The sequence below is a fragment of the Pristiophorus japonicus genome, unplaced genomic scaffold, assembly GCF_044704955.1.
Source record: "Pristiophorus japonicus isolate sPriJap1 unplaced genomic scaffold, sPriJap1.hap1 HAP1_SCAFFOLD_315, whole genome shotgun sequence".
In the NCBI taxonomy this organism is placed as follows: Eukaryota; Metazoa; Chordata; class Chondrichthyes; family Pristiophoridae; genus Pristiophorus; species Pristiophorus japonicus.
In genome coordinates this window covers 394,415-466,503 of record NW_027252944.1, presented here as the reverse complement: position 1 = coordinate 466,503, position 72,089 = coordinate 394,415, and the positions used below count along the sequence as shown (strand labels likewise).

At 46.2% G+C, this 72,089-nt stretch overlaps 8 non-coding genes across 8 annotated transcripts; 6 read left to right on the top strand and 2 right to left on the bottom strand.

Annotated features, from left to right (window-relative positions):
* The first annotated feature begins 21,546 nt into the window (after nt 1–21,546).
* Nucleotides 21,547–21,619, top strand: trnai-uau (transfer RNA isoleucine (anticodon UAU)). The gene has a single exon. It is a non-coding gene; the product is annotated as a tRNA-Ile (tRNA).
* Nucleotides 21,620–35,050: 13,431 nt separating this feature from the next.
* trnae-uuc (transfer RNA glutamic acid (anticodon UUC)) lies at nt 35,051–35,122 on the top strand. Its single transcript has one exon. It is a non-coding gene; the product is annotated as a tRNA-Glu (tRNA).
* Nucleotides 35,123–35,931: 809 nt separating this feature from the next.
* Nucleotides 35,932–36,004, top strand: trnak-cuu (transfer RNA lysine (anticodon CUU)). Its single transcript has one exon. It is a non-coding gene; the product is annotated as a tRNA-Lys (tRNA).
* A 12,567-nt stretch (nt 36,005–48,571) lies between these two features.
* trnav-cac (transfer RNA valine (anticodon CAC)) lies at nt 48,572–48,644 on the bottom strand. Its single transcript has one exon. It is a non-coding gene; the product is annotated as a tRNA-Val (tRNA).
* An 882-nt stretch (nt 48,645–49,526) lies between these two features.
* trnan-guu (transfer RNA asparagine (anticodon GUU)) lies at nt 49,527–49,600 on the top strand. Its single transcript has one exon. It is a non-coding gene; the product is annotated as a tRNA-Asn (tRNA).
* An 11,198-nt stretch (nt 49,601–60,798) lies between these two features.
* trnav-uac (transfer RNA valine (anticodon UAC)) lies at nt 60,799–60,871 on the top strand. The gene has a single exon. It is a non-coding gene; the product is annotated as a tRNA-Val (tRNA).
* A 7,935-nt stretch (nt 60,872–68,806) lies between these two features.
* Nucleotides 68,807–68,879, top strand: trnav-uac (transfer RNA valine (anticodon UAC)). Its single transcript has one exon. It is a non-coding gene; the product is annotated as a tRNA-Val (tRNA).
* A 2,244-nt stretch (nt 68,880–71,123) lies between these two features.
* On the bottom strand, nt 71,124–71,195 carry trnaw-cca (transfer RNA tryptophan (anticodon CCA)). The gene has a single exon. It is a non-coding gene; the product is annotated as a tRNA-Trp (tRNA).
* Nucleotides 71,196–72,089: the final 894 nt, after the last annotated feature.

The following is a 72,089-nucleotide window of genomic DNA, read 5'->3' as shown; positions in this document are numbered from 1 at the left end:
GGCATTCGAGAGCTGTGTAATAAAGGTGCAGCTCCAGAGTGACCTTCACTTCAGTATGTGCCTCGTGTGAGTCTGTACTATAGGGTCAGGACTTTACAGTGGCGACGAGTTACGGGATTACAGAATCCAAAGAATGGTGACCAAGGGCTCAGACGAAAAATACAATGCTGGAGATAATTGGGATGAATTTATGGAAAGGCTCCAGCAAAGCTTTGTAACCAAAGACTGGTTAGGCGAAAATAATGCAGACAAGAGAAGAGCCAATCTCTTGACCAGCTGTGGCTCGAAAACATACGCTTTAATGAAGGAGCTGCTGGCACACGAGAAACCAGCAAGCAAGTCGTTTGAAGAATTGATCACACTGGTAAGAGACCACCTGAAGCCAGCAAGCAGCCTACATATGTAAGCTACTTCGGACCCGTGTCAAAGCTCGCCGTACACCGAGCACAGGCTCAGGAAAACCCCGGGGGAGAGGATATCCCGGTCACTGGGCCTTCCAGCAACACTGAACAAGTGTCCGTTCTGAAACTTTCCAGTGTAATAACTTGCAACTGGAATATCCAACAGTAAGAATGGACGAGCGGTCGAAGGCGCTGCGTTCAGGTCACTGTCCCCTCGAGAGGCGTGGGTTCAAATCTCAATCCTGACATTCAGTGTTTTTAATTACAAAGTCATTTGTTTGGACACCACTCTGAAGTGCTTTGGGACATCCATCGAACTGAAGAAAATGATCCCAATTCAATTACAAACAATGATATCAAAGTTACTTCTCAAACCGGGAATCGATCCTGGGTGGCTGTCGCGAATGGAATGGTTTTGTGAAGCATTGAAATGTGCCCTCTAAATATCTTGCACTGCTCATTTAAAAACACGGTTATAATTTGTTTCAGTGCAAAAGAAGGCAGGCTCGAAGGGCCAAATGGCCGACTCCTGCTCCTGGTTCTTGTGTTCTTATACAGAGCACAGAATAAATGATTAAATGATCAACTCTCCCTCAGTTCGCATTTCTTTCATTGTGCAAAAGAAGATTATGGGTTCATTAATGATGTTTTCCTGTGAAAGCACCATAAAAGTTTAAGGAAAATAATTCATCCAACTTGGGTGTCGAACCCACGACCCGGAGATGAAGAGTCTTATACTCTACCGACTGAGCTAGCCAGGCACTCTGGAGTTGTAATAAAAAAGACTAAGGTCGCACTAAGTTTAGCTCACAGTACTCAGCATCAGGGAGTTCTTCTTTGCAGAACAATTGGCGACGAGCAACAGAATACGAACCTTCACACAACCATGGCTGCTGTTCGAATATTAGAGAGATCCGTAGAGGGTAATGATTGGGAAGCCTGAGTCGAGCAGCTCGATCAGTACTTTGTGGCCAACGAGCTGGAAGGAGACACTAACGTGGCCAAGCACAGGGCGGTTCTCATCACCATCTGTGGGCCTAAAATATACAGCCTCATCAAGTATGTGCTCACACCGACAAAACCAACGGAGAGGGAATATTTTGAGTTGTGCACACTGGTTTGGGACTACCTCAAGCCGAAGGAGAGTATCCTCATGGCCAGATATCGTTTTTACACGCACCATCGCTCCGGGGACCAGGACCTGGCGGATTATGTCACCGACCTGAGACACCACGCGGGACCTTGCGATTTTGGAGCTGCGTTGGGGCAAATGCTGTAGGACTTTTACGTGCTGGGCATCAGCCACGAGGTCATTCTTCAAAAGCTGCTGGCTGCTGAAACCCGAGACCTGAGCAGAGCCATCGCGATCGCCCAGGCATGCATGGCCACGGACGAGAACACCAAACAGATACCTTCTCAACATCGAAGCTCACCGGCAAGTACTGTGCATAAAATGATGTCGCTAGCAGGCCGAACTGCTTATGGCAGGGCCTATACGTCTGTGGCTGCAATACCTGTGATGACTCAGAGTGCGCCATCGGGGATGAATGTGAATCTATCAGCACCGTGTTAGTGCTGCGGGGGTGATCATCGTGCCCATCAATGTCGATTCAAGCACTACGTGTGCAAAGGCTGCACAACGATGAGGTACCTCCAGTGAATGTGCAAACGTGCAGTGACATACCACGTGGCAGAGGATGATCGATCCGGCATGGATCATGCAGCACAGGCAACTCAACCCGAGGAACAAGGACTCCCAGGTGCCGGCGGGGATGTTGCATTTTATCAGGGAGGCTTTGAGGGTGTGCCCGAATCGTTTCCTCTGCCTTTAAAATCCTGACCCTTGCAGTACAGACTTACACGAGGCACATGCTGAAGTCAAGGTCACTCTGGACCTGCACCTTTATTTCACAGCTCTCAAGTGCCACACTTGCCTGAGACCTGCCTTTATATACCTGTGTGGAACAGATATGCAGTGTCTCCTGCAAGTGCACCCCTGGTGGTAAAGTACGCTTGTGGTTACAGGTCATATCTAGTTACAGTCATGTATAGCATGGTAAGGTACAGTTATATACAGTAGTGTGATTTACATGACATAGCCCTCACCCAAGGTCTTATTTTCTTTATAGGTTCAGTCTCTCAGGTGGTCTACGCTGTCGCGTGGAGCGTCTTAGTTGTGGTTCAGTTGTTTTCCTTGGTGCCTGTTTTTCTTTCGGTGTGATTGCTGGTATCTCGCCTGGGCTGTCTGTTGAGACTGCCCTTTTCTCAGGTTGTTCCCTCTGTCTGTCCACCAGGTGTGGTGTGAGTTCCACATTGTAGTCTGCCTCTGGTTCTGCAGTGTCATCAGTGAATCTACATTTTACTTGGTCTACATGCTTCTGGCAGGCTTGGCCATTGTCCATTTGTACCACAGTGGCCTGTTCCTTCCTTATCTATTACTGTCCCTGCAAACCATTTGGGAACCCGGCCATTGTTTAGCACAAACACTTTGTCCCCTATCTCATTCCACCTCCCCCTCGAATTTCGGTCATGGTACTCAGTTAGCTTCCGGCGCTTTGCCTCAACAATTTCATGCATGTCTGGGAGGATTAAAGGGAGTCTCGTCTTTAAGGTTCGTTTCATCAATAGTTGCGCGGGGGAACCCCAGTCAACGAATGCGGACGAGGTCTGTATGTCAGCAGCAGTCGCGACAGTCGGCTCTGCAGCATGGGACCTTGGATTTTTAGCATCCCTTGTTTCACGATTTGCACTGCTCGCTCCGCCTGTCTATTGGAGGCCGGCTTGAACGGTGCCGGACAAACGCCTCTCTACCTCGCAAGGGCATAACTACTCGGCTGCCCCACATCAGGCAGTCTGCCTGTAGTGATAGTTCATGCATGCGCCTATGGAAAGATTTGATCTCCTCGGAGCAGGCATCACGAGCCTCTGCCCAGTCACCAGTTAAAACACATCTTTTGACTAAGGATAACGTGGGGTCGCTGCTCGTCCAAGCTCTGATTTGGTGAGCCGTCATCGGTGAACCTGTGGATTCAAAGGCATTGATTGCCATGACCATCTCACAGTCCTGTTCGTCGGACCCTTCCGTGGTCGCCAGGGATAGCCTGCTAAGCGTGTTGGCACAGTTGTCTGTGCCTGGCCTGTGACTTATTGTATAGTCGTAAGACGCTAGCATGAGTGCCCACCGCTGAATGCGCGCCGAGGCATTGGCGTTTATTGCCTTGCACTCGGATAGCAGGGATGTGAGGGGTTTGTGGTCAGTTTCTCACGCGAAACTGGCCCCGAAAAGGTATTGGTGCATCTTTTTGACACCGGACACGCACACGAGCGCCTCCTTCTCAACCAGACAGTACCCGCGCTCCGCCCGCGAAACTGAACTGGAGGCATAAGCTATGGGTTGTAATTTACGTGCATCATTGACATGTTATAAAACGCACCCGACCCCATACACTGACGCATCACATGTGAGAACTAGCTTTTTACCTGGATCAAAGAAAATCAAAACACTGTTGGAACATAGAAAGTTGCATGCCTTATTGAAGGCGCGTTCCTGGGTGTCCCCCCAAAACCAATCGCACCCCTTCCTGAGTAGCACATGGTGAGGCTCCAGCAGCGTGGTTAAGTTCTGCATAAAGTTCCCAAAGTAATTGAGTAGCCCGAGAAAGGCGCACAGTTCTGAGAATTCCGGGGCCTGGGTGCCAGGCGAATTGCTTCTGTTTTGGATTCTGTTGGGCGGATTCCATCAGCGGCAATCTTTCTGCCCAAAAATTCAACCTCGGGCGCGAGAAACAGACACTTGGATTTCTTAACTCTTAGGCCTATCCGAACCAATCGACTTAGTACTTCCTCCAAATTGCAGAGATGGGAGTCGGTGTCCCTGCCCGTGATAAGTATGTCGTCTTGAAATAGAACCGTCCCCGGGATGGACTTGAGCAGACTCTCCATGTTGCGCTGGAATATAGCAGCTGCCGACCTGATGCCGAATGGGCATCGATTGTACGTGAAAAGGCTTCGATGTGTGTTGATGGTGGTGGGCAGCTTAGTCTCTTTGGTCAGTTCTTGCGTCATATACGCAGATGTGAGATCTAGTTTCAAGAAAACTTTTCCTCCAGCCAATGTGGCAAATAGTTCCTCCGCTCTGGGCAGCGGGTACTGGTCCTGGCGGGAGACTCTGTTTATGGTAGAATTATAATCCCCACCGATTCGTACGGATCCATCAGGCTTCATGACGGGGAATATGGGACTTGCCCAGTCGCTAACTTCCACGGGTGAGATAATGCCTTCCCGAAGAAGCCGGTCCAGTTCGTGTTCAATCTTTTCCCTCATCACATAAGGCACAGCTCTAGCCTTGTGATGGACCGGTCTGGCATCCTGTGTGATGTAGATTTTAACTTTCGCCCCTTTGAAGGCTGAAAGAGATGTTCAAAACGATTTGGAACTGTTGAGCAGGAGGTCCGTTCCTCTGACGGCATGCTGTGCACATCATCCCATTTCCATTTTAGTTTTGCAAGACAGATTCTTCCCAACAATGCTGGGAGATCTCCGGGGACATTCCACACGGAAATCGGTTCACTGTCTCTTTGTGTGTGGTAGAGTGCATGGCGCTGCCAAGGACTGGGAAGATTTCTTTGGTATAGGACCTTAGTTTGGTGTCGACCCTTGTGAGTTTTGGTCTGTCGCTTTTGTGCGGCCACAGCTGTTCAAATTGTTGGATGCTCATGAGGGATTGACTTGCTCCCGTGTCCAGTTCCATGTTGACGGGTATCCCGTTGACTAGGACCATCATCATTATTGGAGGCGTCTTGTTGTAAGAACAGTGGACATTGATCGTGTTGACCCGCTGTACCTCGGTGTCCCGGGCACTGTCCCCACCTTCTTCTGGTCCGCTTTCAGACCCTTCTGATTCGTATACCAGCCGAGCTGCTGTTTTTTTGCACGTGAGCCAGATGTCCTGTATAGTTGCAGTTTCTGTAAACAGCATGCTGAAATCGACACCCCCTTATTGAGTGCCTTCCCCCACATCTCTAAGACAGACCGCTTCCATTGTTTCCGAAGGATGAGCTGCGTCTGGCTGATCTCTCTTGAGCTTCTCTCAGTCTGTAGTTGATTGCTCGCATTGTGGGTTGATGAGGTGTGAAAGGACGTCCATGTGGCCCTTGATGGCTTCTGGCGCCACTGCCTGCTGTTGAAGGCCTGCTCTCCTGCCTTTGTCTGTGTGTGGGGGTAGCGGCTTGTTTCACGCTGTGAACCCCTTGTTCCAATGTTTCGTTAGTTGTCGTACCCGCAGTGTAGATCAACCTTATTTCTTCTTCTCCTTCCAAGAATGTCTGTGCGATCAGTGCTGCTGCCTTTAGGTTCAAGTTCTTGGTCTCTATAAGCTTTCGGCATATGCCTGCGTGGCCTAATCCTTCAATAAAAAAGTCTCGCAGTACTTCTCTCCTTAGTTCATTGGAGAACTCACATAAACTCGCCAACGTCCGAAGTTCCGCCACGAAGTCGGGTATGCTCTGGCCCACACAGCGTCTGTAGTTGTAGAACCTGTGTCTGGCCATGTGTCGGCTGCTCGCTGGCTTCAGGTGGTCTCTCACCAGTGTGCTCAACTCCTGAAACGACTTGCTTCCTGGTTTCTCGGGTGCCAGCAGGTCCTTCGTAAGGCGTATGTTTTCGAGACACAGCTGGTCAAGAGATGGGCTCTTCTCTTGTCTGCCTTATTGTCGCCCAACCAGTCTTTGGTTACAAAGCTTTGCTGGAGCCTTTCTATAAAGTCCTCCCAATTGTCTCCGGCATTATATTTCTCATCTGAGCCGTTGGTAGCTATTCTATGGATTCCGTGATCCCGTAACTCGTCGCCACTGTAAAGTCCTCACCCTGCAGTACAGACTTATACGAGGCACATGCTGAAGTCAAGGTCACTCTGGACCTGAACCTTTATTTCACAGCTCTTGAGTGCCACACTTGCCTGAGACATGACTTTATATACCTGTGTGGAACAGGCATGCAGTGTCTCCTGCAAGTGCACCCCTGGTGGTAAAGTATGCTTGTGGTTACAGGTCATATCTATTTACTGTCATGTATAGCATAGTAAGGTACAGTTATATACAGTAGTGTGAAATAAATGACACTGCTCACCTGGGGCTCGCTCACCGTGTTGGAGTTCTGTGTAGAGCGCTTGCTTAGTGAGTCTCGTGTCGGGCATGTGGACAATGTGGCCCGCCCAGCGGAGCTGGTCGAGTGCGGTCAGTGCTTCAGTGCTGGGGATGTTGGCCTGAGCGAGAACACTGATGTTGGTGCGTCTGTCCACCCAGGGGATTTGCAGGATCTTGCGGAGACAGCCCTGGTGGTATTTCTCCAGTGATTTGAGATGCCTGCTGTATATAGTCCATGTCTCGGAGCCATACTGCGGAGCAGGTATCACCACCGCCCTGCAGACCATAAACCTGGTGCCAGATTTGAGGTCCTGGTCTTCAAACACTCTCCTCCTCAGGTGATCGAATGATGTGCTGGCAAACTGGAGGCGGTGTTGGACCTCGTCATCGATGTCTGCCCTTGCTGATAGTAGGTTCCCGAGGCGTGGAAAATGATCCACGCTGTCGAAGGCCACACTTACAGCCTTCATAAATGTTGCACCCTCATTCTATTCTCTGAAAACAAGTTCCTGAATTCTCGGCTATCTGTGTAGGTTTAGAGCTGTTGTTTTATCCTAAGATAGATTCTATCACAGTGTTCCGTAGTGTAGTCGTTATCACATTCGCCTCACACACGAAAGGTCCCCGGTCTGAAACCGGGCGGAAAGATCTTGAAAACTTGAAAATGGGACGAATGGCTGACTCCTGTTCCTAACTCTTACGTTCTTCTGATCTCTTGACCTTTCACAGGATGACAATCTCTGCTCTGAACATGCATGAGAAAGCTCCAGAAAATATTTCCCCCCGAGGTGCTTTCGCGTGTGAGGCGAACTTGTTAACCATTACACTGCGGAAACATCTCCACTTTCAGCACCAGATTACCAAAATTGAACCCAATGAGATCGGGATAAAAGTTCCTCACATGCTCAGGGCAAAATATCTGATTGCCGGTCTACAAAAGAATGAACAAACTTCAGTACCAGGTCAGACGGAAATGTTAAGCGAGCAGGTGGACTGCTGAATCGTACTTTTAAGGAGTTGGTGGTGACAAAACAAATGGGTTCCGCTTAATGATTAAACATAAGAAATGTCAGAAGTGGGACCTAAACCGACATTTCCAGAGGAGACAGTGACCTGAACACAGCACCTGAGACCGCACGGCCATCCTGACTATTCAGTGCTGCATGTGACCATCTGCAGGTTGATTTTGACCTTTTGTGTCCAGTCACATGAAATAAATGAGGGGTGCATGCGTGTGTCTGCCTGACACCGGGGAAACAGTGAGACAGAGCTTGGAGCAAGGGTCTGGTTATTGCCAAACAGCAAAGGAAATATTAATTCTGGAAGAAAAATATCCAAGAGAACAGTGACCCCGAAGTGATTTGAACACACAACCCTATGAACTGGAGTGGGACACACTACCGTTGCACCATGAGACCTACACAGTGACTTGGAGATGTTAGGCTATATGAAGATTCTGCAATACAAGGGTCTTTAAAATCCCCGCCCATTCCCACCAGGTGTCACAAGCAGCGCTCACCTGACAGGCACCGTATGATTTCATCTTAAACTTTTCTCTTGCTTTCACGGGAAACCATCATTAATTAACCCCTCACCTTCTGTTGCACAATCAAACAAATGCTAACTCAGGAACAGTCCATACTTCAATCATTTTTCCTGTGCTTTGCATCATACCTCGAAAACCATATCCCATTTTACACACTGTATTTTAGCTTTCTGGTTCAAAGTCTGCAGGGATCTGGGGCAACATTTATCAAATTAACAGCACCGGTTATTCCTATCGTGCACACAAAATGTAATCAGTTGTGAAGATACAATCCCACTGTGCATATTTGCAGATTCAACCCAATAGGATTTCAAATAAAGTGAAACAATTTTACACTGAAAAGATTTGCAAGTGTTACTTGTATTTGTGTCTTCAATTAAAATTTGTGGCGTCTGACCGCCGTTCATGCCACTGCTGAATAAGAAAGGAGGGTTTGACGTTGACCAGTCTACACTGCCCCTGATATCGGTCAACTCATCCTTTGTCTTCAGTGGTTTCTCGTCCTTTGATGGGCTGCAGTATAACGGATATTACGTTGGCCTCACACGCAAAAGGTCCCCGGTGGATCCGTTTTCTCTCAGTCAAAGTTATCCATTTATTGAAGTGAAATAAAGAGCAATTAATAAATAAGGGAGCCCTTTTGCCAGGAGAATAAATAGCAAATAAAAACAGCAAATGCTGGAAATCTCAGCAGGTCAGGCAGCATTTGCCGGGAGACGAAACTCGCCTCCGATTGTTCATCCACAGAAAGGTTAAGCATAATGTTTCTGCCCGGGATTGAACCAGGCACATTTTGCGTGCAAAGCAAACGTGATAAACACAGCACAAGTTTCAACAGCAAGTTTCAGCATCTGGGGCGGAGCGAACAGGCGTCTGGCGACAATGAGCAATAAAAACCTGCGTTAGGCAGAATCCCGTCGAGCTCAGTCGGTAGAGTATGCGACTTTAATCTCAGGTTCGTGGGTCCGAGCCCCACTTTGGGTAATTACATTTCTTTTAATTTAATGCAGCTTTCATGGAAACACATCATTAATGAACCCACAATCTTCTCTTGCACAATTGAAGAAATGCTAACTGAAGGAACTCCAAAATTCAAGTCTGTGAGATACTCAATCATGATTTCAATCATCACTAATCCACCCACAACATTTGACATACGTCAAGGATTCCACATTTGCCAAACCCGGCTAACTCAGTCGATAGAGCATGAGACTCTTAATCTCAGAGTCGTGGGTTCCATCCCCACGTTGCAAGAATAAGATTTGTTAATTTTTTATGTTGCTTTCACGGGAAAACATCATTAATTAACTGATCAATTGGAGAGGCTGGGTCCGTTTCCTTTGGAACAGAGTATTTGTCCTCCAGGATCGATAGTTTCCTTGCTGAATCACAATTACCAGACCCAATATCTCCCTCTGGATGTTCGGGGGCCTCTCATACATTCGCAGCCGTGTGATCGCCACTTTTCTGTTCTCCAATTGAATCCATATGGCCTCGTTCAAAAATCTGTATATCTCCACCTTAAATATATTCAATGACCCAGCCTCCACAGCTCTCTGGGGCAGAGAGCTCCAAAGATTCACCACCCTCTGAGAGAAGAAATTCCACCTCATCTCCGTTTTAAATGGGCGACCCTTAAACGGTCAGGGAAGAAGGGGTGATGGGGATCAGCCATGATCGTATTGAATGGTGGAGCAGGCTCGAGGGACCATGTGGCCTACTCCTGCTCCGACTTCTTGTATTCTTATGACCCCTTATTCTGAAACTGTGCCCCCAAGTTCTAGATTCCCCCACAAGGGGAAACATAGAAACATAGAAAATAGGTGCAGTAGTAGGCCCTTCGGCCCTTCGAGCCTGCACTGCCATTCACTATGATCATAGCTGATCATTCCCTCAGTACCCCTTTCCTGCTTTCTCTCCATACCCCTTGATCCTTTTAGCCATAAGGGACTTATCTAACTCCTTTTTGAATGTGTGGGTTAATTCCCGTGAAAGTAACATAAAAGTTTAAGGAAAATAATTCATGCAAGGTGGGGCTCGAACGCATGGCCTTAAAATTAAAAATCTCATGTTCCACAGACTGAACTAACCAGGCTTGCCGACATCTACTTCATCAATGACAACCCCCAGGATGTTGATGTGTATTAGTCAAAGGAACATAAGAAATAGGAGCAGGAGTCGGCCACACAGCCCCTCGAGCCTGCTCCACAATTTAATAAGATCATGGCTGATCCGATCATGGACTCAGCTCCACTTCCCCGCCCGCTGCCCATAACCCCTTAACCCCTTATTGATTAAGAAACTGTCTATTTCTGTCCTAAATATATTCAATTTCCCAGCTTCCACAGCTCTCTGGGACAGTGAATTCCACAGATTTACAACCCTCTGAGAGGAGAAATTCCTCCTCATCTCAGTTTTAAATGGGCGGCCCCTTATTCTAAGATCATGCCACTAGTTCTAGTCTCCCCCATCGGTGGAAACATCCTCTCTGCATCCACTGTTAGTGAAAATAAATTCACATAGACTCTGGTAAGCGAAGAGAGACAACTTTATTGCTAACAGAGCTCTGGGAGAAGAGTTGAGATCCAGCGATCTCCCCGAGTGCCTTGTGCCGCGGGGTTATAAGCAGTTTAGAAGGGGTCGGAATACAATCATTTAAATTCAGTTACATACAACCAATCGATCCATATGGCAACGCAATTCATTTACATTCAACTTTTTAGTGTTAGTGAAACCTGATAGCATGGTGCGAGTTTGAAACTCTTCCTCTTTATCTTATTTTGTGTTTCGTTATTCTGTTGCAAACCTTTCGATGAAACAGTGGCCTGCACCTGGCCAGGAGTCACTTGTTGCTGCAGAGTTCATATCAGTGACAGCAGATAGGCTTCTTGGTACAAAGTTCATTTCGTGGTGGCTTACCCCATCATGCTTTGCTATGTCTGAAAATCCACTCCAACACCGTCGTTCTATTCTCGTAAAACCAGCTCCTTATGTATCGGCCAGCTGTGTAGGTTAAATCTCTAGATATATTACTAAGATTACTTTAACCACAACGTTTCTGTAGTGTAGCGGTTATCACATTCACCTCACATGCGAAAAGTTCCTGGTTCAAGCCCAGGTGGAAAAATTATTTTGGAGGCTATTTTTGATGCAAATATATTGAACAAAAGTCGCCCAAGGTTTCTTGTCGCATGAGCAGTGAATATTTTAAACCAGTCTCCTAAACACAGAGTGTATAAAGTCAGATAGGGAAGAAAACTTCATCAATGATTCAAGCTCCTTAAATGATTAACATAAGAACATACGAAATAGGGACAGTAGTCGGCCATTCGGCCTCTCGATCTTGCTCTTCCATTCAATAAGATCATGGCTGATCTGACCATGGACTTTGAGTTAAGGGACTCGGGGGCCTGTTCTCTCTCCCCTGAGAAGGTTCACGTTCTACAGTCCAGCCTCCAAAAGGCACCACTCTATGTACAGTACTTGCCGGGTTTGAGACCTGAGGAGGAGTCATCCGCCGAGAGCCACAGGTAGAGGTCATGAATGTTTGGCTCACGGAGATGGCCTTCTGCATTGTGTCTGAGGTATCCGCTGACAGTAGCTTAAGAAGGAGGCCCTCGTGCCGATTCCGATGACAAAGATATCCCGCAGTGATTCGTTGAGGTGGTCACCAAAATCCCACGGTGCTTCCAGCCTCCTGAGGTCTGCAGCATATTTCGTGATCTTCTGGCCTTCGGGCAGTCGGTGTGTATAAAACCGGTGTTTGGCTGTGAGGATGCTCTCTTTGGGCTTGAGTTGCTCTTGGATCAGTGTTACAAGCTCCTCGTACGTCTTGGTCATTATCATCGCTGGTGCCAGCAAGTCCCTGACGAGGCCATAGACGGTGGGCCCACAACTGGTTAGCAGGATAGCTCTGCAATTATCAGCCAGTGTGGCCGGGTTGTCACCTGCCAGATCGTTTGCTGTGAATTAATGGTCGAGCCTCTCCACAAAGGCTTCCCAATCATCACCATCGGCGAACTGCTGCAACGTACCAAGGTTAGCCATTTTCGTGTGAATGTCCGTAATCTCATCGCCAATTGTTATACCTTCAGATGCTCTGATGATGACTCCACGAGACAATGTGTCATGCTTGAACTGCAGTGACCTTAGTCCTTTATTGATAACCACAGAGTGAGGATCACACCTGGTGGTCTGCCTTTTGTACTCGGCCAGGCACAGCTGGACAGGTAAGCTACAAGTCTCCCACTGAAGTGCCCTCTGGTGCACAACTTCTAATAGTACAAGCAATAACCATGTAGAACACATGACAGGTGTCACTGTGGAACCGTTTCTCTCACTCAAATTTAGACACACGACCGTGGGCACCACGAGGTCTAGGTAGGTAGCCATTGACATTCAGGTTCATATATAAATATATATAAATATATCGACATGTATCGTAACTGTTCCCTGGTGGTCAAGGAGTTAAGCTCCAGCGCACTAACCTGGTTTCAATCCTCGATTAGTTCATCGCATAAAAATAATTGAGGTCTGTGAGACGATTAATAATTGCTGTAATCACCATGAATACCAATACTTTCTATGATAGACCGAGCTTACAGACTATCTTGCTTTTCCTGCCCTTTGCCAGGCACGTGTTCGGGGTTTAATTTTGTAAACTGAGTGAGTTCGCTGATCGCGGGGAGATGGTCGGAGCCTCTGTGGCCCCACTGTGAGGAATTGAACACGGTGGCTGGGTGATTGGTGACATTTCTCTAACGGGCAGCGGAGGAGAAGGATTGAGAACTTTCAGTGTGGGACAGAAGTTGTTTAAGGTGAGCCAACACATTCCCGATCAGCACAGAGGGAGCTCAATGGTCATTGTTCTTTTGGATATTGTTCTTCCAGAATTAATATTTCCTTTGCTGTGTCGAAATAACCAAACCCTTGCTCCAAGGCCTGTCTAACTGTTTCCCGGTGTCAGCCAGAGATACGCCTGCTGCCCTCATTTATTTCATGTGACAGGACACAAAAGTTCAAAATCAACCTTCAGGTGGCCACACATAGCACTGAATAGTCAGCAGAGCCGAGCGGTCTAAAGTGCTGTGTTCAAGTCACTGTCTCCTCTGGAGATGTGCGTTTTTGTCCCATTTCTTACATTTAATCATTAAGCGAAACCCATTTGTTTTGTCACCACCAACTCCTTAAAAGTGCGATTCAGCAGTCCACCTGCTCGCTGAACATTTCCGTCTGACCTGGTACTGAAGTTTGTTCATTCTTTTGTAGACCATCAATCATATATTTTGCTCTGAGCATGTGAGGAACTTTTATCCCGATCTCATTGGGTTTAATTTTGGTAATCTGCTGCTGAAAGTGGAGATGTTTCCGCAGTGTAACGGTTAACAAGTTCGCCTCACACGCGAATGCACCTCGGGGGAAAATATTTTCTGGAGCTTTCTCATGCATGTTCAGAGGAGGGTTTGTTCTTCTGTGAAAGGTCAAGAGATCATAAGAATGTAAGAATTCGGAACAGGAGTCAGGTATTTGGACCATTTTCAAGTTTTCAAGATCTTTCCGCCCGGTTTCGGACCGGGGACCTTTCGTGTGTGAAGCGAATGTGATAACTACTACACTACGGAAACACTGTGTTCGAATCTATCTGAGGATAAAACCACAGTTCGAAAGTACACAGCTAGCGGAGAATTCAGGAACTTGTTTTAAGAGAATGGAATAAGGGTGCTATATTTAGGAAGGTTGTAAGTGCCTTTTGCATGCCTCGGGAACCTTTTCCACGCCTCGCGAACCGACTATCAGCAAGGGCAGACATCGATGACGAGGACATACACCGCCTCCTGTGTGCCAGCACAGCCTTCGATCCCGTGAGGAGGAGAGTGTTTGAAGACCAGGACCTCAAATCTGGCACCAGGCTTATGGTCTGCAGGGCGATGGTGATACCTGCCCCGCGGTATGGCTCCGAGACATGGGCTATATACAGCAGACATCTCAAATCACTGGAGAAATACCACCAGGGCTGTCACCGCAAGATCCTGCAAATCCCCTGGGAGGACAGACGCACCAACATCAGTGTTCTCGCTCAGGCCAACATCCCCAGCATTGAAGCACTGATCAAACTTGTCAAGCTCCGCTGGGCGGGCCACATTGTCCACATGCCCAACATGAGACTCCCTAAGCAAGCGCTCTACTCAGAACTCCGACAGGTAAGCGAGCCACAGGTGGGCAGAGGAAACGTTTCGGGCACACCCTCAAAGCCTCCCTGATAAAATGCAACTGCCCCACCTGCACCTGGGAGTCCTTGTTCCTTGGGTTGAGTTGCCTGTGCTGCATGATCCGAGCCGAATCGATCATCCTCAGCCACGTGCTATGTCACAGCACGTTTGCACATTCACTGGAGGTACCCCATCGTTGTGCAGCCTTTGCACACGTAGTGCTTGAAACGACATTGATGGGCCCGAGGATTACCCCCGCAGCACCAACACGGTGCTAATACATTCACATTCACCCCCGATGGTGCACTCTGAGTGATCACAGGTGTTGCAGCTACAGACGTATAGGCCCTGCCATATGAAGTTCGGCCTGCTAGCGACATCATTTTATGCACAGTACTTGCCGGTGAGCTTCGATGTTGAGAAGATATCTGTTTGGTGTTATCGTCCGTGACCATGCATGCCTGGGCGATCGCGATTGCCCTGCTCAGGTCTAGGGTTTCAGCAGCCAGCAGCTTTCGAAGAATGATCTCGTGGCTGATGCCCAGCACGTAAAAGTCTCACAGCATTTGCCCCAACGCAGCTCCAAAATAGCAAGGTCCCGCGAGGAATCTCAGGTCGGTGACATAATCCGCCAGGTCCTGGTCCCGGAGCGATGTAAAAACGATATCTGGCCATGAGGATACTCTCTTTCGGCTTGAGGTTGTCCCAAACCAGTGTGCACAACTCTGAATATTCCTTCTCCGTTGGTTTTGTCGGTGTGAGCAGATTCTTGATGAGGCTGTATATTTTAGGCGCACAGACAGTGAGGAGAACCGCCCTGTGCTTGGCCACGTTAGTGTCTCTTCCCAGATCGTTGGCCACAAAGTACTGGTCGAGCTGCTCGACAAAGGCTTCCCAATCATCACCTTCTATGGATCTCTCTAATATTCCAACAGCAGCCATGGTTGTGTGAAGGTTCGTATTCTGTTACTCGTCGCCAATTGTTGTGTATCGAAGAACTCCCCGAGGCTGAGTACTGTGAGCTAAACTTAGTGTGACCTTAGTCTTCTTTATTACAACTCCAGAGTGCCTGAACAACATGGTAGCCAACCTATCATACTGGCCCTGCACGTGTGGGCAGGTGACCATTAGGACTCCAAAAGTCGCGCCCTCTGCTGGCAAGTATTACAGAGTTACATACTTCACATAATTGTTATCGTTGAGAAGTTATAATTCCAATGAATGCCTGAATTATCCGAAAGGAGCCTGGTTTGTAGGACAAGGCTACATATCAGGAAGGAGTGTAGTTAGATGACAAGGGAAGTGGTTTTCTGATTATAAGTTTGGAGAATAAAAAGATTAAAGCTGGAAACACTGAGCAGGTCAGGCAGCATCTGTGGAGAGAGAAACAGAGTTAACATTTCAGGCTAATGACCTTCCATCAGAAGTTGGGCACTTGTGTTAGATCATACTATTAAAAGTTTCAATTCTCACGTAGCAGGGATAAGGAAAATATATAAAATGTGGCATTTGGAACAGATATTTTAGAATCCGATTAATGTTTGATCAATTTGTGCACTGAGCTCGGAACTGGAACGTGTTTGAGTTCTTCGGCGAACATTCGCAAGGTTTGGGTGTAAGTACTGTTGTTAAGTGTATGTTTAATTGTTGTCTGCTTAATAACTCTGGCATTTAATGTTGCGGACCCTATTATTGTACTGCGCGTTTTCCTGCTCTGTTTGGAGCACCGATCCCTTCAATCTGTCGCTTACAGGGAAAGTTGGATTCACCGTTTCTTTGTTTGGTGAAATTTCAAAACTTGAAAGCGGCGCACATCAACCTGGTCACCTACTCACTAACCGCTACACAATGCTCCCGTGAGATGGAAGCCCAGTTGCTGCTTCAAATTTGATTGCAGGTACAAGCAGAACTCATTCATAGAAAGTTCAAGTCCCTGAGATATCTGATTCTTTGCACCGAACTTCTTCGCAAAGTGTTGCGGTTCATGTGGGGTGATTTGTGCACATATTTCCCAGCACGACAACACTTCAAACATAACTCAACGGCTGGAAAGCGCTTTGGGGCGTCATGAGTTCCTGAAAGATGTTGAAGAAATGCAAGACCTTCTTTGCAAAAGTTCGATGCAATTTCAAAATTCGTGGGTAAACTGAGGGCTTGTCCGGGATTTGAACCCGGGACCGCTCGCAAATTTCAAGTAACAACCACAAAGCGAAAATCATACCCCTAGACCAACGAGCCAGCCACCTGACAAATGTAGAGCTCAGGTATAAATATTATTGAAGCATTTTTCGTGTGTTGCTATTCTTGATCGGAGGAGCAGATGGGACGGAATCGGTGAGTTTGCTTTTTCGACCTGTCTTCTGAAGCACCGCACGGTCCCACTCCGACAGTCAATGAGCTGTTGGGACGTTAGTATATCCAGGCTGCGGGTGGCCAACAGGCGCCTGGCTGCAATGAGCGATAAAATCCAGCGTTATCCAGAAGCCTGGCGTGCTCAGTCGGGAGAACATGAGACTATTAATTACAGGTTCGTGGGATTGAGCCCCATGTTGGGCGATTGCATTTCTTTTAATTTAATGTTCCTTTCATGGAAAATCATCATTAATTAACCCGCAATCTTCTTTTCCACAATTAAAGAAATGCTAACTGAAGGAACTCCATAATTGAATCATTTCTTCTGTGCTCTGCAATTGAACTCTGAAACCATAAACCATTTTACACACTGTGCTTTCGGGGTCTGGGTCAAAATGATCATTGCTGGTAACAACAATCGGAGACTGTGGAAACATTCAGACTGACTTTAGAGAAAGGGTCTGGTTATTGTGAAACACCAAAGAAAATAGCTATTCTGGAAGAATAACATCGAAACGAAATGTGAGCTGACACCCAGAAAGAAGTGTTAAGGCAGAAGGTTAAATGCTGCATCCCTTTCTGCAAAACATTCCTTTCAGAAACATTTCAATGACCGAAACGGCACAAAACAAAAATGTTCCTTTCAAAGTCATTAAACTCCCGAATTTCCATGCCCCGCGAATCTCCTGAATCAGATGCCTCTAGCTTTGCCGACTCAATCCATGTCCCTTTGCAATGTTGTGCTCGCACCCACACTATGAAATGTGCCACTAACTTATCGAATCATGGAATGGTTACTTAACGGAAGGCCATTCGGCCCATCGAGCCCGTGCATACTCTCAGCGAGTCCCACAAACCCCGCCCTTCCCCCATAGCCCTGCAATTGTTTTTCCTTCAGACACTTATCCAACTCCCGTCTGAAACATAAGATTGAGTCTTCCTCCACCGCCCTTTCAAGCCGTGCATTCCAGATCCTAACCACTCGCTGCTAAATGGCCAGCTCCTGTTCCTATGTGTAAAGTCTGGGAAACACTAGATCAATTCCTGCCACACTCACAGCCTTCCGAAATATAGCACCGTCAATCTTTTCTCGTAAAACCAGCTCCTGAAGTATCGGCCAGCTGTGTAGGTTAAAGCTCTGGTTATATACCTAAGATTACTTTATCAACACCGTCTGTGTTGTGTAGCGGTTGTTCGGTTTGCCTCACACGCGAAAGGTCCCAGGTTCGAGCCCATGCAGAAAAATTATTTTGGAGACTATTTTTGCTGTGAAATAAATTGAAAAAAAGTCGCCGCAGGTTCCTTGTCGCATGAGAACTGAACATTTTAAACCAGTCTCCTAAATGCAGAGTGTGTAAAGTCAGATAGGGGAGAAAACTTCATCAATGATTCAAAATCCTTGAATGATTAAATTTCAGTTATTGAAGTTTCCACTGACCCTCAGTAACAATTCTACAAAACAACACTGGCGGGTAATGTATGGGGAATAAAACAAATAATCTTCACCCATCCATGTCTCACAGCCCCTGCCTCGGTTAATACCAGCAGATCTAAGCCGCATTTCAAACCCACAAACAACCCATTAGTTATTTGCTCTTCCCAGTACCAGAGCTCAGAGGGTTGTTGTCCATCCCTGGGATGCAAGCTACCTCGGACCCGGGCCAAAGCTCCCCGTACACCGAGCACAAGCTGAGGAAAACCACTGGTGAGAGGATATCCTGGTGTGTGGGGCTACAGGAAACTCGGACCCTTTAATAATCTCTCACAGCTCATCTGAAAGCATCCGGAATGTGCCTGCCTCAACCGGGTGGCTACACTTGTTTCTTTATAAAAAGAGAAGCAACTATCCTCATTCAGCAGATATAAGGCAAGATTTCATCAAAAGAGGTTTTTGGACATTTTAAGTGATGTGTTTAATGTTTCAGTCCTTTTTGTGTTTAATTCCCACCTCCTCTCTGGCTGTGCCTGCACTGAGCTTACCTCTAGGTAAGGTTGTTCTGAACTTACAAAAGTGGGCACTTACTCCAGCCTAAGTTAGATTGTAGTAAGTATTCACTGCCGAAACTTGCAAAACAGGCCTGAGTGGCTGGACACACCCCCTTTTGAAAATAAATACCTTACCTGAAGCCAACCTCAACTAACTCAGTTGAACTGAAGCAAACTAATATCCGAGAATTGCAATTTCTAACATTCTCCAAACTAAACTAGTTGCTTCAAAAAACTAGGAGCAACTCCACCCGAAACTTTGGCCCTCAGTGTGGGACAGAAGTTGTTAAAGGTGAGCCAACACATTCCCGATCAGCACAGAGGGAGCTCAGTGGTCAGCTCCCCTCTGTTGGTGCTGTTGTACCAGATGTTTCTGTAAGGCAATAAACGGCAACGCCTCAGCGCGAATTCAACGGTGGGCACTCATGCTGGCATCCTACGACTATACCATAAGACACAGACCAGGAACAGACAACTTTGCCGACGCGATCAGCAGGCTACCCCTGGCGACCACGGAAGGCTCTGACGAACAGGACTGTGAGATAGTCATGGCAATCAAAGCCTTTGAGTCCACAGGTTCGCCCATAACAGCTCACCAAATCAGAGCTAGGACGGCCAGCGACCCCACGTTATCCTTTGTAAAAAGATGTGTCCTAACCGGTGACTGGGCAGAGGCTCGTGATGCCTACCCAGAGGAATTAAAACCCTTTCACAGGAGCATGCTTGAACTATCACTACAAGCAGACTGCCTGATGAGGGGCAGCCGAGTAGTCATGCCTCTGCGAGGCAGAGAGGCATTTGTCTGGTAGCACCACCGCGAGCACTCGGGGATTGTTCTCTGAAGGCCATAGCCAGATCCCACGTCTGGTGGCCTGGTATCGACGCGGACTTGGAGCTCTGCGTCCGAAGGTGCATGATTTGTGCCCAACTCAGCAATGCCCCCAGGGAGGCTCCACTGAGCACCTGGCCCTGGACTACCAAACCGTGGTCGCGGGTGCACGTAGACTATGCGGGCCCATTCATGGGCAAAATGTTCCTTGTAGTTGTAGATGCATTTTCAAAGTGGAAACAATGCACCATTTTAAACTCGAGCACAACCTCCACCACTGTGGAGAACCACACGTGAAAGGTCCCCGGTTTGTACGTGTAGAAACATTATTTTGGAGACTACTTTTGCTGTGAAATAAATTGAACAAAATTCTCCCCAGGTTCCTTGTCGCATGAGCAGTGAACATTTTAAACCAGTCTCCGAAATATAGACTGTGTAAAGTCAGATAGGGGAGAAAACTTCATCAATGATTCAAGCTTCTTAAATGATTAACATAAGAAAATAAGAAATAGGAACAGGAGTCGGCCATTCGGCCTCTCGATCCTGCTCTGCCATTCAATAAGATCATGGCTGATCTGACCATGGACTTTGAGTTAAGGGACTCGGGGGCCTGTTCTCTCTCCCCTGAGAAGGTTCACGTTCTACAGTCCAGCCTCTAAAAGGCGCCACTCTGTGCACATTACTTGCCGCGTTTGAGTCCTGAGGATGAGTCATCTGCCTGGAGCCACAGGTCGAGGTCATGAATGCTTGGCTCACGGAGATGGCCGTCTGCAGTATGACTGTTGTATCCGCTGACAGTAGCTTATGAAGAAGGCCCTCTTGGCCGATTCCGATGACAAAGATATCCCGCAGTGCTTCGGTGAGGTGGTCACCAAAATCCCACGGTGCCGCCAGCCTCCTGAGGTCTGCAGCAAATTTCGTGATCTCCTGGCCTTCGGGCCGTCGGTGTGTATAAAACCGCTGTCTGGCTGTGAGGATGCTCTCTTTGGGATTGAGTTGTTCTTGGATCAGTGTTACAAGCTCCTCGTATGTCTTGGTCGTTGTCTTCGCTGGTGCCAGCAAGTCCCTGACGAGTCCATAAACGGTGGGCCCACAACTGGTTAGCAGGATAGCTCTGCACTTATCAGCCAGTGTGGCCAGGTTGTCACCTGCCAGGTAGTTTGCTGTGAAGAAATGGTCGAGCCTCTCCACAAAGGCTTCACAATCATCACCATCAGCGAACTGCTGCAACGTACCAAGGTTAGCCATTTTCGTTTGAAGGTCCGTAATCTCGTCGCCAATTGTTATACCTTCAGATGCTCTGATGATGACTCCACGAGACAATGTGTCATGCTTGAACTGTAGTGACCTAAGTCCTTTATTGATAACCACAGAGTGAGGATCACACCTGGTGGCCTGCCTTTTACACTCGGCCAGGCACACCTGTACAGGTAAGCTGCAAATCTCCCACTGCAGTGCCCTCTGGTGCACACCTTGTAACCATGTAGAACACATGAAAGGTGTCACTGTGGAACAATTTCTCTCACTCAATGTTAGACACACGACCGTGGGCACCACGAGGTCTAGTTAGCTAGCCATTGACATTCATATATAAATATATATAAATATATCAACATGTATCGTACCTGTTCCCTGCTGGTCAAGGGGTTAAGATCTGGCGCACTAACCTGGTTTCAATCCTCGATCAATGCATCGCATAAAAATAATTGAGGTCTGTGAGACGATTAATAATTGCTGTAATCACCATGAATACCAATACTTTCTGTGATAGACCGAGCTTACAGACTATCTGGCTTCTCCTGCCCTTTGCCAGGCACGTGTTCGGGGTTTAATTTTGTAAACTGGGTGAGTTCGCTGATCGCGGGGAGACGGTAGGAGCCTCTGTGGCACAACTGTGAGGATGTGGAAGTGAACACGGTGGCTGGGTGATTGGTGACATTTCTCTAAAGGGCAGCGGAGGAGAAGGATTGAGAAATTTCAGTGTGGCACAGAAGTTGTTTCAGGTGAGACAACACATTCCCGATCAGCACAGAGGGAGCTCACTGGTCAGCTCCCCTCTTTTGGGGGCGTTGTACCTGAGGTTTCTGTAGTGTAGTGGTTATCACGTTTGCTTTATATGTAAAAGGACCATGGTTCAATCCTGGGCAGAAACATTATGTTTAAACTTTCTGTGGATGAACAATCGGATGCGAGTTTCGTCTCGCTGCAAATGCTGCCTGACCTGCTGAGATTTCCAGCGTTTGCTGTTTTTATTTGTTATTTAATCTTCAGGCAAAAGGGCTCCCTTATTCCTTAATTGCTTTTTATTTCACTTCAATAAATAGAAAACTTTGAGTGAGAGAAAACGGATCCACCGAGGACCTTTCGCGTGTGAGACCAACGTGATATCCGCTACACTGCAGCCAATCAAAGGGCGAGAAACCACTGAATATAAAGGATGAGCTGACAAATATCAGGGGCAGTGCAGTCTGGTCAATGTCAAAACCTCCTTTCTTATTCAGCAGTGGCATGAATGGGAGTCAGACGTCACAAATGTTAATTAAAGACACAAATACAAGTAACACTTGCAAATCTTTTCAGTGTAAAATTATTTCACTTTATTTGAAATCCTACTGCGTTGAATCTGAAAATACGCACAGTTGGATTTTATCTTCACTACTGATTGTATTTTGTGTGCACGGTAGGAATAACCGGTGCTGTTAAATTTGATAAAAGTTGCCCCAGATTCGTGGTGTCATCGGCAATGAAGACTTTGAACCAGAAAGCTAAAATACAGTTAGTAAAATGGGGTATGGTTTAACAGTTAACATGCAAAGCACAGGACAAATGATTGAAGTATGGAGTGTCCTTGAGTTAGCATTTGTTTGATTGTGCAAAAGAAGGTGAGGAGTTAATTAATGATGCTTTCCTGTGAAAGCAAGAGAAAAGTTTTCGAACAAACCATCCGGTGACTGTCAGGTAAGCGCTGCTTGTGATGCCTGTTGGATTGGGCGGGATTTTAAAGCCCCTTGTATTGCAGAACCTTCATATAGACGAACATCTCTTAACTATTGTGGTGCAATGGCAGTGCGTCTGACTCTCGATCAAAGGGTTGTTAGTTCAAATCATGTCGGGATCACTGTTCTTTTAGCAATTGCTGTTTCACAATAACCAGACCCTTGCTGCAATGTCTGTCTCACTGGTTAGCAATGGTCGGGTTGGGGACAGCATCAAACAAGAAAGAAGGGATGTGTGCAGTGGTGGGACAGCAGTTATCATGGGTGACTTTAATCGACAGAGTGATTGGGCTAACCACATGGTAGTAATTTGGTGGAGGAGGATTTCATGGAGTGTATTATGGATGTTTTTCTCAACCAAGAAGAGAGCTGGCCATCCTTGACTGGGTGATGTGTAATGAGAAGGGACTAATTAGCAATCGAATTGTGCGAGGCCCCTTGGGGAAGAGTAACATAATATGGTAGAATTCTTCATTAAGATGGAGAGTGTCACAGTTAATTCAGAAACTTGGGTCATGAACTTAAGGAAAGGTAACTTTGATGGTATGAGGTGTGAATTGGCTAGAATAGACTTGCCAAGGATACTTAAAGGGTTGACGGTGGATACGAAATTGCAAACAATTAAAGATCACACGGGTGACTTCAGCAATTGCACATCCCTGTCTGGAGTAAAAATAGAACGGAGAACGTTGCTCAACCGTGGCTAACAAGGGGAATTAAGGATAGTGTTAAAACCAAGGAAGAGGCAGATAAATTGCCCAGAAAAAGGAACAAACCTGAGGATTGGAAGAAATTTAGAATTCAACAGAGGAGGACTAAGGGTTTCATTAGGAGGGTGAAAATGGATTGTGAGAGGAAGCTTGCTTGGAACATAAAAACTGACTGCAAAAGTTCTGTAGATATGTGAAGAGAAAAAGATTTGTGAAGACAATTATAGGTCCCTTGCAGTCGGATTCAGGTGAATTTATAATGGGGAACAAAGAAATGGCAGACCAATTGAACAAATACTTCAGTTTTGTCTTCACGAAGGAAGACGCGAATAACGTTCCAAAAGTTCTAGGGGACCGAAGGTGTAGTGAGAATGAGAAACTGAAGGATATCCTTATGAGGTGGGAAATTGATGGTATTGAAGGATGATAAATCCCTGGGGCCTGATAGTCTACATCCAAGAGTACTTAAGGAAGTCGCCCTAGAAATGGTGGATGCATTGGTGCTCATTTTCCAACAGTCTATTGACTCGGGATCAGTTCCTATGGACTGGAGGTTAGCTAATGTAAAACCACTTTTTAAGAAGGGAGGAGAGAGAAAGCGAGTAATTATAGACCGGTTAGCCTGACATCAGTCATGGGGAAAATGTTGGAATCAATTATTAAGGATGAAACAGCAGCGCATTTGGAAAGCAGTGACAGGATCGGTCCAAGTCAGCATGGATTTATGAAAGGGATGGATTTATGCTTGACAAATCTTCTGGAATTTTTGAGGTTGTAACTAGGAGAGTGGACAAGGGAGAACCAGTGGATGTGGTGTATTTGGACTTTCAAAAGGCTTTTGACAAGGGTCCACACAAGAGATTGGTGTGCAAAATCAAAGCACATGGTATTGGGGGTAATATACTGACGTGGATAGAGAACTGGTTGGCAGACAGGAAGCAGAGAGTCGGGATAAAAGGGTCCTTTTCAAAATGGCAGGCAGTGATTAGTGGAGTGCCGCAGGGATCAGTGCTGGGACCCCAGCTCTTTACAATGTACATCAATGATTTGGATGAAGGAATTGAGTGTAATATCTCCATGTTTGCAGATGACACTAAACTGGGTGGCGGTGTGAGCTGTGAGGGGGACGCTAAGAGACTGCAGGGTGACTTGAACAGGTTAGCTGAGTGGGCAAATTCATGGCAGAAGCAGTATAATGTGGATAAATGTGAGGTTATCCAATTTGGGGGCAAAAACGTGAAGACAGAATATTATCTGAATGGTGGCAGATTAGGAAAAGGGGAGGTGCAATGAGACCTGGGTGTCATGGTTCATCAGTCACTGAAAGTTGGCATACAGGTACAGCAGGCAGGAAAAAGGTAAATGGTGTGGTGGCCTTCATAGCTAGGTGATTTGAGTATAGGAGCAGGGAAGTCTTACTGCAGTTGTGCAGGGCCTTGATGAGGCCTCACCTGGAATATTGTTTTCAATTTTGGTCTCCTAATCTGAGGAAGGACGTTCTTGCTATTGAGGGAGTTCAGCGAAGGTTCAGCAGACTGATTCCCGGGATGGCTGGACTGACATCTGAGGAGAGATTGGATCAATTGGGCATTTATACATTGGAGTTTAGAAGGATAAGAGGGGATCTCATCGAAACATACAAGATTCTGATGGGACAGGACTGGGTAGATGTGGGTAGGTTGTACCCGATGTTGGAGAAGTTGGAGCAGTCTCGAGGTAAAGATGACCCACTCCTGTTCCTAATTCTTATATTCTTATGTTCTTATAGCAATTCTGGAAGAATAACATTGAATCCAAATGTGACCTGACACCCAGAAAGAAGTGTTAAGGCAGAAGGTTAAATGCTGCATCCCTTTCTGCAAAAAAATCCTTTCACAAACATTTCTCTGACCGAATAGGCACAAAACAAAAATGTTCCTTTCAAAGTCATTAAACTCCCGAACTTCCGTGCCCTGCGAATCTCCTGAATCAGATGCCTCTAGTTTTGCCGACTCAATCCATATCCATTTGCAATGTTCTGCTTCCACCCACACGATGAAATGTGCCACTAACTTATCGAATCATAGAATGGTTACAGCACGGAAGGCCATTCGGTCCGTCGAGACCGTACCGACTCTCAGCGAGTCCCACTCCCCCGCCCTTTCCCCATAGCCCTGCAATTGTTTTTCCTTCAGACACTTATCCAACTCCCATCTGAAAGATAAGATTGAGTCTGTCTCCACCGCCCTTTCAAGCCGTGCATTCCAGATCCTAACCACACGCTGCTAAATGGCCAGCTCCTGTTCCTGTGTGTAAAACCTGGGAAACACGAGATCAATTCCTGCCACACTCACAGCCTTCCGAAATATCGCACCTTAATTCTATTCTCTTAAAACCAGCTCCTGAAGAATTGGCCAGCTATGTATGATAAACTCTGGTTATGTTCCTAGCATTGTGTCAATCGCAGTGTTTTTGTAGTGTAGTGGTTATCACGTTCGCCTAACACGCGAAAGGTCCCCCGTTCGAAAACGGGTGGGAGCATTTTGAACATTGTTCAATTAAATATTAGAAAAAATAAAATAATTGACATTAATGTTTCAATATTAACAAAGTTGGTGTTTGTTTCTGCTGATGTTAAAAACCCTTCAACTAGGCTGGAGTTTAATATTTTGATATTTCAAATAACAGTGTTGATATTTAATGTCTCCATGATCAGAGAGACTGTTTGATTTTCTGTTTCTGACTGCTCCATTTTTGATCGGGGCGGAGGAGCGGTGAGAGATCGGGGCCCAGGAGCGTCGTGATCGGGGCTCAGGAGAGGCGAGGGCCCAGGAACAGCACGGGCCAGCCCACACTGCGATCTATGGATAGTCGGCGCATGTGTACACACTACGTCATTGCAGCAGAGCTTGGTCTATGGTCTTCTTGTGTAATCCTTGCCACTGGACCAAGACCGAGCTCTGTCAAGCTCGTGTGGTGGTTGGTGTGCAACGGTCACCCCACGTTAAAACAATCCACCCACAGGCATCTTCCACCCTTCAGCATGTAGTTCTGGATCTAGATTGTCAGGTCTCTCATCGAAACACCTGTAAACTTAACCCTTTTTAGTCTGGAAACAAGTCATCCTCGATACGAGGGACTGCCTAATACTATACTATTAATAAAATGCAGTGTCTCACAGCCCTGTTAAATGGGCTGGTTTCTCTGTACAGTTCTGTACACACTCAAACTCTACACAGTGTCTCTCACTCCCTCCCGTTAACAGCCCTGACGGTGTAGAAAGCCCCTCTCAAATCTGCACGTTCCGGCTGCATTCAGTTGAGTTGGGAGAGATTATTAAAGGATCCTGCATCTCCGACTCGCTTCACAACAGCAGATCGAAGCTGCAAACAACCCATCGACTCATCGCTCGTCCCCAGCTCCAGAGTGAGTGAGGCCGGGACTGTCATGTATTCAACCAGCATTGTAACCCATGTATAATCTGACCGATGTTGTACACTGTGAGAACCATGACCACTAGGTGGTGAACTTGTGGGAGACACTCCTAACCTGGACCTTCAGGTATAAAAGGGGAAGCTCCACCCACTTCCATCACTTGAGTGCTAAGGAATAAAGGACAGGTCACAGACTGACCTTCTCTGAAGCATGGGCCTCGTGTGCATTTACACTGTATAGTAAGGACGTATTAATGGCGACGAGAAACTGGGATTTAATCCACGCGAGCATGGCCACTAGCAGAACAGACGAGAGGTACTGTGTTAAGCAATGGTTGGACAGAGATTCAACATTGTTAAAGCATCACACAGTTCTCCAGGCAGCCAAGGGCAGTCAGGCATGCCCCAATATGTAGCCGAACCCAGAGTGGGAGTTCGACAGTGACAATGGTAACTGAACGGCAATTCACGTCATTGCAAGGGACAATGCGGCCAGTAATGGGGCCATCAACACCTGTTAATGGTGCACTCAAGGACAATCACGGGGCAGTCAGTGACGATCGACTGGCAAGAGACCTTTTGTTTCCAGCAGCAGCTCATGTTGGAGGCGTGGAGGCACACACTCAGCCGGAGTTTGCAGAGATGAGCAAAATACCTGCAGAAATTGCAGAAATGGACACTGGGGGAAATCGCTTGAAGGTGAAGTTCAGTGAGTTCATGTGGAGCACGTATACAGTTCATACACCAGGACGCCACCGATAATGATGAAAGTGCTCCTCAATGGCATCCCAGTATCAGTGGAGCTAGACACGTGGGCCAGCCAGTCCCTGATGGGTATCAAATAGTTCGAAAAGTTGTGGGCGTCCAAGGCCAGGAGGCCAAAATTATTGCCGATTGACGCACAGCTACGAACGTAGACAAAGGAGATCATTCAGGTGCTAGGCAGCGCCACGGTAGTCGTGACCCACAAAGTTGGCTTGCTGTCATGAGCTGGAAATGGGGCGATGTCAATGCAATTTCCTCTGTGGAGCAAGTATCATGCTCACAGATCCTCGACAAATTTGACTCATTATTTCAACCCGGCATTGGCACTTTCATGGGGGCCAAGGTAGTGATTCACATAAATCCGGACGCCAGGCCAGTACACCACAAGGCCAGGGCGGAGCCGTATGTGATGCGGGAAAAGATAGAAGGCGAATTGGACCGCCTGCTAAGGGAAGGCATCATCTCGCCAGTTGAATTCAGTGACTGAGCGAGCCCGATTGTGCCGCTGCTCAAGGCGGATGGGTCGGTCAGGATATGTGGTGATTACAAGGCAACCATCAATCGGGTGTCACTCCAAGACCAGAACCCGCTACTGAGAGCGGAGGATCTCTTTGCGACGCTATCCGGTGGTAAACTTTTTTCAAATATGACCTGACCTCAGCTTACATGACCCAGGAGCTGGCGAGTGAGTCGAAGAAGCGGACCACCATCACGACACACAAGGGGTTGTTTGAGTACAACAGATGTCCGTTCGGGATTCGCTCGGTTGCCGCGATCTTCCAAAGAAATATGAAAAGCCTCCTCAAGTCGATTCCAGGGACGGTGGTTTTTCAGGACCACATCCTCATTACGGGTTACGAAACTGAAGAACACCTCCACAACCTGGAGGAGGTGCTACGCAGACTGGACCGGATCGGGCTGCGACTGAAAAAGGCAAAATGAGTCTTCATAGCTCCAGTGGTAGAATTCCTGGGAAGGAGGGTAGCAGCAGACGGGATCAGCCCTACTGCCTCCAAAACGGAAGCGATCCGGAGAGCACCCAGACCCCGTAACACGACGGAGCTGCATTCGTTCCTGGGGCTCGTGAACTATTTTGGTAACTTTCTTCCCAAATTGAGCAAGCTGCTAGTGCCGCTACACGTGCTCCTACGCAAAGGTCGCGAAAGTGTCTGGGGGGACAGCCAGGAAAGGACGTTTAATAGAGCTCACAATTTGTTATGTTCGAACACTCTGTTAACGCTATATGCCCTATGTAAGAAACTTGTGTAACGATGCGTCGTCCTATGGAGTCGGGTGTGTGTTGCAGCATGTCAATGCCAAATGTCATTTACAGCCGCTAGCTTCGGCCTCCAGAAGTCTGTCCCAGGCAGAAAGGGGTCACGGGATGGTAGAACAGGAGGCGCTCGCATGTGTATATGCAGTAAAGAAAATGCACCAATACCTGTTTGGCAGGAAATTTGAGCTGGAGCCAGATCACAAACCCCTAACGTCCCTTTTGGCTGACAACAAGGCCATAAATGCAAATGCATCGGCCCGCATACAGAGGTGGGCACTCACGTTAGCCGCCTATGACTACACAATTCGGCACAGACCGGGCACCGAAAACTGCGCCGATGCACTCAGCAGGCTCCCACTAGCCACCACTGAGGGGGCTACCGAGCATGGTGCTGAGATGGTCATGGCTGTTGAAGTTTTCGGAAGTGAAGGCTCACCCGTGACAGCTTGTCAGATTAATGTCTGGAGAAATAGAGACCCGCTATTGTCTCCAGTCAAGAAATGTGTCCTGAATGGGGACTGGGCAGCCACGTACAGGGCATGTCGTGAGGAATTTAAACTATTTCACAGGCGCAGGGATGAACTCTCGATTCAGGCCGATTGCCTACTGTGGGGAAACCGCGTAGAAACCAGATGGGCAGAGAGGTGTTCATCAGAGAACTCCACAATGAGCACCCGGGCATTGTCATGAGGAAGGCAATTGCCAAGTCACACTTTTGGTGTCCAGGGAAAGACGCAGATCTGGAACTTTGTGTTCGCAGGTGCAACACGTTTGCCCAGCTGGGTAATGCGCCCAGGGAAGCACCCCTTAGCCCCTAGTCCTGGCCCACCAAGCATTGGGCACGCATCCATGAGGACTACGCAGGTCCTTTCAAAAATGTTTTTGGTTGTAGTAGACGCCTACTCCATAAGAAACATAAGAAACTTAAGAATTAGGAACAGTAGTAGACCATCTACCCCCTCGAGCCTGCTCCGCCATTCAACAAGATCATGGCTGATCTGGCCGTGGACTCAGCTCCACTTACCCACCCGCTCCCCGTAACCCTTAATTCCCTTAGTTGTTTAACATCTATCTATCTGTGACTTGAATACATTCAATGATCTCGCCTCAACTGCTTCCTTGGGCAGATAATTCCACAGATTCACAAATCTCTGGGAGAAGAAATTGCTTCTCAACTCGTTTCTTAATTGGCTCCCCCGTATTTTGAGGCTGTGCCCCCAATTCAAGTCTCCCCTACCAGTGGAAACAACATCTCTGTCTCTATCTTGTCTATACCTTTCATTATTTTAAATGTTTCTATAAGATCACCCCTCATCCTTCTGAACTCCACCGAGTAAAGACCCAGTCTCCTCAATCTATCATCATAAGGTAACGCCCTCATCTGCGGAATCAGCCGAGTGAATCGTCTCTGTATCCCCTCCAAAGCCAGTATATCCTTCCTTAAGTAAGGTGACCAAAACTGCACGCAGTACTCCAGGTGCGGCCTCACCAATACCCTATACAGTTGCAGGAGGACATCCCTGCTTTTGTACTCCATCCCTCTCGCAATGAAGGCGAACATTCCATTCACCTTCCTGATTACCTGCTGCACATGCAAACTAACTTTTGGGGATTCATGCACAAGGACCCCCAGGTCCCTCTGCACTGCAGCATGTTGTAATTTCTCCCTATTCAAATAATATTCTCTTTTACAGTTTTTTTTCCCAAGGTGGATGACCTCACACTTTCCGGCATTGTATTTCATCTGCCAAACCTTAGCCCATTCGCTTAACCTATCCAAATCTCTTTGCAGCCTCTCTGTGTCCTCTACACAACCCGCTTTCCCAATAATCTTTGTGTCATCTGCAAATTCTTTTACACGACACTCTATGTATATTGCAAACAGTTGTGGTCCCAGCACCAATCCCTGTGGCACACCATTAACCATCGATTTCCAACCTGAAAAGCACCCATTTATCCCGACTCTCTGCTTTCTGTTCGCCAGCCAAATCTCGATCCATGCTAATACATATCCTCTGACTCCGCATACCTCTATCTTCGGAAGTAACCTTTTGTGTGGTACCTTATCGAATGCCTTTTGGAAATCTAAATACACCACATCCATCGGTACACCTCTATCCACCATGCTCGTTATATCCTCAAAGAATTCCAGTAAATTAGTTAAACATGATTTCCCCTTCATGAATCCATGCTGTGTCTGCTTGATTGCACTAAGCCTATCCAGATGTCCCGCTATTTCTTCCTCAATGATAGTTTCACAAATTTTCCCCACTACAGATGTTAAACTAACCGGCCTATTGTTACCTGCCTTTTGTCTGCCCCCTTTATTAAACAGAGGCGTTACATTAGCTGCTTTCCAATCCGCTGGTACCTCCCCAGAATCCAGAGAAGTTTGGAAGATTATAACGAATGCATCTGCAAAAACTTCCGCCATCTCTTTTAATACCCTGGGATGCATTTCCTCAGGACCAGGGAACTTCTCTACCTTGAGTCCCATTAGCCTGTCCAGCACTACCCGCCTAGTGATAGTGATTGTCTCAAGGTCCTTCCTTCCCACATTCCTGTGACCAGCAATTTCTGGCATAGTTTTTGTGTCTTCCACTGTGAAGACCGAAGCAAAATAATTGTTTAAGATCTCAGCCATTTCCACATTTCCCATTATTAAATCCCCCTTCTCATCTTCTGAGGGACCAACATTTACTTTAGTCACTCTTTGCCGTTTTCTATATCGGTAAATGCTTTTACTATCTGTTTTTATGTTTTGCACAATTTTAATTTTGTCATCTATCTTTCCTTTCTTTATTGCTTTCAAGTCATTGTTTGCTGTCGTTTAAAATTTTCCCTATCTTCTAGTTTCCCACTAACCTTGGCCACCTTATACGCATTGGTTTTTAATTTGATACTCTCCTTTATTTCCTTCGTTATCCACGGCAAGTTATCCCTTCTCTTACTGCCCTTCTTTTTCACTGGAATATATTTTTGTTGTGCACTATGAAAGAGCTCCTTAAAAGTCCTCTGCTGTAACTCAATTGTGCCACCGTTTAGTCTGTGTTCGCAGTCTACTTTAGCCAACTCTGCCCTCATCCCACTATAGTCCCCTTGTTTAAGCATTGTATGCTCGTTTGGGACACTACTTCCTCAATCTCAATCTATATTACAAATTCAACCATACTGTGATCACTCATTCCGAGAGATATTTTACGAGGAGATCGTTTATTATTCCTGTCTCATTGCACAGGACCAGATCTAAGATAGCTTGCTCCCTTGTAGGTTCTGTAACATATTGTTCTCAGAAACAATCCTGTATGCATTCTATGAATTCCTCCTCCAGGCTACCCCTTGCGATTTGATTTGACCAATGTAGGTTAAAATCCCCCATGATTACTGCCGTTCCTTATTCACATGCCTCCATTATTCCCTTGATTATTGCCCACCCCACCGTCAAGTTATTATTTGGGCGCCTATAAACTACACGCACCAGTGACTTTTTCCCCTTACTATCTCTAATCTCCACCCACAATGATTCAACATTTTGTTCATTAGAGCCAATATCATTTCTCACAACTGCCCTGATATCATCCTTTATTAACAGAGCTACGCCACCTCCTTTCCCTTCTTGTCTATCTTTCCGAATTGTCAGCTATCCCTGTATGTTTAATTCCCACCCTGCAACCACGTTTCTGTAATGGCCACCAAATCATACCCATTTGTCATGATTTGTGCCGTCAACTCATTTACTTTATTTTGAATGCTGCGTGCGTTTAGGTAAAGTATTTAATACTAGTTTTAATCCATGATTTTTAGTTTTGACCCCTCCTGCAGCCCCTTTATATTCATACATATTGTCCCTTCCTATTACCTTGTGTTTTACACTTACCCCAGTGCTACTCTTTTCTGTTGCCTCCTGCCTTTTGCATTCTTTCTTGGGATTCTGTTTATCTGCGCTCTCACCCACTCTAACTAGCTCAGAGCCCTCTCCTGCGTTCTGAGTACTCCTCGCATTGAGGCACCGAGCTTTCAGTCTTGCCTTTTTATTACACTTTGACCCTTTAGAATTTTGATGTACAGTGGCTATTTTTGGTTTTTGCCTTGGGTTTCTCTGCCCTCCACATTTACTCATCTCCTTTCTCTCTTTTGTATCTGTCTCCATTTTGTTTCCCTCTTTCTCCCTGCATTGGTTCCCATCCCCCTGCCATATTAGTTTAACTCCTCCCCAACAGCACTACCAAACACTCCCCCCGAAGGATTTTGGTTCCGGACCTGCACAGGTGCAGACCGTCTGGTTTGTACTGGTCCCACCTCCCTCAGAACCGGTTCCAATGCCCCAGGAATTTGAATACCTCCCTGCTGCACCACTGCTCCAGCGACGTATTCATCTGAGCTGTCCTGCGATTCCGACTCTGACCAGCACGTGGCATTGGTAGCAATCCCGATATTACTATTTTTGAGGTCCGACTTTTTAATTCAGCATCTAGCTCCTTAAATTCATCTCGTAGGACCTCATCCCTTTTTTTACCTAAATCTTTGGTAACAATGTGCACCACGACAACTGGCTGTTCTCCCTCCCTTTTCAGAATGTCCTGCACCCGCTCCGAGACATCCTTGACCCTTGCACCAGGGAGGCAACTTACCATCCTGGAGTCTCGGTTGCGGCCGCAGAAACGCCTATTTATTCCCCTTACAATCGAATTCCCTATCACTATGGCTGTCCCATTCTGTTTCCTGCCCTTCTGTGCAGCAGAGCCAGCCACGGGGCCATGAACTTGTCTGCTGCTGCACTCCCCTGATGAGTCATCCCCGTCAACAGTACTCAATGTGAGGACAACGTGATATCCGCTACACTGCAGCCCATCAAAGGGCGAGAAACCACTGAATATAAAGGATGAGCTCACAAATATCAGGGGCAGTGCAGTCTGGTCAATGTCAAACCCTCCTTTCTTATTCAGCAGTGGCATGAAGTGGAGTCAGACGCCACAAAGATTAATTAAAGACACAAATACAAGCAACACTTGCAATACTTTTCAGTGTAAAATTCTTTCACTTTATTTGAAATGCTACTGCGTTGAATCTGAAAATACGCACGGTGGGATTTTATCTTCACGACTGATTGTATTTTTTGTGCACGGTACGAATAACCGGTGCTGTTAAATTTGATAAAAGTTGCCCCAGATTCGTGGTGTCATCGGCAATGTAGATTTTGAACCAGAAAGCTATAACACAGTGAGTAAAATGGGATATGGTTTTCGAGTTAAGATGCAAAGCACAGGACAAATGATTGAAGTATGAACTGTTCCTGAGTTAGCATTTGTTATTTTGTGCAAAAGAAGGTGAGCGGTTAATTAATGATGGTTTCCCGTGAAAGCAAAAGAAAAGTTTAAGAAGAAACCATACGGTGCCTGTCAGGTGAGCGCACCTTGTGATACCTGGTGGGAATGGGCGGAGATTTTAAAGCCCATTGTATTACAGAACCTTCATATAGACGAACATCTCCTGCTCACTATGTAGGTCTCATGGTGCAACGGTAGTGTGTCTAACTCCAGCTGCGAAGATTGCGTGTTCAAATCTCGTCGTGGTCACTGTTCTGTTGGATATTGTTCTTCCAGAATTAATATTTCCTTTGCTGTTTGGCAATAACCAGACTCTTGCTCCAAGGTCTGTCTCACTGTTTCCAAGGTGTCAGGCAGAGTTTTTTTTTTATTTAAAAAAATACTTTATTCTGATAAAAATTTGTACAGTACATTCAAAAGCAGTTCAGTACATTTAGCTGCGGTCAGTAATCCCATGCACTACATTTGGGTGCTGACGGCATTTCTGGTCGATGTATTCCCTTGCTTTTCAGTTCCAGTACAATTCGGTACAATACGGGATACCTTGTAGTACATTCAACAAATTACATCACTCGTGTCACTATACAGTACATGGAATGGGTGACGGAACATTAAACATTTTTTCAACGTGCATCACGAAACAGACCTTACATTGTACATGGCACTACATCGGTGTTTACAGATCATGGTGCTCCATGTACACAATAGAGAAGTTACAAGTACGGCCCGAGCGGAGTTTTATTCTGATTCCTGCCCCGGGGTTTACCGTGTCAGAAGGGCTTTAAACTGTGGCCCTTCCCCACCCTGCCTTTGCGGCAACTACACCAATTTTAAGTGTGTCCCTCAGCAAGTAATCCTGGATCTTGGATTGCGCCAGTCTGCAACACGCAGACGTGGACATCTCCTTGCTCTGGAAGACCATCAAGTTTCGGCAAGACCAAAGAGCATCTTTGACTGAGTTGATGGCACTCCAGCAGCAGGTGATGTCTGTCTCGGTGTGTGTCGCTGGGAACAGCCCGGAGAGCACAGAGTCCTGTGTTACGGATCTGCTCGATGTGAACCTCGACACAAACACTGCAACTCTATCCAAACCAGGTTCCCTGATGGTCTAGTGGTTAGGATTTAGTGCTTTCAACACCACGGCACGGGTTCGATTCCCGGTCAGGGAACTGGTACTTTTAATTCAAAACCTTATAAAAAAAATAGATCATCTATTTTACACATCTTTATTCATCTCCTGTGTAAAAAAAAAAGAAGCATTGATTTAAACATCATTAATTAATATATAGAATTCTATTGTCATATGATATATTTTGCTCTGAGCATATGAGGAACTTTTCTCCCGATGCCATTGGGTTTAATTCTGGTAATCTGGTGCTGAAAGTGGAGATGTTTCCGCAGTGTACCGCAAATCATAGACACCATAAGAGGCAGTCTCTCGGGATCGAGGAGGACTTGCTTCCATCCCAAAGTGAGTCCTTTGATGGCTGAACATTCCGATACGAGAGCCACAGACCCTGTTACAGGCGGGACAGACATACGTCGAGGGAAGGGGTCGGTGGGACTGGTTTGTTGCGTGCTCCTTCCGCTGCCTGTGCTTGGTCTATTCATGCTCCTTGCGTCTAGAGTCAAAGAGCTCAACGCTCTCTTAGAAGGTTTTTCTCCACATCGGGCGGTCTGCGGCCAGGGTCTCCCAGGTGTCAGTGGTGATGTCGCACTTTACCAGGGAGGCTTTGAGGGTGTCCTTATAACGTTTCCGCTGTCCTCCTTTGGCTCGTTTACCCTAAAGGAGCTCCGCATAAAGACGTAAACATAAACACGTAAGGATTAGGGGCCGGAGTTGGCCATTCGGCCCCCACGAGCCTGGTCCACCATTCAAGAAGATCCTGACAGTTCTTCAACAGCAAGTTGAAACATCTGGGGCGGAGCCAACAGGCGCCTGGCTGCAATGAGTAATAAAAACCTGCTTTGAGTGAAAGCCTGGCTAGCTCAGTCGGTAGAGCATGAGACTCTTAATCTTAGAGTCGTGGGTTCGAGACCCACGTTGGGCGATCTGTTTTCATTTAATGTTGCTTTAATGGAAAAACTCTGACCGAAACGGCACAAAACAAAAATGTTGCTTTCAAAGTCATTAAACTCCGAAATTTCCATGCCCCGCGAATCTCCTGAATCAGATGCCTCTAGTTTTGGCGACTCAATCCATGTCCCTTTGCAATGTTGTGCTCCCACCCACACTACGAAATGCGCCACGAACGTATCGAATCATGGAATGGTTACAGCACGGAAGACCATTCGGCCCATCGAGCCCGTGCCGACCCTCAGCGAGTCCCACTCCCCGCCCTTTCCCCGTAGCCCTGCAATTGTTTTTCCTTCAGACACTTATCCAACTCCCGTCTGAAAGATAAGATTGAGTCTGCCTCCACCGCCCTTTCAAGCCGTGCATTCCAGATCCTAACCACTCGCTGCTAAATGGCCATCTCCTGTTCCGATGTATGAAGTCTGGGAAACACGAGATCAATTCCTGGCACACTCACAGCCTTCCGAAACATAGCACCGTCATTCTCTTCTCGTAAAACCAGCTCCTGAAGTATCGGCCAGCTGTGTAGGTTAAAGCTCTGGCTTTTTTCCGAAGATTGCTTCAGACACAGTGTTTCTGTCGTGTTCTTGTTATCATATTCACCTCACACGTGAAAGGTCCCCGGTTCGAGCCCGGATGGAAATTGTATTTTGGAGAACACTTTTGCTGTGAAATAAATTGAACAAAAGTCGCCCCAGGTTCCTTGTCGCATGAGCACTGAACATTTTAAACCAGTCTCCAACATACAGAGTGAGTAATATAAGATAGGGGAGAAAACTTCATCAATGATTCAAAATCCTTAAATAATTAAAGTTCAGTTATTGAAGTTTCCACTGTCCCTCAGTAAGAATTCTACAAAACAACGCTGTCGGTTAATGAATGGGGAATAAAACTAATAATCTTCACTCATCCCCATCCCCCGGCACACAGTTTAATTAGTTGCATGTCATTATTTTAAAGATTTTGAATGGAAGAATTATTTTCTGAATCCGTGCTCCCTCTGTGAGCGCCGCATCACGAAACGAGCAGGAAACACATTAAAGAGTTTACCACAATTGCTGACATTTCTTTGCTTTTTTCTTGTGTTTTTTCAGCTCTTCGTCTTTTTCAGCTCCTGACTGCGGATATTGCTGTGATTAAACCTGAACACAATGCAATGTCTGTTCACTGTTTCCCCGGTGTCAGGCAGAGATACGCCTGCTGCCGTCATTTATTGCATGTGACAGGACTCAAAAGTTCAAAATCAACCTGCAGGTGGCCACACACAGCAGTGAATAGTCAGGATGGCCGAGCAGTATGCGGTGCTGTGTTTAGATCACTGTCTCCTCTGGAGATATTATTTTTGCACCAAAAACTAACGTGCGATAAAATGGAAAAAGAGCAGTCCGGGGTGCATTGTCACATGATGCAAGCTACCTCGGACCCGGACCAAAGTTCCCCGGGCACCGTGCACAGGCTCAGGAAAATAACGGGGGAGAGGATATCCCGGCCACTGGGCCTTCCAGTAACACTGAACAAGTGCCAATCTGAAACTTTCCAGAGTAATAACTTGTAACGGGAACTTCTAACAGTCCGGATGGCCAAGCGGTCTAAGGTGCTGTGTTCAGGTCACAGTCTCCTCTTGAGGTATGGGTTCAAATCACACTCCTGACATTCAGTGTTTTTAATTACAAACTCATTTGTTTGGACACCACACTCTAGTGCTTTGGGACATCCATCGAACTTCATAAAATGACCCCACTTCAATTGCAAACAATGATATCAAAGTTACTTCTCAAACCAGGAATCGATCCTGGGTGGCTGTAACGAAAAGAATGGTTTTGTGAAGCATTGAAATGTGCCCTATAAATATCTCGCACTGCTCATTTAAAAACACGGTTATAATTTGTTTCAGTGCAAAAGAAGGCAGGCTCGAAGGGCCAAATGGCCGACTCCTGCTCCTGGTTCTTGAGTTCTTATACAGAGCACAGAACATATGATCAAATGATCAACTCTCCCTCAGTTCGCATTTCGTTCATTGTGCAAAAGAAGATTATGGGTTCATTAATGATGTTTTCCTGTGAAAGCGCCATAAATGTTTAAGGACAATAATTCACCCAACATGGGGCTCAAACCCACGACCCGGAGATTAAAAGTCTAATACTCTACCGACTGAACTAGCCGGGCCTGCATAAGGTGCATCTTCCTGTCGCTGATTGCTGCCAGGCGCCTGTTGGTATCGCCCCGTGGCTTTATCTCGAGCTTTATCTCGAGCTTCAAACCACGAAACCGGTTCTCCTGAATTTCAAGGCTTGTACGGAGATCAATCATCAAAAGCCGTGTCATTAACCACAGCTGGGCCGTCATTTTTCTGATCGCAAAGTGCTTTCAGTCCTTGTCAATATCTCTTGTCTATGTGCCGGTGTTTCCCGATTCTGTCGGTCTCTCTTGCTCTTTAATCTGTGTGTGGTCACCTGCAGGTTGATTCTCGATGAATGCCTGTGTTTGTGTCTTCAACACCAATAGAAAATGTTTCTTATATATTTCTTACGTTCTCTCCAATGCCTTGATATCCTTCCTAAATTGTGGTGCGCAGAACTATAAACAGTTCTCCAACTGAGGCCTAAACCGGGTTTGAAAAGGTATGGTACAACTTCCTCGCTGGTGTCCTCTATTTCACTTCATATAAAGCCAAGGGCCCTGTATTCTTTTTAAACAACTGAGTAAGTTATCTACCCAGCTTCAAAGATTTCTGTGTGTAAATCACTCAATCCTTCTGCGTCTCTTTTAACACAATACCATTTAGTTTATGTTTTCTCATATCACCTCCCTTTTTTTCCCAGACCTTACACACAGGTACAGGAGGAGGCCCATTCAGCCCCTCGAGCCTGTTGCACAGGAACAGGAGGAGGCCCATTCAGCCCCTCGAGCATGATAAATAGGAACAGGAGGAGGCCCATTTAGCACCTCGAGCCTGTTACACAGGAACAGGAGGAGGCTATTCAGCCGCTCGTGCCTGTTACACATGAACAGGTGGAGGCCCATACAGACTCTTGAGCCTGTTACACAGGAACAGGAGGAGGTCCATTCAGGCCCTCGAGCCTGTTACACAGGAACAGGAGGAGGCCATTCAGCCGCTCAAGCCTGTTACACAGGAACAGGAGGAGGCCATTCAGCCACTCGAGCCGGTTCCGCCATTCAATGAGATCATGGCTGATCTGTGAGCAAACTCCATATTCCAGCCTTTGGACAATGTTCCTTAATTCCTTTGATCAAAATGCGATGTAAAATGAACAACTGACCCAGCACGAACTGCCCTTTGCAGAATGGAGTTCCAAACCTCTCCCACCATGTGTGTCTTGGAATGTTTCCGAATTTCACTCCTGAAACGTCTGTCTCTAATGTTTAGACTATGGCCCCTAGCCTGGGACTCCCCAACCAGCGGGAATCATTTCTCTCTATCTACTCTATCTCTTCCCTTAATATCTTTGAAAATTTTGATCAAATCAATGCTCGACCCTCTAATTTCCAGTGGGTGTAATCTCATATCTTAATTTAAACCTTGGAATCCAGGTATCATTCTGGGAAACCGACACGGTGCTCCCTCCAAAGCCAATATAGCCTTCCTAAGGCAAGGTCAGTGAAAACTGAATAAAGGGACGGGTCTTACTAGATTTAATCTGATGGTTTCCAGCAGACATTTGGTAAGGTCCCACACATCATCATCATCATCATCATTGGCGTGTCCTCGAACGAGGAAGGCTTACTTCCACATGTGTTCACAGGTGTTTCAATGAAGGACCCGATGTTCGAGCTCTGAACTCCAATCAAAGGGTGGAAGATGCCTGTGGGTGGATTCTTTTAACGTGGTGTGACCGTTGGACACCAGCCACCGCACGGGCTTGACAGAGCGAGGTCTTGGTCCAGTGGCAAGGGTTAACCAGGACATCTGGAGTCCTGCTGTGCTGCACGTCATCAAAACACAGGTCGCTGTTTTATGCGTGGGCAGGCAGGAACATCGGCGGGACCCAGGTACAGCGGAGGAGCGGGAAGATCAGTGTGGAGGAACGGTGAGAGGTCGTGGTGGAGGAGCGGTGAGAGATCGTGGTGGAGGAACGGTGAGAGGTCGTGGTGGAGGAACGGCGAGAGATCGTGGTGGTGGAACGGTGAGAGATCGTGGCGGAGGAGTGACGAGAGATCGTGGTGGACGAACTGTGAGAGATCGTGGTGGAGGAGCGGTGAGAGATTGTGGCGGAGTTGCGGCGAAGGTGAAACACAAGGGATGTTGGCAGAAATCAAAGTTCAGGCAAAGAATGTGTTGTGTATTTGCAAAGCATGCACTCCCATGTTCCACCATCAGGGAGCTCATTCCCTGAAGTCCCAAGGGATTCAAACACCCCTTGGGAGCACTGCATTTAAGCCGGCCCCTAAGGCCAGTTTCTCACTCTGGAGTGTCTTATTAAAGACTGAGGTCACTGTTACTTTAACGTCCCTGTGTGCAGCCTCATCTGTGTTAGGAACAAATAACTGGCGTCGAGAATACGAATCCAAAACAAAGATGCAGCAAACTGTGGGCATCCTGGAGAAGTTCTCGGACGGTGAGGACTGGGAATTCTATGTCGAACGGCTAGACCAGTACTTTGTAGCCAACGAGCTGGACGGAGAAGGAAGTGCTGCAAAAAAGGAGAGGGGTCCTCCTCACAGTCTGTAGGGCTCAGACCTACAGCCTCATGAAGAATGTTCTGGCTCTGGTGAAACCCACAGATAAGTCGTATGAGGAGCTGTGTACACTGGTTCTGGACCATCTTAACCCGAGGGAGAGCGTGCTATGGCGATGTTTCGGTTTTATACGTGCCAGTGAACTGAAGATCAGGAAGTGGCGAGCTACATCGCCAAGCTAAGGCGACTTGTAGGATAATGTGAGTTTGATGGCTACCTGAAGCAAATGCTCAGAGACTTTTTTGCACTGGGCATTGGCCACGAGACCATCCTACGAAAACTTTTGGCTGTAGAGACACCGACCGTCAGTAAGGCCATTGCGATAACAGAGGATTTATGTCCACTAGTGATAAAACAACACAAATCTCTCAGCACACAAGTGCTAGCGATGTTCATAAATTAACTGGAACTGTGTTTGTGAGCAGAAATGTACAGGGCAGAACCCACGAATCTGCAAATGCTAACAGGCCTCAGGTGACCCAGATGACTCAGAGTCTCCAACAAAGGATGAGTGCAAGGCAATTCACACGTTGTTGGTGATGTGCAAGCTTCCATTCAGCCTATTAATGCCGCTTCAAACGGTATGTTTGCAAGAGCTGTGGAACAATGGGGCATCTCCAACGAGCTTGCGAATGAGCTGAAAGCTCTGCAAAACCTGCTAACCACCATGTGGCAGAGGAAGATCGGTCCATGGTGGATCAAAGCAATTTCGAGCCTCAGAGAGAGGAGGCAGATGCTGAAGTACACGGGGTGCACACATTTTCGACGAAATGTCCACTATAATGCTAAATGTAAAATTGAATGGCTTACCCGTAACCATGGAACTGGACACTGGCGCTAGCCAGTCCATCGTGAGTAAAAAATGTTTGAGAGACTGTGGTGCAACAACGCATTCAGACCAGCCCGAAGCCCCATCCACACAAAACTGAGAGTGCACACCAAAGAGCTTATCACTGTCCTGGGCAGCGCCATGGTCAAGGTCACCTACGAGGGCACGGTGCACGAACTGCCACTCTGGATTGTCCCGGGCGATGGCCCCACACTGCTTGGAAGGAGCTGGCTGGGCAAAATCCGCTGGAACTGGGATACCATCCGAACGCTATCACATGTCGATGAGGCCTTATGTACCCAGTTTCTGAACAAATTTCCTTCCCTTTCTGAGCCAGGCATTGGAAATTTTCCGGTGCGATGGTGCGTTCCCACTTGGTCCCAGAGGCACGACCCATTCACCACAAGGCGCGAGCGGTACCTCATATGATGAGGAGAGAGTGGAAATCGAGCTGGACAGGCGGAAACGCGAGGACATCATCTCCCCAGTGGAATTCAGCGAGTGGGCCAGACCGATTGTTCCAGTACTCAAAAGTGAAGGCACGGTCAGGGTTTGCGGCGATTATAAAGTAACTATTAATCGTTTCTCGCTACAGGACCAATACCCGCTACCTAAGACAGACGACCAATTTGGCGCGCTGGCAGGAGGCAAGGCGTTCACTAAGCTTGAGCTGACTTCGGCCTACATGACGCAGGAGCTGGAGGAGTCTTTGAAGGGCCTCACCTGCATCAACATGCAAAAGTGACTGTTCAGCGACAACAGATGCCCGTTTGGAATTCGGTCGTCTGCAGCGATCTTCCAGAGAAACATGGAGAACCTACTCAAGTCGGTACCACACACGGTGGTCTTTCAGGAGGACATATTGGTTATGGGTCTGGACACCGTCGAACACATACAAAACCTGGAGGAGATCCTCCAGCGACTAGATCGCGTAGGGCTGCGGCTGAAGAGGTCGAAATGCATCTTCATGGCAACAGAAGTGGAGATTTTCGGGAGAAAGATCACGGCGGTGGCATTCGGCCCACAGACGCCAAGACAGAGGCTATCATGAACGCGCCCAGGCCACAGAACGTCACGGAGCTGCGGTCATTCCTGGGACTCCCCCACTATTTTGGTAACTTCCTACAGGAGTTAAGCACCTTTTAGAGCCCCTACATGTGTTATTGCACAAAGGTGAGAACTGGGTATGGGGAAAAAAAAAACAAGTAATTGCTTTTGACAAAGCCAGCAACCTTTTATGCTCCAACAAGCTGCTTGTATTGTATAACCCGTGTAAAAGACTTGTGCTAGCATGTGACGCGTCGTCATACGGAATCGGGTGTGTATTACAACAAGCTAACATTGTCGGGAAGTTGCAACCTGTAGCCGATGCTTCCAGGAGCTTGTCTAAGGCCGAGAGGGCCGACAGCATGATTGAGAAAGAGTCATTAGCGTGTGTGTTCGGGGTAAAGAAAATGCATCAGTTCCTGTTTGGCCTCAAATTTGAGCTGGAAACCGATCACATGCCCCTCACATGCCTGTTCGCTGAAAACAAGGGGATAAATACTAATGCCTCAGCCCGCATACAAAGCTGGGCACTCACGTTCTCAGCGTATAACTAGACCATCCGCCACAGTACAAGCACTGAGAACTGTGCGGATGCTCTGTCGGCTACCATTGCCCACCACGGGGGTGGAAATGGCGCAACCTGCAAACTTGTTGATGGTGGCGCAGCCCGCTGACTTGTTGATGGTCATGGAAGCATTTGAAAATGATAAATCACCTGTCACGGCCCGCCAGATTAGGACTTGGACCAGCCAAGTTCCTCTGCTGTCCCTAATAACAAACTGTGTATTGCATGGGAGCTGGGCCAGCATTCCCGTTGAAATAGAAGAGCCAATCAAGCCGTTCCAGCGGCGAAAGGACGAGCTGTCCAGTCAGGCAGACTGCCTGTTGTGGGGTAACCGCGTAGTGCTACGAAAAAAGGGCAGGGAGACGTTCATCTCGGATCTCCACAGCACACACCCGGGTATAGTAATGATGAAAGCGATAGCGAGATACCACATGTGCTAGCCCAGTATCGACTCTGACTTAGAGTCCTGTGTAAGGCAATGCAGTGTATGTGCTCAGTTGAGCAACGCGTCCAGAGAGGCACCACTAAGTTTGTGGTCCTGGCCCTCCAGACCAGGGTCGAGGATCCATGTCAACTATGCAGGCCCATTTCTTGGTAAAATGTTCCTGGTGGTGGTGGATGCTTTTTCAAAATTGATTGAATGAGAAATAATGTCGGGAAGCACCGCCACCGCCACCATTGAAAGCCTGAGGGCCATGTTTGCCACCCACGGCCTGCCTGACATACTGGTCAGTGACAACCGGCCTTGTTTCACCAGTGCCAAATTTAAAGAATTCATGACCCGCAATGGAATCAAACATATCACCTCGACCCCGTTTCAACCAGCCTCCAATGGGCAGGCAGAGCGGGCAGTACAAACAATCAAACAGAGCCTCAAACGAGTCACAGAAGGCTCACTCCTGACCCGCCTGTCCCGAGTACTGCTCAGCTATAGCACGAGACCCCACTCGCTCACAGGGGTGCCCCCGGCTGAGCTACTCATGAAAAGGACACTTAAATATAGACTCTTGCTGGTCCACCACAACCTGAATGATCAGGTAGACAGCAGGCGTCAGCAACAAAATGTAAATGATGGTCGCGCCACTGTGTCACGGGAAATTGATCTGAATAACCCTGTGTATGTGCTAAACTATGGACATGGTCCCAAGTGGATCGCGGGCACGGTGATCGCGAAAGAATGGAGTCGGGTGTTTGTCTTCAAACTAGACAATGGACAAGTTTGCAGAAAGCACCAGGACCAAACGAGGCTGCGGTTGTCAGACTGCCCTGAACAACCCACAGCAGACACCACCTTTTTCGAACCCGCAACACACACCCAAAGGATCAACGACACCACCACGGATCAGAAATCGAACCCATCACACCCAACAGCCCAGCAAGGCCAGACTCACCCAGCAGCCCTGCAGGGCCAACAACACGCCTGCTCAGCGAGGGCACAGTCAAAACACCAGAACAGACATTTGTACCGAGGCGGTCCACCAGGGAAAGAAATGCTCCCGACCGCCTCACCTTGTAAATTGTTTTCACTTTGACTTTGGCGGGGGAGTGATGTTGTGTCTCTGTAAAGCATGCACTCCCATGTTCCAACACCAGGGAGCGCATCCCCTGAAGTTCCAAGGGATCCCAAGAGACTGTTGGATGCTCTCGTTCCAAGTTATTACTCTGGAAAGTTTCAGACCGGGCACTTGTTCAGTGTTGCTGGAAGGCCCAGTGACCGGGATATCCTCTACCCGGGGTTTTCCTGAGCCTCTGCTCGGTGTACGGGGAGCTTTGGTCCGGATCCGAGATAGCTTGCATCATGTGACAATGTACCCCGGACTGCTCTTGTTCCATTTTATCGTCCACAAGATTTCATTTCAAAAATGTTTCCGCCAACAGGCGCTCAATCCCTCTCTCTGCAAAACGTTCCTTTCACAAACATTTCTCTGATTGGAACTGCACCAAACAACAATGTTCCTTTCAAAGTCATTCAACTCCCCAATTTACACATCCACAATTTTAAGGACAAGGACTGAAAGCGCATTGCGATCAGAAAATTGCCGGACCCCCTGTGTTTAATGACAGAGCTTTTGATGGTTGATCTCCGTACACACCTTGGCATTCAGGAGAACCTGTTTCGTGCTTTGAAGTTCGAGATCAACCCACGGGGCGGAGCCAACAGGCGCCTGTAAACAATCAGCGACAGGAAGATGCAACTGAAGCAGGCCCGGCTATCACCGGCATTACCATCACCGAATCCCCCGCCATCAACAGCCTGGGATCACCATTGACCAGTAACTGAAGGGGATTGACAGGAGCGATGTTGAGAAGCCCGGCTAGCTCAGTCGGTAGGACAGGAGGCTCTTAATCTCACGGTCCTGGGTTCGAGCCCCAAGTCGGGTGAATTATTTTCCTTAAACTTTTATGTTGCTTTCACGGGATTTAATCTTCTTTTGCACAATGAAAGAAATGCTACCTGTTTTGGTCTCCTTATTTAAGGAGCGATATACTTACATTGTAGGCAGTTCAGACAAGGTTCACGAGGATGCAGGAAGAATGTTCCCGATGACAAGTTGGCAAAAATAATTGAAGTCTGTGAGATACTCAACCATTATTTAAATAATTAATCCACCCACAAGATTTGAGATACAACAAGGATCCATAGCTTTGCCAAGACCAGCCAGCTCACTTGGTCAAATATAAAACTCTTAATCTCAGGGTTGGGGGTTTGAGCCCCACGTTGGGTAAATAGCTTTTGTTGCAAGCCAGTAATGACATGGACTCTCTTACTAATCCACCCCATCTTACATTAACACAGTCCCGCCTAAAGAATGAGGAATTGTGGCTGACTGCATGTTGATCAGCAGAGAACTTCCTCCTCTCCGATTCCACGAAGGCTCAGTCCCACGATCACCTCTCGACAGGGCAGGCTGCTGTCCAGATCGATTATACAGAGGCTTGGAATACAAGAGCAGTGAGGTTATTCTTGAACTGTTAGGCCACAGCTAGAGTACTGCATGCAGTTCTGGTCACCACATTACAGCAAGGACGTGATTGCACTGGAGAGGGTACAGAGTACGTTTATGAGGATGTTGCCGGGACTGGAGAATTGTAGCTCTGAGCAGAGATTGGATAGGCTGGGTTTGTTTTCCTTGGAACAGAAGATGCTGAGGGGAGAGGATTGAGGTGTATAAAATTATGAAGGGCCTGGATAGAGTGGACAGGAAGGATCTGTTTCCCTTAGAAGAGGGGTCAACAACCAGGGGGCACAGATTTAAAGTAATTGGTCGAAGGTTTAGAGGGGATTTGAGGGGAAATCACTGGAACTCACTGCCTGAAAGGGTGATCGATGCAGAAACACTCTGCACATTTAAAAAAGTACTTGGATGTGCACCTGAAGTGCCGTAACCTACAGGGCTATGGACCGAGAGCTGGAAAGTGGGACTGGGCTGGGGAGCTGTTTGTCGGCTGGCAGGGACACGATGGGCCGAATGGCCTCCTTCCGTGCTGTAAATTTCTCTGATTCCATGATGAGCAATTAACATTTTAAACCAGTCTCCTAAAACACAGAGTGAGTAAAGTCAGATCGGGGATAAAAATCCCTCAAGAGACACACAGGGTAAGATAAAGGAAAAAGGGAAGCTGAGGACAGATAGCGAGAACTCGACACTGCAGATACTCGAGAGGAGTATAAAAAGAGCAGGGGTGCAGGATCAGAACAGCCACGATATTATTGGATGGTGGAGCAAGCTCGTGGGGCCGAATGGCCGACTCCTGCTCCTTACGTACTTATGTTAATTGTTGAATCATTGCCCATTGCACGCACTTTACTTGAGGTGTCTGATTCAGAATGTTCATTGTAACATGTAATGAACATGTAACAGTGTAATATCTCCAAGTTGGCAGATGACACTAAACTGGGTGGCGGTGTGAGCTTTGAGGGGGACGCTAAGAGGCTGCAGGGTGACTTGGACAGGTTAGGCGAGTGGGCAAATGAATGGCAGATGCAGTATAATGTAGATAAATGTGAGGTTATCCAGTTTGGGGGCAAAAATACTAGGCAAAATATTATCTGAATGGCGGCAGATTAGGAAAAGGGGCGGTGTAACGAGACCTGGTTGTCGTGGTTCATCAGTCATTGAAAGTTGGCATGCAGGTACAGCAGGCGATGAAGAAGGCAAATGGTATGTTGGCATTCATAGCGAGGGGATTTGAGTATAGGAGTAGGGAGGTCTGACTGCAGTTGTGCAGGGCCTTGGTGAGGCCCCACCTGGAATATTGTGTTCAGTTTTGGTCTCCTAATCTGAGGAAGGACGTTCTTGCTATTGAGGGAGTGCAACGAAGGTTAACCAGACTGATTCCCGGGATGGCAGGACTGACATATGAGGAGAGACTGGATCAAGTAGGCCTGTATTCACTGGAGATTAGAAGGATGAAAGGGGATCTCATAGAAACATTTAAAATTTGGATGGGACGGGACAGGTTCGATGCAGGAAGAATGTTCCCAAGTTGGGGAAGTCCAGAACCAGAGAACACAGTCTAAGGATAAGGGGCAAGCCGGACTGACATTTGAGGAGAGACTGGATCAACTGGGTCTTTATACATTGAAATTTAGAAGGCTGAGCGGCGATCTCATAGAAACATTTAAAATTCTGATGGGACTGGTGAGTGCCAACTTTAGCTCAGCCGTTACTTCGTAAACCAACTTTGTGAAAAGTTTGAATTTGTCTTAATGTAGTCGCTGCTTGGTGTTTTTGTTGTCATTTTCAATCTCCTTCTTTCACACTGAAACAAATGGTAACCCTATTTGTAAATTAGGAATGCGAGATTTTTGGAGAGCATATTTAAATTCTTCACAAAAACATTCTGATCACGACAGCTACCGGGGTTCGATTCACAGTTAGAGAAGTAATTTTGCTACCACCGTTTTTAATTAAAGTGGAGTAATTTAATTAAATTACACAGATGACCCAAAGCACTTCAGAGTGGTGTCAAAACAAATGAGTTGGTAATTAGAAAAATAGGAATGTCAGAAGTTGGATTTGAGTTTCTGGGATTGAGGATGAATCACCCTCTGTGCACTGGAACTGGGAAGGGTGAATAATGAATGAGTTGTTTCCGGGTTTGAAATGCGGCTTGTATTTGCTGGTATTAACCGATAGCATTATTTAGCAGAATGAAATAAATGCTATCATGATCACTGAGGGACAGTCGAAACTTCAACAACTTAATTTTAATAATTTGTGGCACTTGAATCATTGAGGAAGTTTTATTCCTTTTCTGATTTTACACACTCTGTATTTTAGGAGACTGGTTTTAAAATTTCATTGCTCACCATGGAATCAGAGAAATTTACAGCACGGAAGGAGGCCATTGTCACATGAACAATGAACATTTAAAACCAATTTTTGTTTCAGAAATAATGTTTCCACCCGGGCTTGAACCGGGAACCTTTCGTGTGTGAGGCGAATGTGATGACCGCTACACTACAGAAACTAGCGCCTAATGATATGCCCAGAGATAAATGTTCAGCAACAATCTGCAATACTCAATCCCTCTCTCTGCAAAAAGTTCCTACATCTCTCTGACCGGAACTGCACCAAAATGAAATATTCCTTTCAAGTGTGCAAATTATTTTCGTTTAACTTTTATTTTGCTTTCATGGTATAACATCGTTAAGGAATCGATAATCTGCTTTTGCACAATGAAAGAAATGCTAACTGAGGGAAAGTCAGTCGGTCAATAATTGGTTCTGTGCTCTGCATGTTGGTAATGTAGCCAAGGTGATCCAAAGATCGGTGGGAAAGCAAGTTGTGAGGAGGACACAAACAATCTGCAAAGCGATATCGATAGGCTCAGTGGCTGGGCAGTAATTTGTCAGATGGAGTATAATGTGGGAAAACTGAGGTAATCCACTGTGTTAGGGATAATTGTCAGGCCATCCTGACTATTCAGTGCTGTGTGTGGCCACCTGCAGGTTGATTTTGAACTTTTGTGTCCTGTTATGTGAAATAAATGAGCGCAGCAGGCGTATCTCTGCCTGACACCGGGAAATAGTGAGAGAGACCTTGGAGCAAGGGTCTGGTTATTGCCAAACAGCAAAGGAAATATTAATTCTGGAAAACAAATGTCTGAAAGAACAGTGACCCCGACCTGATTGGAACACAAAATCTTCGGATTTACCGTCAGACGCACTACCGTTGCGCCACGAGGCCTACACAGTGCGGTGGAGATGTTCGTCGAAATGAAGGTTCTGCAATACAAGGGGCTTGGAAATCAGGAGAACCAGTTTCGAGGTTTGAATTTCGAGATACACCCATGGTGCGGAGCCAACAGATCCCTCGCAGCGATCAGTGACAGGAAGATGCAACTTATGCAGTCCTGACTAGCTCAGTCGGTAGAGTATGAGACTGTTAATCTCAGGGTTGTGAGTTCAAACCCCACGTTAGACGAATTATTTTCCTTAAACTTTTTTGGTGCTTTCACAGGAAAACATCATTAATAAACCCATAATCTTCTTTTGCACAATGAAAGAAATGCGAACTGAGGGAGATTTGATCATTTAATCATTTATTCTGTGCTCCGTATAAGAACACAAAAACCAGGAGCAGGAGACGGCCATTTGGCCCTTCGAGCCTGCCTTCTTATGCACTGAAACAAATTGTAACAGTGTTTTTAAATGAGCAGTGCGAGATATTTCGAGGGCACATTTCAATGCTTCACAAAACCATTCCTTTCGCGACAGCCACCCAGGATCGATTCCCGGTTTGAGAAGAAACTTTGATATCACTGTTTGTCATTGAAATGGCGTCATTTTATTCAGTTCGATGGATGTCCCAAAGCACTTCAGAGTGGTGTCCAAACAAATGAGTTTGTAATTAAAAACACTGAATGTCAGGATTGGGATTTGAACCCACGCCTCCAGAGGAGACAGTGACCTGAACCAACGCCTTAGACCGCTCGGCCATCCTGACTATTGGATGTTCAAGTTGCAAGTTATTACAGTGGAAAGTTTCAAAACAGGAACTTGTTCATTGTAGCTGGAAGGCCCAGTGACCGGGATATCCTCTCCCCGGGGGTTTTCCTGAGCCTGTGCTCGATGTACGGGGAGCTTTGGCACGGGTCCGAGGTAGCTTGCATGTGTAGGCTGCTTGCTGGCTTCAGGTGGTCTCTTACCAGTGTGCTCAATTCTTCAAACGACTTGCTTGCTGGTTTCTCGTGTGCCAGCAGGTCCTTCATTGAAGCGTATGATTTCAAGCGGCAGCTGGTCAAAAGATGGGCTCTTCTCTTGTCTGCCTTATTGTCGCCTAACCAGTCTTTGGTTACAAAGCTTTGCTGGAGCCTTTCTATAAAGTCCTCACAATTATCTCCTGCATTGTATTTTTCATCTGAGCCGTTGGTCGCCATTCTGTGGATTCTGTAATCCCGCAACTCGTCGCCACTGAAAAGTCCTGACCCTGTAATACAGACTCACACGAGGCACATACTGAAGTCAAGTTCACTCAGGACCTGCACCTTTTTTACACAGCTCTCGAATGCCACACTTGCCTGAGACCTATCCTGATATACCTGTCTGGGAAAGGTACCCAGTGCCTCCTGCAAATGCACCCCTGATGGTAAGGTAAGTTTGTGGTTGCAGGTCATCTCTGGTTACAGTCATGTATGGCATGGTAAGGTACAGTTATGTACAGTAGTGTGAGATACATGACAGTATTGGTATTTATGGTGATTACAGGAATTATTAATCGTCTCAGAGACCTCAATTATTTTTATGCGATGAATTGATCGAGGATTGAAACCAGGTTAGTGCGCCAGAACTTAACTCCTCGACCACCAGGGAACAGTTACGATACATGTCGATATACATATATATATTTATATATGACCCTGAATATCAACGGCTACCTACCTAGACCTCGTGGTGCAACGGTAGTGTGTCTAACTTTGAGTGAGAGAAATTGTTCCACAGTGACACCCATCTCATCTTTTGTTCACTTTTAAACACTAGAAACTGAGACAGGGGAATAAATAGAGAAACCAAAGCACAGGGTTATAGACAAGAGGAAGAGAGAAGGGGAAAAATACTGTCCCCACCCAGAACGAATGCAGAAACACCTCTGCTGCGCTCGGGGTGACCACCCACAGCCTGGATACACTAACGTCCCAACAGCTCATTGACTGTCGGAGTGGGACTGTGCGGTGCTTCAGAGGACAGCTCGAAAAAGCAAAGTCACTGATTCCGTCTCATGTGCTCCTCCAATCAAGAAGAGCAACACACTAAAAATGCTCCAATAATGGTTACACCTTATCTTGGCATTTGTTGCACAGTTGGCTCGTTGGTCTCGGGTTATGATTCTTTTTTCGGGGTTGATACTTGAAATTTGCGAGAGGTCCCGGGTTCAAATCCTGGACGAGCCCTCAATTTATCAAGAATATTGAAATTGCATCGAAATTTTGCAAAGAAGGTCTTGCATTTCGTCAACACTTTTCAGGAACTCATGACGCACCAAAGCGCTTTATAGCCGTTGAGTTATGTTTGAAGTGTTGAAGTGTTGTATTGTGGGGAAAGATGTGCCCAAATCACCCCACACGAACTGCAACTCTTTGCGAAGGAGTTCGGTGCAAATAATCAGGTGCCTCAGGGACTTGGACTTTCTGTGAATGAGTTTTGCTTGTACCTGCGTTCAAGCTTGAAACAGTAACTTGGCTTCCATCTCACGGGAGCATTGTGTAGCGGTTAGTGAGTAGGTGACCAGGTTGATGTGCGCCGCTTTCAATCTTTGAAATTTCACCAAACAAAGAAACGGTGAATCCAACTGTCCCTGTAAGCGACGGATTGAAGGGATCGCTGCACCAAACAGAGCTGGAACACGCACAGTGCAGGAATAGGGTCCGCAACATTAAATGTCAAAGTTATTAAGCAGACAATAATTAAACATACACTTAACAGTACTTACAGCCAAACCATGCGAATGTTAGCCGAAGAACTCAAACACGTTATAGTTCCCAGCTCGGTGTCAAAATTGATCAAACATTAATCGGATTCTAAACTATCTGTTGCAAATGGCACATTTTATATCTTTTCCTTAACCCTTCTACGTGACAATTTAAACTTTTAATAGTATTACCGAACACAAGTGCCCAACTTCTGAAGGTAGGTCATTAACCTGAAACGTTAACTCTGTTTCTCTCTCCACAGATGCTGCCTGACCTGCTCAGTGTTTCCAGCATTTACTCTTTTTATTCTCCAAACTTATAATCAGAATATCACTTCCCTTGTCATCTAACTGCACTCCTTCCTGATATGTAGCCTTGTCCTACAAACCAGGCTCCTTTCGGATGATTCAGGCATTCATTTGAATTATAACTTCTTAATGATAACAATTATGTGAAGTAGGTAACGATGTAATACTTGCCACCAGAGCGCGCGACTGTTGGAGTCCTAATGGTCACCTGCCCACACGAAGAGGGCCAGTATAAAAGGTTGGCTGCCATGTAGTTCAGGCACACTGCAGTTGTAATAAAGAAGACTAAGATCACACTAAATTTAGCTCACAGAACTCAGCCTCGGGGAGTTCTTCTCTGCACAACAATTGGCGACGAGTAACAGAATTCGAATTTTCACGCAACCATGGCTGCTGTTGGAATATTGGAGAGATCCAAAGAGGATGATGATTGGGAAGCCTTCGTCGAGCAGCTGGAGCTGCACTTTGTGGCCAACGAGCTGGAAGGAGACACTAACGTGGCCGAGCACAGGGCGGTTCTCCTCACCATCTGTGGGCCGAAAATATACAGCCTCATCAAGAATCTGCTCACACCGACAAAACCAAAGGAGAAGGAATATTCAGCGTTGTGCACACTGGTTTGGGACTACCTAAAGCCGAAGGAGAGTATCATCATGGCCAGATATCGTTTTTACACGCACCATCGCTCCGGGGACGAGGACCTGGCGGATTATTTCACCGACCTGAGACAGCTCGCGGGACTTTGCTATTTTGGAGCTGCGTTGGGGCAAATGCTGTGGGACTTTTACGTGCTGGGCATCAGCCACGAGGTCATTCTTCGAAAGCTGCTGGCTGCTGAATCCTGAGACCAGAGCAGGGCCATCGCGATCGCCCAGCCATGCATGGCCACGGACGATAACACCAAACAGATATCTACTCAACATCGAAGCTCATCGGCAAGTACTGTGCATAAAATGATGTCGCTTGCAGGCCGAACTGCATATGGCAGGGTCTATACGTCTGTGGCTGCAAGACCTGTGATGACTCAGAGTCCGCCATCGGGGATCGATGTGAATCTTTTAGCACCGTGTTGGTGCTGCGGGGACAATCCTCGGGCCCATCAATATCGATTCAAGCACTACGTGAGCAAAGGCTGCACAACGATGGGGTACCTCCAGTGAATGTGCAAACGTGCTGTGACATACCACGTGGCAGAGGATGATCGATCCGGCACGGATCATGCAGCACAGGCAAATCAACCCGAGGAACAAGGACTCCCAGGTGCCGGTGGGGATGTTGCATTTTATCAGGGAGGCTTTGAGGGTGTGCCCGAAACGTTTCCTCTGCCCACCTGGGGCTCGCTTACTGTATCGGAGTTCTGAGTGGAGCGTTTGCTTGGAGAGTCTCGTGTTGGGCATGTGGACAATGTTGCAAGCCCAACGGAGCTGGTCGAGTGTGGTCAGTGCTTCAATGCTGGGGATGTTGGCCTGATCGAGAACACTGATGTTGGTGCGTCTGGCCTTCCAGGGGACTTGCAGGACCTTGCGGAGACAGCCCTGGTGGTATTTCTACAGTGATTTGAGATGTCTGCTGTATATAGTCCATGTCTCGGATCCATACCCCGGGGCAGTTATCAGCACCGCCCTGCACACCATAAGCTTGGTGCCAGATTTGAGGTCCTGGTCTTCAAACACTCTCCTCCTCAGGTGATCGAAGGCTGTGCTGGCACACTGGAGGCGGTGTTGAACCTCGTCTTCGATGCCTGCCCTTGCTGATAGTAGGTTCCCAAGGCGTGGAAAATGGTCCACGCTGTCGAAGGCCACACTTACAGCCTTCTTAAATATAGCACCCTCATTCTATTCTCTTGAAACAAGTTCCTGAATTCTCGGCTAGCTGTGTAGGTTAGAGATGTGGTTTTATCCTGTGATAGCTTCTATCATAGTGTTTCCGAAGTGTAGTAGTTATCACATTCGCCTCACACACCAAAGGTCCCCGGTCCAAAACCGGGCGGAAAGATCTTGAAAACTTGAAAATGGGCCGAATGGCTGACTCCTGTTCCTAACTCTTACGTTCTTTTGATCTCTTGACCTTTCACAGGAGAACAAACTCTCCTCTGAACATGCATGATAAAGCTCCAGGAAATATTTCCGTCCGAGGTGCTTTCGCATGTGAGGCGAACGTGTTAACAGTTACACTTCGGAAACATCTCCACTTTCAGCACCAGATTACCAAAATTAAACCCAATGAGATCGGGATAAAAGTTCCTCACATGCTCAGGGCAAAATATCTGATTGATGGTCCACAAAAGAATGAACAAACTTCAGCACGAGGTCAGACGGAAATGTTAAGCGAGCACGTGGACTGCTGAATTGCACTTTTAAGGAGTTGGTGATGACAAAACAAATGGGTTCCTCTTCAAGATCAGAAAAGTCACAAGTGGGATTCCAACCCTCACCTTCAGAGAAAACTGCAATTTGAACACAGCACCTTAGACCGCTTGGCCATCCAGACTATGCAGTGTTTTCTGTGGCCACCTGCAGGTTGATTTTCAACTTTTGTGTCCTGTCACATGAAATAAATAAGGGCAGCAGGCGTATCTCTGCCTGACACCGGGGAAACAGTGAGACAGAAATTACAGCAAGGTTCTGGTTATTGTCAAACAGCAAATGAAATATTAATTCTGGAAGAACAATATCCAAAAAAACACTGACCGTAACGTGATTTGAAAACGCAACCTTTTAATTTGGAATCAGACACACTATCGTTGCACCATGAGACCTACACAGTGAGCTGGAGATGTTCGTCTATATGAAGGTTGTGCAATACAAGGGGCTTTAACATCCCCGCCCATTCCCACCAAGTATCACAAACAGCGCTCACCGGACAGTCACCGAATGGTTTGCTCGAAAATCTTTCTCTTGCTTTCACGGGAAACCATCATTAATTAACCCCTCACCTTCTTTTGCACAATCAAACAAATGCTAACTCAGGGACATTCCATACTTCAATCATTTGGCCTGTGCTTTACATCTTAACTCGAAAGCCATATCCCATTTTACTCACTGTATTTTAGCTTTCTGGTTCAAAGTCTTCAGGGACCTGGGGCAAATTTATCAAATTTAGCAGCACCGGTTTTTCCTATCATGCACACAAAATAAAATTAGTCGTGAAGATAAAATCCCACCTTGCGTATTTTCAGATTCAATGCTGTCGGATTTCAAATAAAGTGAAAGAATTTTACACTGAAAAGATTTGCAAGTGTTACTTGTATTTGTGTCTTTAATTAAACGTTGTGGCGTCTGACTCCCGTTCATGCCACTGCTGAATAAGAAAGGAGGGTTTGACGTTGACCAGCTCATCCTTTATATTCAGTGGTTTCTCAACCTTTGATGGGCTGCAGTGCAGCGGATATCACGTTGGCCTCACACGCAAAAGGTCCCCGGTGGATCGGTTTTCTCACAGTCAAAGTTATCTATTTATTGAAGTGAAATAAAGAGCAATTAAGGAATAAGGGAGCCCTTTTACCAGCAGAATAAATAGCAAATGCTGGAAATCTCAGCAGGTCAGGCAGCATTTGCCAGGAGACTAAACACGGGATTAAACCAAGGACTTTTCACGTGTAAAGCAAACGTGATAACCACTACACAACAGAAACCTCTGATACAATAACCCCAACAGAGGGGAGTTGACCAGTGAGCTCCGTCTGTGCTGATCGGCATTGTGTGTTGGCTCACCTAAAACAACTTCTGTCCTGCATTGAATGTTCTCAATCCTTCTCCTCCGCTGCCCTTAACAGAAATGTCAGGGATCACCCAGCCACCATGTTCACTTCCACATCCTCACAGTGGGGTCACAGAGGCTCCTACCTTTCTATCCACGATCAGCGAACTCACCCAGTTTACAAAATTAAACCCGAATACGTGCCCGGCAAAGGGCAGGAGAAGCCAGATAGTCTGTAAGCTCGGTCTATCACAGAAAGTATTTGTATTCATGGTGCTTACAGCAATTATTAATCGTCTCACAGACCTCAATTATTTTTATGCGATGAATTGATTGATGATTGAAACCAGGTTAGTCCGCCGAATCTTAACCGCTCAACCACCAGGGAACAGTTACGATACATGTCGATATATTTATATATATTTGTATGTGAACCTGAATTTCAACGGCTACCTACCTTGACCCCGTGCTGCCCACGGTAATGTGTCTAACTTTGAGTGAGATAAATTGTTCCACAGTGACACCCATTTCATCTTTTGTTCCCTTTTAAACACTAGAAACTGAGACACGGGAATAAATAGAGAAACCAAAGCACAGGGTTATGGACAACAGGAAGAGCGAACGGGAAAGATATTGTCCCCACCCAGAAGTAATGCAGAAACCCCTTTGCTGTGCTCGGGGTGACCAGCCACAGCCTGGATACACTAACGTCCCAACAGCTCATTGACTGTCGGAGTTGGACCGTGCGGTGCTTCAGAAGACAAGTCGAAAAAGCAAAGTCACTGATTCCATCTCATGTGCTCCTCCGATCAAGAATAGCAACACACTAAAAATGTTTCAATAATGGTTACACCTTATCTCTACGTTTATCGAACAGTTGGCTCGTTGGTCTAGGGGTATGATTCTCGCTTCGGCGTTATTGCTTGAAATTTGCGAGAGGTCCCGGTTTCAAATCCCAGACGAGCCCTCAGTTTACTCAAGAATTTTGAAATTGCATCAAACTTTTGCAAAGAAGGACTTGCATTTCTGCAACACCTTTCAGGAACTCATGACGCCCCAAAGCTCTTTGCATCCGTTGCGTTATGTTTGAAGTGTTGTCGTGTGGGGAAAGATGTGCCCATATCACCCCACACGAACCGCAACTCTTTGCGAAGGAGTTTGGTGCAAAAAATCAGGTGCCTCAGGGACTTGGACTTTCTATGAATGAGTTATGCTTGTACCTGCGTTCAAGCTGGTAACAGTAACTGTGCTTCCATCTCACGGGAGCAGCGTGTAGCGGTTAGTGAGTAGGTGACCAGGTTGATGTTCGCCGATTTCAATCTTTTAAATTTCACCAAACAAAGAATCGGTGAATCCAACTGTCCCTGTAAGCGACGGATAGAAGGGATTGGTGCTCCAAACAGAGCTGGAACACACGCAGTGCAGGAATAGGGTCCGCAACATTAAATGTCAGAGTTATTAAGCAGACAATAATTAAACATACACTTAATAGTACTTACACCCAAACCTTGCGAATGTTAGCCGAAGAACTCAAACACGTTACAGTTCCAAGCTCGGTGTACACATTGATCAAACATGAATCGGATTCTAAACATTCTGTTCCAAATGCCACATTTTATATATTTTCCTTACCCCTGCTTCGTGAAATTGAAACTTTTAATAGTATTACCTAACACAACTGCCCAACTTCTGATGGAAGGTCATTAACCGGAAACGTTAACTCTGTTTCTCTCTCCACAGATGCTGCCTGGCCTGCTCAGTGTTTCCAGTAATTACTCTTTTTATTCTCCAAACTTATCATCAGAGTATCACTTCCCTTGTCATCTAACTACGCTCCTTCCTGATATGTAGCCTTGTCCTACAAACCAGGCTCCTTTCTGATGATTCAGGCATTCATTGGAATTATAACTTCTTACCGATAACAAATATGTGAAGTATGTAACTATGTCATACTTGCCACCAGAGGGCGTGACCGTTGGAGTCCTAATGGTCACCTGCCCACACCTGCAGGGCCAGTATAAAAGGTTGGCTGCCATGTTGTTCAGGCACTCTGGAGTTGGAATAAAGAAGACTAAGATCACACTAAGTTTAGCTCACAGTACTCAGCCTCCTGGTGTTCTACTTTTCACAACAATTGGCGACGATTAACAGAATACAATCCTTCACACAACCATGGCTGCTGTTGGAATATTAGAGAGATTCATATAGAGTGAAATAAATGAGGGCAGCAGGCAGATCTCTGCCTGACACCGGGGAAACAGGGAGACAGACCTTGGAGCAAAAGGATATGGATGGTGTCGGAAAAACTTGAGGCATCTGATTCAGGAGAGTTGCGGGGCGTGGAAATTCGGAAGTTTAATGACATTGAAAGGAACATTTTTTTTTTGTGCCGTTTTGTTAAGAGAAATGTTTGTGAAAGGAATTTTTTGCAGGAAGGGATGCAGCATTTAACCTTTTGCCTCAGCACTTGTTTCTGGGTGTCAGGATCACATTTAGTTTCAATGTTATTCTTCCAGAATTAATATTTCATTTGCTGTTTGACAATAACCAGACCCTTGCTCCAAGGTCTGTCTCACTCTTTCCCCGATGTCAGGCACAGATCCGCCTGCTGCCCTGATTTATTTCATGTGACATGACACAAAAGTTCAAAATCAACCTGCAGGTGGCGACAGCGCAATGGATAGTAATGATGGCCGAGTGGTCTAAGGTGATGTGTTCAGGTCACTATCGATAGTGTTCGAATCCTATTGCAGACATTTCTCATATTGAATCATTTAGCAGAACCCATTTGCTTTGTCACCACCAACTCCTTAAAAGTGCGATTCAACAGTCCACCTGCTCGCTTCACATTTCCGTCTGACCTGGTGCTGAAATTTGTTCATTCTTTTGTAGAACGACAATTATTTATTTTGCCCTGAGCATGTGAGGAACTTTTCTCCCGATCTCATTGGGTTTAATATTGTGAATCTGGAGCTGAAAGTGGAGATGTTTCCGCAGTGTAACGGTTAACACCTTCTAGTTTTTTGAGTTCATGCTCAACTTTCTCCTTGAGTGCATATGGTACGGAACGGGGCTTGTCGTAAACCAATCTAGCGTCCTTCTGTACCCTGACACTCGCCTTGAAGCCTTGGATCGGACTGTCCGTTTCGCAGAACACCTTTGGATACTTCTTGACAACCTCATCCGTAGATGAAAATCTCGCTTCCACACAGAAAATCTGACTACAATCCAGCTTCAGTGAGCTTAATCAATTTCTTCCTTGTAAGGCAGACTTGTCTCTTTTCACTACTATTAGAGGCAAGTTCTGAAATTAATCTTTATATTTCACCGATCGATGCAGTGATATGACCAACCACAGGAATTTACTCTCACGAGTAGCCTCGCAGCTCTATCTCGGGTTTCTCCAGTTGGAAATCACGCAATTTGTCGCGGTACAGTGACTCCGGTATTACACTCACGGATGCACCCGTGTCAATTTCCATTGGTATCTTGAATCCAGCAACATCTATGTGGATTTCGATGCTTTCCGAATCACTGTCCGTTAAACTCGTGCTCCTGATGATGTGTAACTCTAACATCTCCTCGTCCTGTTGTTGGTCTTCCATAATATGAAGTCTCTTGGGATTTCGACTCAGAGCTTTGAACGCTGGACTCATAGCTTTAACAACAGGTTTACCCTTCAGGCGGCATGCCTTCGTAAGATGCCCAGTATTTCTGTCGAAGAAACACTCTGTCTTCACGTGTGGACAACTTTGAGCAATGTGTTCTTCCAGGCACCTACAGCATGACTTCGACGCTCTGGTAGAATTTCCAGTTTCTGAGGCTTTGGGCTCCCTTGTAATACCTTCAAATGCTCTGATAATGACTCCACGAGACAATGTGTCGTTCTTTAACTGCAGTGACCTGAGTCCTTTATTGATAACCTTTATTGGTGGCCTGCCTTTTATACTAGGCCAGGCACACCTGTGCAGGTAAGCTACAAGTCACCCACTGCAGTGCCCTCTGGTGGCACACCTTATAATTGTACAAGCTGTAACCATGTAGAACACATGACAGGTGTCACTGTGGAACCGTTTCTCTCACTCAAAGTTAGAAGCACTGCCGTGGGCGCCACGAGGTCTCGGTAGGTAGACATTGACCTTCAGGTTCATATATAAATATATATAAATATATCGACATGCATCGTAACTGTTCCCTGGTGGTCGAGGGGTTAAGACCCGGTGCACTAACCTGGTTTGATATGTATCGTAGCTGTTCCCTGGTGGTCGAGGGGTTCAGACCCGGCGCATTAACCTGGTTTCAATCCTCGATCAATTCATCGCATAAAAATAATTGAGGTCTGTGAGACGATTAATAATTGTTGTAATCACCATGAATACCAATAATTTCTGTGATAGACCGAGCTTGCAGACTATCTGGCTTCACCTGCACTTTGCCGGGCACGTGTTTGGGGTTTAATTTTGTAAACTGGGTGAGTTCGCTGATCGCGGGGAGACGGTAGGAGCTTCTGTGGCCCCACTGTGAGGATGTGGAAGTGAACACGGTGGCTGGGTGATCCGTGACATTTCTGTAAAGGGCAGCGGAGTGGAAGGATTGAGAACATTCAGTGTGGGACAGAAGTTGTTTCAGGTGAGCCAACACATTCCCAATCAGCACAGAGGGAGCTCACAGGTCAGCTCCTCGCTGTGGGAGTTGTTGTACAAGAGGTTTCTGTAGTGTAGTGGTTATCACGTTGGCTTTACACGCGAAAAGTTCCTGGTTCAATCCCAGGCAGAAACATTATATTTAAACTTACTGTGGATGAACAATCGGAGGCGAGTTCAGTCTCCCTGCAAATGCTGCCAGGCCTGCAGAGATTTCCAGCATTTGCTGTTTTTATTTGTTATTAATTCTCCTGGCAAAAGGGCTCCCTTATTCATTATTTGCTCTTTATTTCACCAATAAATAGATAACTTTGAGTGAGAGAAAATGGATCCACCGGGGACCTTTTGCGTGTGAGGCCAACGTGATATCCGCGACACTGCAGCCCATCAAAGGGCGAGAAACCACTGAATATAAAGGATGAGCTGACAACTATCAGGGGCAGTGCAGTCTGGTCAATGTCAAACCCTCCTTTCTTATTCAGCAGTGGCATGAACGGGAGTCAGGCGCCACAAATTTCAATTAAAGACACAAATACAAGTAACACTTGCAAATCTTTTCAGTGTAAAATTCTTTCACTTTATTTGAAATGCTGCTGCGTTGAATCTGAAAATACACACGGTGGGATTTTATCTTCACTACTGATTGTATTTTGTGTGCACGGTAGGAATAATCGGTGCTGATAAATTTGATAAAAGTTGCCCCAGATTCGTGCTGTCATCGGCAATGAACACTTTCAACCAGAAAGCTAAAATACATTGCGTAAAATGGGTCAACATGCATAAGAACATAAGATCATGAGAAACAGGAGCAGGAGTGGGCCATACGGCCCCTCGAGCCTGCTGCACCATTTAATACGATCATGGCTGATCTGATAATGGACTCAGGTCCATTTCCCTGCCCGCTCCCCAAAGCACAGGCCAAATGATTGAAGTATGGAGTGTCCCTGAGTTAGCATTTGTTTGATTGTGTAAAGAAGGTGAGGGGTTAATTAATGATGGTTTCCCGTGAAAGCAAGAGAAAAGTTTTCGAACAAACCATCCGGTGACTGTCAGCTGAGCGCTGCTTTTGATACCTGGTGGGAATGGGCAGGGATTTTAAAGCCTCTTGTATTGCGGAACCTTCATATAGATGAACATCTCCAGTTCACTGTGTTGGCCTCGTGGTGCAACGGTAGTGTGTCTGACTCCAGATCAACAGGTTGTGTGTTGAAATCATGTTGGGTATTGCTCTTTTGGATATTGTTCTTCCAGAATTAATATTTCCTTTGCTGTTTGGCAATAACCAGACCCTTGCTCCAAGGTCTGTCTCACTGTTTCCCCGGTGTCAGACAGAGATACGCCTGCAGCCCTCATTTATTTCATGTGACAGGACACAAAAGTTCAAAATCAACCTGCAGGTGGCCACACACAGCGCTGAATAGTCAGGATGGCCGGGCGGTCGAAGGTGCTGTGTTCAGGTCACTGTCTCCTCTACACGTGTGTTCAGCTTGAATTCCAATTCTAACAATAATTATCATTAAACGGAACACATTTGTTTGACACCACGGCCAACTCCTTCAAAGTGGGATTCAGCTGTTCAGCTGCTCGCTTAACATTTCCGTCTGACCCGGTGCTGGAGTTTGTTAAAGGGAGTCAGTTCAGAAGATTCAACCTTTCACCTTATTCCTGAGCACCACCTTCTTACCTCAGGCCAGAAAGTCTCAAGCCATACATTCCTGATCCTAACCACTCGCTGCTAAATGGCCAGCTCCTGTTCCGATGTGTAAAGTCTGGGAAACACGAGATCAATTCCTACCACACTCACAGCCTTCCTAAATATAGCACCGTCATTCTCTTCTCGTAAAACCAGCTCCTGAAGTATAGGCCAGCTGTGTAGGTTAAAGCGCTGGTTGTGTTCCTCGCATTTTGTCAATTTCAGTGTTTCCGTAGTGTAGTGGTTATCACATTCGCTCAACACGTGAAAAGTCCCCGTATCGCAACCAGCCGTGATCATTGATCAATTAAAGATTAGAAAAAATGAAATAATTGACATTAATAGTTCAATATTAACAAAGTTGGTTTTTGTTTCTGCTTAATGATTAAAAATAATAAACAACAGAAGTGGCATTTGGATCCTTGTCTTCAAGATAGATTTTGAACTGAACATAGCACCTTCGACTGCTCGGCCATCCTGGCTACTCACTGCTGTGTGTGGCCACCTGCAGTTTGATTTGAAATTTTGTGTCCTGTGACATGAAATAATTGAGGGCAGCAGGTGTATCTCTGCCTGACACCGGGGAAACAGTGAGACAGACCTTGGAGCAAGGGTCTGGTTATTGTCAAACAGCAAATGAAATGTTAATTCTGGAAGAAAAATATCCAAAAAAACACTGACCCTAACGTGATTTGAATACGCAACCTTCTGATCAAGATTCAAACACACTACCGTTGCACCATGAGACCGACACAGTGAACTGGAGATTTTTGTCTATATGAAGGTTCTGCAATACAAGGGGCTTGAAAATCCCAGCCCATTCCCACCAGGCATCACAAACAGCGCTCACCGGACAATCACCGTATGGTTTATTCGAAAACTTATCTCTTGCTTTCACTGGAAACCATCATTAATTAACCCCTCACCTACTTTTGCACAATCAAACAAATGCTAACTCAGGGACATTCCATACTTCAATCATTTGGCCTGTGCTTTGCATCTCAACTCGAAAACCATATCCCATTTTACTCACTGTATTTTAGCTTTCTGGTTCAAAGTCTTCAGCGATCTGGGGAAACTTTTATCAAATTTAGCAGCACCGGTTTTTCCTATCGTGCACACAAAATAAAATCAGTAGCGAAGATAACATCCCACCGTGCGTATTTTCAGATTCAATGCTGTCGGATTTCAAATAAAGTGAAAGAATTTTACACTGAAAAGATTTTCATGTGTTACTTGTATTTGTGTCTTTAATTAAACTTTGTGACGTCTGACTCCCGTTCATGCCACTGCTGAATAAGAAAGGAGGGTTTGACGTTGACCAGCTCATCCTTTATATTCAGTGGTTTCTCACTTTTTGATGGGCTGCAGTGCAGCGGATATCACGTTGGCCTCACACGCAAAAGGTCCCCGGTGGATCCGTTTTCTCTCAGTCAAAGTTATCTATTTATTGAAGTGAAATAAAGAGCAATTGAGGAATAAGAGAGCCCTTTTACCAGGAGAAAAATAGCAAATGCTGGAAATCTCAGCAGGTCAGGCAGCATTTGCCAGGAGACTAAAGTCGGGATTGAATCAGGGACCTTCCCCGTGTAAAGCAAACGTGATAACCACTACACTACAGAAACCTGTGGTACAACAACCCCAACAGAGGGGAGGTGACCAGTGAGCTCCGTCTGTGCTGATCGGCATTGTGTGTTGGCTCACCTAAAATAACTTCTGTCCTGCATTGAATGTTCTCAATCCTTCTCCTCCGCTGCCCTTTACAGAAATGTCAGGGATCACCCAGCCACAGTGTTCACTTCCACATCCTCACAGTGGGGCCACAGAGGCTCCTACCTTTCTATCCGCGATCAGCGAACTCACCCAGTTTACAAAATTAAACCCGGAATACATGCCCGGAAAATCAGATAGTCTGTAAGCTCGGTCTATCACAGAAATATTGGTATTCATGGTGGTTACAGCAATTATTAATCGTCTCACAGACCTCAATTATTTTTATGCGATGAATTGATCGAGGATTGAAACCAAGTTAGTCCGCCGGGTCTTAACCACTCGACCACCAGGGAACTGTTAAGATACATGTCGATATATTTATATATATTTATATATGACCCTGAATATCAACAGCTACCAACCTAGACCTCGTGCTGCCCACGGTAGTGTGTCTAACTTTGAGTGAGAGAAATTGTTCCACAGTGAGACCCATTGCATCTTTTGTTCCATTTTAAACACTAGAAACTGAGACAGGGGAATAAATAGAGAAACCAAAGCACAGGGTTATAGACAAGAGGAAGAGAGAAGGGGAAAGATACTGTCCCCACCCAGAACTAATGCAGAAACACCTCTGCAGCGCTCGGGGTGACCACCCACAGCCTGGATACACTAACGTCCCAACAGCTCATTGACTTTCGGAGTTGGACCGTGCGGTGCTTCAGAAGACAGATCGAAAAAGCAAAGTCACTGATTCCATCTCATGTGCTCCTCCGATCAAGAATAGCAACACACTAAAAAAGTTTCAATAATGGTTGCACCTTATCTCCAAGTTTATTGAGCAGTTGGCTCGTTGGTCTAGGGGTATGATTCTCGCTTCGGGGTTATTGCTTGAAATTTGCGAGAGGTCCCGGTTTCAAATCCTGGACGAGCCATCAGTTTATCCAAGAATTTTGAAATTGCATCAAACTTTTGCAAATAAGGACTTGCATTTCTACAACAAGTTTCAGGAACTCATGACGCCCCAAAGCGCTTTGCATCCGTTGAGTTGTGTTTGAAGTGTTGTCGTGTGGGGAAAGATGTGCCCAAATCACCCCACACGAACCGCAACTCGTTGCGAAGGAGTTTGGTGCAAAAAATCAGGTGCCTCAGGGACTTGCACTTTCTATGAATGAGTTCTGCTTGTCCCTGCGTTCAAGCTTGCAACAGTAACTGTGCATCCATCTCACGGGACCAGCGTGTAGCGGTTAGTGAGTAGGTGACCAGGTTGATGTGCGCTGCTTTCAATCTTTTAAATTTCACCAAACAAAGAAACGGTGAATCCAACTGTCCCTGTAAGCGACGGATTGAAGGGATCGGTGCTCCAAACAGAGGTGGAACACACGCAGTGCAGGAATAGGGTCCGCAACATTAAATGGCAGAGTTATTAAGCAGACAATAATGAAACATACACTTAATAGTACTTACACCCAAACATTGCGAATGTTAGCCGAAGAACTCAAACACGTTGCAGTTTTCAGCTCGGTGTACAAATTGATCAAACATTAATTGGATTCTAAACTATCTGTTCCAAGTGCCACATTTTATATCTTTTCCTTACCCCTGCTTCGTGACAATTGAAACTTTTAATAGTGTTACCTAACACAACTGCCCAACTTCTGATGGAAGGTCATTAACCGGAAACGTTAACTCTGTTTCTCTCTCCACAGATGCTGCCTGGCCTGCTCAGTGTTTCCATTATTTACTCTTTTTATTCTCCAAACTTATCATCAGAGTATCACTTCCCTTGTCATCTAACTACACTCCTTCCTGATATGTAGCCTTGTCCTACAAACCAGGCTCCTTTCTGATGATTCAGGCATTCATTGGAATTATAACTTCTTAACGATAACAATTATGTGAAGTATGTAACTATGTTATACTTGCCACCAGAGGGCGTGACTGTTGGAGTTCTAATGGTCACCTGCCCACACCTGCAGTGCCAGTATAAAAGGTTGGCTGCCATGTTGTTCAGGTACTCTGGAGTTGTAATAAAGAAGACTAAGATCACACTAAGTTTAGCTCACAGTACTCAGCCTCCTGGTGTTCTACTTTTCACAACAATTGGCGACGATTAACAGAATACAAACCTTCACACAACCATGGCTGCTGTTGGAATATTAGAGAGTGAAATAAATGAGGGCAGCAGGCGGATCTCTGCCTGACACCGGGGAGACAGGGAGACAGACCTTGGAGCAAAGGGATATGGATGGAGTCGGCAAAACCTGAGGCATCTGATTCAGGAGAGTCGCGGGGCGTGGAAATTCGGGAGGTTAATGACTTTGAAAGGAACATTTTTGTTTTGTGACGTTTTGTTCAGAGAAATGTTTGTGAAAGGAATTTTCTGCAGGAATGGATGCAGCATTTAACCTTTTGCCTTAACACTTGTTTCTGGGTGTCAGGATCACATTTCGTTTCAATGTTATTCTTCCAGAATTAATATTTCATTTGCTGTTTGACAATAAACAGACCCTTGCTCCAAGGTCTGTCTCACTCTTTCCCCGGTGTCAGGCAGAGATCTGCCTGCTGCCCTGATTTATTTCATGTGACAGGACACAAAAGTTCAAAATCAACCTGCAGGTGGCCACACACAGCACTGAATAGTAATGATGGGCGAGTGGTCTAAGGTGATGTGCTCCGGTCACTATAGATAGTGTTCGAATCCTATTGCAGACATTTCTTATATTGAATCATTTGGCAGAACCCATTTGCTTTGTCACCACCAACTTCTTAAAAGTGCGATTCAGCAGTCCACCTGCTCGCTGAACATTTCCGTCTGACCTGGTGCTGAAATTTGTTCATTCTTTTGTAGAACGACAATTATTTATTTTGCCCTGAGCATGTGAGGAACTTTTCTCCCGATCTCATTGGGTTTAATTTTGTTAATCTTGTGCTGAAAGTGGAGATGTTTCCGCAGTGTAACGTTTAACACCTTCTAGTTTTTTGAGTTCATGCTCAACTTTCTCCTTGAGTGCATATGGTACGGAACGGGGCTTGTAGTAAACCAATCTAGCGTCCTTCTGTACCCTGACACTCGCCTTGAAGCCTTGGATCGGACTGTCCGTTTCGCAGAACACCTTTGGATACTTCTTGATAACCTCATCCGTTGATGAAAATCTCGCTTCCACACAGAAAATCTGACTACAATCCAGCTTCAGTGAGCTTAATTAATGTCTTCCTTGTAAGGCAGACTTGTCTCTTTTCACTACTATTCGAGGCAAGTTCTGAAATTAATCTTTATATTTCACCGATCGGTACAGTGATATGACCAACCACAGGAATTTACTCTCCCGAGTAGCCTCGCTGCTCTATCTTGGATTTCTCCAGTTGGAAATCACGTAATTTGTCGCGGTACAGTGACTCCGGTATTACACTCACGGATGCACCCGTGTCAATTTCCATTGGTATCTTGAATCCAGCAACATCTATGTGGATTTTGATGCTTTCCGAATCACTGTCCGTTAAACTAGTGCTCCTGATGATGTGTAACTCTAACATCTCCTCATCCTGTTGTTGGTCTTCCATACTATGTAGTCTCTTGGGATTTCTACTCAAAGCTTTGAACGCTGGACTCATAGCTTTAAAAATAGGTTTACCCTTCTGTCGGCATGCCTTCGCAAGATGCCCAGTCTATCTGTCGAAGAAACACTCTGCCTTCACGTGTGGAGAACTTTGAGCATTGTGTTGTCCCAGGCACCTACAGCATGACTTCGACGCTTTGGTTGAATTTCCAGTTTATGAGGCTTTTCGCTCCCTTGTTATACCTTCAAATGCTCTGATAATGACTCCACGAGACAATGTGTCGTTCTTTAACTGTAGTGACCTGCGTCCTTTATTGATAACCACAGAGTGAGGATCACACATAGTGGCCTGCTTTTTATACTAGGCCAGGCACACCTGTGCAGGTAAGCTACAAGTCTCCCACTGCAGTGCCCTCTGGTGGCACACCTTGTAATAGTACCAGCAGTAACCATGTCGAACACATGACAGGTGTCACTGTGGAACCGTTTCTCTCACTCAAAGTTAGACGCACTACCGTGGGCGCCACGAGGTCTAGGTTGGTAGCCATTGACATTCAGGTTCATATATAAATATATATAAATATATCGACAGACATCGTAACTGTTCCCTGGTGGTCGAGGGGTTAAGATCCGGTGCACTTACCTGGTTCGACATGTATCGTAACTGTTCCCTGGTGGTCAAGGGGTTAAGTCCCGGCGCACTAACCTGGTTTCAATCCTCGATTAATTCATCGCAGAAAAATAATTGAGTCCGTGAAACGCTTAATAATTGCTGTAATCACCATGAATACCAATACTCTCTGTGATAGACCGTGATTACAGACTATCTGGCTTCTCCTGCACTTTGCCGGGCACGTGTTTGGGGTTTAATTTTGTAAACTGGGTGAGTTCGCTGATCGCGGGGAGACGGTAGGAGCCTCTGTGGCCCCACTGTGAGGATGTGGAAATGAACACGGTGGCTGGGTGATCCGTGACATTTCTGTAAAGGGCAGCGGAGGAGAAGGATTGAGAACTTTCAGTGTGGGGCAGAATTTGTTTCAGGAGAGCCAACACCTTCCCGATCTGCACAGAGGGTCAGCTCCACGTTGTGGGGGCCGTTGTACAAGAGGTTTCTGTAGTGTAGTGGTTATCACGTTTGCTTTACACGCGAAAGGTCCCTGGTTCAATCCCAGGCAGAAACATTATGTTTAAACTTGCTGTGGATGAACAATCAGAGGCGAGTTTCGTCTCCCTGCAAATGCTGCCTGACCTGCTGAGATTTCCAGCATTTGCTGGTTTTATTTGCTATTTATTCTCCTGGCAAAAGGGCTCCCTTATTCATTAATTGCTCTTTATTTCACTAATAAATAGATAACTTTGAGTGAGAGAAAACGGTTCCACCGGGGACCTTTTGCGTGTGAGGCCAACGTGATATCCGCTACACTGCAGCCCATCAAAGGGCGAGAAACCACTGAATATAAAGGATGTGCTGACAAATATCAGGGGCAGTGCAGTCTGGTCAATGTCAAATCCTCCTTTCTTATTCAGCAGTGGCATGAACGGGAGTCAGGCGCCACAAAGTTTAATTAAAGACACAAATACAAGTAACACTTGCAAATCTTTTCAGTGTAAAATTCTTTCACTTTATTTGAAATGCTGCTGCGTTGAATCTGAAAATACACACGGTGGGATTTTATCTTCACTACTGATTGTATTTTGTGTGCACGGTAGGAATAATCGGTGCTGATGAATTTGAAAAAAGTTGCCCCAGATTCGTGGTGTCATCGGCAATGAACACTTTCAACCAGAAAGCTAAAATACAGTGCGTAAAATGGGTTAACATGCATAAGAACATAAGATCATGAGAAATAGGAGCAGGAGTGGGCCATACGGCCCCTCGAGCCTGCTCCACCATTTAATACAATCATGGCTGATCTGATAATGGACTCAGGTCCACTTCCCTGCCCGCTCCCCAAAGCACAGGTCAAATGATTGAAGTATGTTGTGTCCCTGAGTCAGCATTTGTTTGATTGTGTAAAGAAGGTGAGGGGTTAATTAATGATGGTTTCCCGTGAAAGCAAGAGAATGGTTTTCGAACAAACCATCCGGTGACTGTCAGCTGAGCGCTGCTTTTGATTCGTGTTGGGAATGGGCGGGGATTTTAAAGCCCCTTGTATTGCAGAACCTTCATATAGACGAACATCTCCAGCTCATTGTGTAGGCCTCGTGGTGCAATGGTAGTGTGTCTGACTCCAGATCCAAAGGTTGTGTGTTCAAAACATGTTGGGGTATTGCTCTTTTGGATATTGTTCTTCCAGAATTAATATTTCCTTTGCTGTTTGGCAATAACCAGACCCTTGCTCCAAGGTCTGTCTCACTGTTTCCCCGGTGTCAGGCAGAGATACGCCTGCTGCCCTCATTTATTTCATGTGACAGGACACAAAAGTTCAAAATCAACCTGCAGGTGGCCACACACAGCGCTGAATAGGCAGGATGGCCGGGCGGTCGAAGGTGCTGTGTTCAAGTCACTGTCTCCTCTACACGTGTGTTCAGCTTGAATTCCAATTCTAACAATTATTATCATTAAACGGAACACATTTGTTTGAAACCACGGCCAACTCCCTCAAAGTGGGATTCAGCAGTTCAGCTGCTCGCTTAACATTTCCGTCTGACCTCGTGCTGGAGTTTATTGAAGAGAGTCAGTGAAGAAGATTCAACCTTTCACCTTATCCCTGAGCACCACCTTCTTACCTGAGGCCAGAAAGTCTCAAGCCGTACATTCCTGATCCTAACCACTCGCTGCTAAATGGCCAGCTCCTGTTCCGATGTGCAAAGTCTGGGAAACACGAGATCAATTCCTACCACACTCACTGCCTTCCTAAATGCAGCACCTTCATTCTATTCTCGAAAACCAGCTCCTGAAGTATCGGCCAGCTGTGTAGGTTAAAGCTCTGGTTATGTTCCTGGCATTGTGTCAATTGCAGTGTTTCAGTAGTGTAGTGGTTATCACATTCGTTTAACACGTGAAAACTCCCCACATCGCAACCCCGCGTAAACATTTTGAACATTGATCAATTAAAGATTAGAGAAAATGAAATAATTAACATGAATGGTTCAATATTTACAAAGTTGGTGTTTGTTTCTGCTTAATGATTAAAAATAATAAACACCAGAAGTGGGATTTGGACCCTTGTCTTCAAGATAGATTTTGAACTGAACACAGCATCTTCGACCGCTCGGCCATCCTGACTACTCACTGCTGTGTGTGGCCACCTGCAGATTGATTTTTAAATTTTGTGTCCTGTCACATGAAACAATTGAGGGCAGCAGGCGTATCTCTGCCTGACACCGGGGAAACAGTGAGACAGACCTTGGAGCAAGGGTCTGTTTATTTTCAAACAGCAAATGAAATATGAATTCTGGAAGAACAATATCCAAAACAACAGTGACCACGACGTGATTTGAACACGCAACCTTCTGATCTGGAGTCAGACGCGCTACCGTTGCGCCACGAGACCTACACAGTGAGCTGGAGTTGTTCGTCTATATGAAGGTTCTGCAATACAAGGGGCTTTAAAATTACCGCCCATTCCCACCAGGTATCGCAAGCAGCGCTCACCGGACAGTCACCGTATGGTTTTTTTCTTAACCTTTTGTCTTGATTTCATGGGAAAGCATCATGAATTAACCCCTCACCTTCTTTTGCACAATCAAACAAATGCTAACTCAGGGACACTCCATACTTCAATCATTTGTCCTGTGTTTTGTGCAATGTATAGAATGACTCGACAGACTTGTTACTGAAACTCACTCTACTGTAAACCTGGTTCAACTTTACATATTCCCAAAGTGCCCACGTGACATAGTACTCGCTCTTATATACCAGGGCCCGCGCACACGCGCGTACAGCCCGATGACCTTCGACAGTGGCGCCCCCTGGCGTCTAGTGACCCCAAGCATCAATACATGACACTTTGCATGTGACTGTTAAACCATATCCCATTTTACTCACTGTATTTTAATGGGCGGGCAATTTAAAGTCACTTGTATTGCAGAACCTTCATGTAGACAAACATCCCTTAACTATTGTGAAAACCTCGTGGCTTAACGGTAGTGCGTCTGATTCGAGATCAAAGGGCTGCTTGTTCAAATCATGTCGGGGTCACTGTTCTTCTAGATTTGTTGTTTCACAACAACCAGACCCTTGCTGCAATGTCTATCTCACTGTTTCGTAGTGGTAAGGTTGGGGACAGCATCAAACAAGAAATAAGGGATGTGTGCAGTGGTGGTACAGCAGTTATCATGAGTGACTTTAAACTACATATTCTTTGGGTTGACCACATGGTCGTAATGTGGTGGAGGAGGATTTCCTGGAGCGTATTTGGGATGGGTTTCTCGACCAATATGTTGAG